Below are 55,350 nucleotides of genomic sequence, written 5' to 3'. Positions count from 1 at the left end.
CAGTTGCAAACCGTAGTCTGGCTTTTTTATGGCGGTTTTGGAGAAGTGGCTTCTTCCTTGCTGAGCAGCCTTTCAGGTTATGTCGATATAGGACTCGTTTTACTGTGGATATAGATACTTTTGTACCCGTTTCCTCCAGCATCTTCACAAGGTCCTTTGCTGTTGTTCTGGGATTGATTGCACTTTTCGCACCAAAGTACGTTCATCTCCAGGAGACAGAACGCGTCTCCTTCCTGAGCGGTATGACGGCTGCGTGGTCCCATGGTGTTTATACTTGCATGCTATTGTTTGTACAGATGAACGTGGTAGCTTCAGGCATTTGGAAATTGCTCCCAAGGATGAACCAGACTTGTGGAGGTCTAAAAAAAAAAAAAAAAAGATATTGGCTGATTTCTTTTGATTTTCCCATGATGTCAAGCAAAGAGGCACTGAGTTTGAAGGTAGGCCTTGAAATACATCCACAGGTACACCTCCAATTGACTCAAATGATGTCAATTAGCCTATCAGAAGCTTCTAAAGCCATGACATAATTTTCTCGAATTATCCAGGTTGTTTACACAGTCAACTTAGTGCATGTTAACCTCTGACCCACTGGAATTGTGATTAAGTGAAATAATCTGTCTGTAAACAATTTTTGGAAAAATTACTTGTGTCATGCACGAAGTAGATGTCCTAAATGACTTGCCAAAACTATAGTTTGTTAACAAGAAATTTTTGAAATGGTTGAAAAACGAGTTTCAATGACTCCAACCTAAGTGTATGTATTTACATTACATTTAAGTCATTTAGCAGACGCTCTTATCCAGAGCGACTTACAAATTGGTGCATTCACCTTATGACATCCAGTGGAACAGCCACTTTACAATAGTGCATCTAGATCTTTTAAGGGGGGGGGGGGGGGGGGGGGGGGGGGGGCAGAAGGATTGCTTTATCCTATCCTAGGTATGTAAACTTCCGACTTCAACTGTACATTCAAGGGGTTTATGTACCCTTTCGATTCAACTAGCCATCAACAAGGTAAAGCGGTAGTAATGAAGACACGGCGTAATGGTTACACTGAGTGTAGTGGGTCATTAAGTGTTACAGATTCTGGCGTGGATGGATCCAGGCTTGTTCTAGATATGTTTATTGTCTTACCTACTCCTATGGTCACTGATTTTCCATAAGAGTTGACAACACAAACGGATATGGGACCAGGCTAGATGGAGGCTAAATAACATCAAGAGCAGTTTGCAACTAATTTCTTCCCCCAGAGAAAAAAAGAGACACTACTGAATGAATATATGATGATGGAAAAGGCCAATAAATTCATAGACCGACGCTTTGGGGAATATGACACCAACATGGACCCAGAGGAGATTGGTTTTCAATGGAGAGACATGTAAGATCCGATACAGGGGAACACACGTCTCTATTCTCTTCTCTGCCCATTTCACATAAATCACAAAACTATGTCCAGCAGAGCTGCACTTTGGCTAGCTGCTTTTAGCAACGAGGATGTATTTAAAACCGTACAGTAAGTTGGACATAGAATTTTATTTAACTCTTGGCTTCGCGCAGACTTTTTTTGCAACCCAATACAATAGGGAGCAAGGCTAGTGTATGTAAATACAACCGCATTGCTAAAAGCGGCTACACTTTGTCTGACCCTGTGCTCTCAAATATGTGTGTTGTGGGGGAGAAGAAGGACATGTACAACCTGAATGAGGAGGAGTTGACCCACACCGACCAGTCTCTGTCTGAGATGGAGAAGCTCAACGACTTGGTAGACAGTGATGATGAAGCCGATGAGAAAGGAATCCTCTCAGGTGAGATACACAATGACCCTAGACTTCACACAATTGGTGGGGAGCTGTCGACCAGGGTGAGAGAGAGCAAGAAGGGGTGGAGGATATGTATTTTTATTTATTTTTTATTTTACTTTAATTTAACCAGGTATGTCAGTTGAGAACAAGTTCTCATTTACAACTGCGACCTGGCCAAATAAAGCAAAGCAGTGCGACAAAAACAACAACACAGAGTTACACATAAACAAACGTACAGTCAATAACACTATAGACATATCTATGTACAGTGTGTGCAGATGTAGAAGATTAGGGAGGTAAGGCAATCAATAGGCCGTAGAGGCGAACTAATTACAATTTAAGTATTAACACTGGAGTGATAGATGTGCAGATGATGATGTGCAAGTAGAGATACTGGGGTGCAAAAGAGCAAGAGGGTAAGTAATAATATGGGGATGAGTTAGTTGGGTGTGCTATTTACAGATTGGCTGTGTACAGGTACAGTGATCAGTAAGCTGCTCAGACAGCTGATGCTTAAAGTTAGAGAGGGAGATATAAGACACCAGCTTCAGTGATTTTTGCAATTCGTTCCAGTCATTGGCAGCAGAGAACTGGAAGGAAAGGCGCCAAAGGAAGTGTTGGCTTTGGGGGTGACCAGTGAAATATACCTGCTGGAGCGTGTGCTATGGGTGAGTGTTGCTATGGTGACCAGTGAGCTGGGATAAGGCGGGGCTTCACCTAGCAAAGACTTATAGATGACCTGGAGACACTGGGTTTGGTGACGAATATGTAGTGAGGGCCAGCCAACGAGAGCATACAGGTCGCAGTGGTGGGTAGTATATGGGGCTTTGGTGACAAAAGGGACGGCACTGTGATAGACTACATCCAGTTTGCTGAGTAGAGTGTTGGAGGCTATTTTGTAAATGACATCACGGAAGTCGAGGATCGGAAGGATGGTAAGTTTTACGAGGGTATGTTTGGCAGCATGAGTGAAGGAGGCTTTGTTGCGAAATAGGAAGCCGATTCTAGATTTAATTTTGGATTGGAGATGCTTAAGTCTGGAAGGAGACCCTAAGTCTGGAAGGAGAGTTTATAGTCTAACCAGACTCCTAGATATACTGTGAATTTTTCTGTACATATGTGTCAATTATTTATTTCAGAAGGAGTCAGTAAAACTAGTGTACGTGTATGTGCTCTAGTTCATTTGACACCATTAGACATGCACGTGGTTATTCTTGTAACTGTTATGGCCAACTATGGTTTCACCTCTTGGGTCTCTTCCAGAACAGGGGTGTTCCTTTCAGAGGAGTCAGCAGGATAACATGTATTGGTTATTCCTGTAGAGCGCCAAGGCCTGTTGCTATGGTCCTACGTGACTCTACAGGTTGCATGTCCTAACATGAAGGCAATATGATAACGGTGGCTAAATGCCAGAGGTGATGAGCCATTAAGAGGAGTTACTATGAGCATGACGTAAGAAGGACAAATGTATAAGTATTCTGTGCCAAGACCGGAAGGCAGTTGTTTTCATGATCCAGCTCGGCTTTTATTATGAAGTAATAAAACGTCTATTTGAACTCACATGCTCTGGTATATATGAAATATGATTGACCAAATATTTCCACGACAGTATTTGTAGTTGTCCACATTTTCTAGGTCAGAACCGTCCAGAGTAGTGATGCTAGTCGGGCAGGAGGGTGCGGGAAGCAATCGGTTGAAGAGCAAGGACCTAGAGGAGAGTTGTATGGCGTTGAAGCACATTTGGAGGTTTGTTAGCACAGTGTCCAAAGAAGGGCCAGATGTATACAGAATGGTGTTGTCTACATATAGGTGGATCAGAGAATCACCAGCAGCAAGAGTGACATCATTGATATATACATAGAGACTGCCAGAGGTCCGGACAACAGGCCCTCCAATTTGACACACAGAACTCTATCTGAGAAGTAGTTGGTGAACCAGGCAAGGCGGTCATTTGAGAAGCCAAGGCTATTTAGTCTGCGGATAAGAATGTGGTGATTGACAGAGTCGAAAGCCTTGGCCAGGTCGATGTTGACAGCTGCACAGTACTGTCTTTTATCGATGGCGGTTATAATATCATTTAGGACCTTGAGCGTGGCTGAGGTGCACCCATGACCAGCTCGGAAACCAGATTGCATAGTGAAAAAGGTACGGTGGGGTTCGAAATGGTCGGTGATCTGTTAACTTGGCTTTTGAAGATTTTAGAAAGGCAGGGCAGGATGGATATAGGTCTATAACAGTTTGGGTCTAAAATGTCTCCCCCGATACGAAAGAGAGGTTGAATAGGCTTGTAATAGGCGTTGCAACAATTTCGGCTGATAATTTTAGAAAGAGAGGGTCCAGATTGTCTATCCCAGCTGATTTGTAGGGATCCAGATTTTTCAGCTCTTTCAGAACATCAGCTGTCTGGATTTTGGTGAAGGAGAAGCGGGGGGGGGGGGGGGGGGGGGGGGGGGGCTTGGGCCCAAGTTGCTGCGGGGGGTGTTGAGATGTTGGCCGGGGTAGGGGTAGCCAGGTGGAAAGCGTGGCCAGCAGTAGAAAAATGCTTATTGAAATGATTGATTATCGTAGATTTATCGTGTTTCCTATCCTCAGTGCAGTGGGCAGCTGGGAGGAGGTGCTCTTACTCTCCATGGACTTTACAGTGTCCCAAAACTTTTTGGAATTAGTGCTACAGGAAGCAAATTCCTGTTTGAAAAACCTAGCCTTAGCTTTCCTAACTGACTGAGTATATTGGTTCCTGACTTCCCTGAAAAGTTGCACATCGCGGGGGCTATTCGATGCTAATGCAGAACACCACAGGATGTTTTTCTGCTGGTCAAGGGCATTCAGGTCTGGGGTGAACCCAGCGCTATATCTGTTCTTAGTTCTAGATTTTTTTGAATGGGGCATGCTTATTTAAGATGGTGAGGAAAACACTTTTGAAGAGCAACCAGGCATCCTTTACTGACGGGATGAGGTCAAAATCCTTCCAGGATACCCGGGCCAGGTCGATTAGAAAGTGTTTTAGGAAGCATTTGACAGTGATGAGGGGGGGTTGTTTGACCGCGGACCCATTACGGATGCAGGCAGTGATCGCTGAGATCCTGGTTGAAGACAGCAGAGGTGTATTTAGAGGGCAAGTTGGTCAGGATGATATCTAAGAGGGTGCCCATGGTTACGGATTTAGGGTTGTACCTGGTAGGTTCCTTGATAATTTGTGTGAGATTGAGGGTATCTAGCTTAGATTGTAGGACAGTACGAACTCTGAATATAGATGTGGGGCGACCAATTCACATATGGTGTCCCAGCTGTGGTGAGAGAGAAGGGGGTAGAGGAGAGAAAGAGAAACAAATAGGAAGTAATCTATGAGTAAGTAAAGATGTACGTAGTGCTGCCTCTTATTTTTAAAGACAAAAATACTATCTGTTGAAGTAGGGACCATAACGATGACATTTTCTCATCCATCTGTCCTCCAGCCAAGCTGACTGTGTCCCACTTCAGAGGAGGTCTACTGAGAAGGAAGACCCCAGGAGAGAAGGACGATAAGGGGAACCACAAAGCCAAGTCCAGACAGCAACTCCTCGAGGAGCTCATCCTCAAGTCCAAACAGGAAAAGGTGAGCTTCCCTCACCTATTAGAGGATATGTCGTCATAGCCCCACAGTGGAGGTAATATCATAATACCCATAAAACCTAGCCATCAAACAGGGAAATGGTTTTTCCATCATGCATTTTTCCCATATGTGATTTTATAAACACTTAAGGGCTGTGTTTCATGTAGACTTACCCTGGCGGGACATTTTGATAACCATTTAAATCTCTCTGACAAGGTAACTTTTTGTCTGATAGAGAGGCATCGTTAGGCAAATCATGGCTGGGTCTTCCTTTATTAATCAGTAATGGACTCTAGCCCCTGCCACATGCGGAGGGTGTCAGAGCCTGTGTAGTATGATTCCACCTTATTCCTATATTGTCCTTTTGATGACTCTTTGGAGGTCGTAGCTGGACTTCTTGTACTTGTTTCTGTCCTCGCCATAGCATTAGGGTTGGCTGCGATAGCCCTGTGTGCGGTCGTCCTTTAGTTTAGCGCCAACCTCTATGTTAATCCAGGGATTTTGATTGGAGGAGCAGCGATCCTTGGGGGACAACGTCTGCCGACGCATTTCCTAATGAAGCCAATGATGGTGATTATCTTACCTTATTGTATGTCTGTGGGTAATTTAAGCAATAAGACCAGAGGGGGTGTGGTATATGGCTAGTATACCACGGCTAAGGGCTGTTCTTACGCACAATGCAATGTGGAGTGCCTGGACACAACCCTTAGCCGTGGTACATTGGCCATATCTCCTAAACCCCCTAGGTGCCTTACTGCTATTATAAACTGTTTACCAATGTAATTAAAGCAGTAAAAAATGTTGTTTTGTCATAGCCGTGGTATACGATCTGATATATAACGGCTGTCAGCCAATTAGCAATCAGAGCTCGAATCACCCAGTTTCTAATATGAGTTGACCATCATGTTTATGGCTTTTGATGTCATCATCCCTATCCCAATATGAGTAACCATGCCTTCTGTTTCTCTTTATAGGATGGGAAGTGGAACATCAAGAAGGAGGAGGAAGCAATGGAGTGGGGTGACGATGAAGAGGGAGGTGAAGAGGAGGAATCTGAGGAGGATAGCCACTCAGACCTGTATTCTGATCAGAAAAGCGAGGGAGGAGAGCATGAGGAATAAGAGAAGGATGAAGAGCCTGCAACTAAAACTCAGCTGAGCGAGGAGGAGAGGAAAGCCCAGACAGAGGCAGCTAAAGCAGAGCTCCCATACACTTTGAGGTAAGACCCTGTGTTATATGATCCATTTTGTATAGGTAAAGGACTAATTCCTTACTACATCTAGACCTCAAATTATTTTCTGGTTCCAAATTGAAAGCTAATATGGATTTCTTTAAATAGATTTTTTTATTTTATTGGGAATTTTAAGAACCTCCTTTTTCTCTTGAGTTCTCTAACAAAACAATATACAAAACATTAAGAACACCTGCTCTTTCCATGACATAGACTGACCAGGTGAAAGCTATGATCCCTTATTGATGGCACTTGTTAAATCCACTTCAATCAGTGTAGATGAAGGGGAGGAGACAGGTTAGAGAAGGATTTTTAAGCCTTGAGACGATTGAGACAGATTGTATATGTGCCATCACAGGGTGAAGGGCAAGACAACTGATTTAAGTGCCTTTGAACGGGGTATGGTAATAGGTGCTAGTCGCACCGGTTTGAGTGTGTCAAGAACTGCAACGCTGCTGGGTTTTTCACACTCCACAGTTTCCTGTGTGTATCAAAAATGGTCCACCACCCAAATGATATCCAGCCAACTTGACACAACTTTGGGAAGTATTGGGGTCAACATGGGCCAGCATCCCTGTGGAAAGATTTTGACACCTAACTCAATATTAGGAAGATGTTCTTAATGTTTTGTACACTCAGTGTACATTTCCCCTTAGTGGTTATTTCAGAATGTCTCCACCCATGTTCACTGTAAACCTGTCCTCTACTCCTCCCAGCTCCAGAGAGCTACAGTGATCTGAAGGGCTTGCTCCAGGGCCATCCTGCTGACCACCAGTGTATCATCCTGGCCAGGACGCAGAAGTCTAACCACTCCAGTCTGACTGTGGGCAACAAACTCCAACTACAGGTTAGTGTTTACCTCAGCCATTTCAACATGGAATTCATGCTGATATTTGTATATACACAAATATAAATAACTCTGAAAACAAATATATTGATATATCTACCTGTAAATGGATAGCCTATTTCAGTTAACTACTGTGCCTTTCTCTGGCCCTCGGAAATGATTTGGCTTTCTGGAGGCGTATGTGGATAAGTTGACCACCAGGAGTCCACCAGAGTTTTGCACGATAGACAAACTAATCCTGTGAGTAACACTCCACAGCTCCCGAGTGGCGCAGCGGTCTAAGGCACTGCATCTCAGTGCAAGAGATGTCACTACAGTCCCTGGTTTGAATCCAGGCTGTATCACATAATACGGCCGTGATTGGGAGTCCCATAGGGCGGCGCACAATTGGCCCAGCGTCGTCCAGGTTTGGCTGGGGTAGGCCGTCATTTTAAATAATAATTTGTTCTTAACTGACTTGCCTAGTTAAATCAAAATTAATTATACTCTCTATACTTATGCTACATTACAGTCTCTCACCATACATACCATAGATGAGATACACTGCACTACAGGTTTATGTACTATAGATGTTGCTGTCCTAAGCCAGTAATGGTCCTGGTTTGGGCTTTTTTTATGTAACTTGTGATCATAATGTCCTGTCTCTCCCTGCAGCCTTCCAGGCAGATGTATGGTCTGTATCAGCTGTTTCCTGAAGCTGCCTCCAAGGCGATGCAGACGGCCCTGGGAGAGAACGCTCACAGCTTGGAGGAGGTACTAGAGGTCAAGGGTCGGGCCGTCTTCCCTCACCTCGATATGGTACTTATATGGTTCTGGTTCCTACCTCTTGTTGACACTGAACTATTATATTTTTCTGCGTGAAACACTGCACAACATGTCAGGTCAGGAAAAAAGACCGGGAAATAGCCGTCTGACAAATGTGGATTCTGGTCCATTCGTTTTCTGACAGTGAGCTCCCGACTTCTGTGCAAAATGTTTTGTTCTGTTTGATAGTGTTCTGTCAAATTGACGTGTTGGTGACGTCTCTCTCACTCTCTATTTCTCTGTTGTGCTCTCTCTCTCTCTGTTTTCAGATAATTTACCTGAAGATAACAGTGCTGCTGTTCTCCACCTCAGACTTCCACCACCCCGTCACCAGCCCAGACCTACTGTACATCAGCCAGGCCCTCACCAAGGTTATTATCCCAGCGTGTGTATGCCTGTGTGAAGTTGTCTGGAATGGAAAAGTTCTTCCTTCACAACCATAGAAACACAAACAAGCATGTTTCTCAGCTATTTTAGACTTCTCATTCACCTCTCCTCTTCTTCTCTGTTCTCAACTAATCCATCCTGTCTTATCTTTCATAGGATTTCATCATCTCCATCTCCTATCCCCTTCGAATCAACCATTTTCCCACCCCTCAGTAGATGTCTCTCTTGGCCTCCAGTCTCCCTTTTGAAGGGAGTTGGAGATCCAGACCTGGATTCAAATACTATTTGAAATCTTTCAAATACTTTCAGCGTTTGCTCTAGCCTGGTCGGAGTGCCAGATGGGCGGGGTTTGCGACTATTCAAGTGGATCCATTGTGCCAGGCAAGCTCAATCAAGCACAGCTAAAGTATTTGAAATTAATTTCAAATAGTATTCGATTCCAGGTCTGCTTTGAACCGGTTTGAGAGGAGAAGAGCGCCGTGTTCTCGCTTTGATCATGATGTTTATGTAGAGGGCTCAGCTCCAGATGTTGCTCAATTGTTTCTGTTGCCACATGCCTGCACTTTCATTAAGACTCAGACTTTCCTTTTGACCCAAGGAGTCATGTTGTTTTTCTGTGTTGAATATGGGGGTGTGGTCAAAGCAAACCTAGCCAGGGGAAAAGATGATGAAATTAAGTTGTGTTATTATGTAACATCCACACTCCAACAACTTAATGAGTTTGTGGTTATGTGAACAGGTCGGAAAACATCAGAGCCTTCCCCAACACAGATAATTGCTGGTATCACTTCCCTGGCTAGCAAGATGAAGCTAACGATGGCAGTTGGAGAAAAGACCAGAAGTGTCAAAGGTCATCGAGTAGTAGGAGATAGACATTGTTTTTCATATTTATGTTTGTATTATGGTTGATCTGCATATGTGTATGTTTGCCTCTTTTTAGTACATTAGCAAAGTTGTGATTTTTGACTAGTCATTTCACTAGTGTGTGTGTGTGCGCTAGGGTTTTTGTGCTAGGGTTGTGCTACAGTTTCTGTACCATAATGGGGTATTCGGTATTAACTGAAGTGCACACAAGGGATGCACAAAACAAAACAATTTAAACAACATGGATCTTGATCCAGGAGGGGATTGATTGTCTCTGCTGTAACCAAGAAGCCTGATCTTGACATCTAGCCACTTAGCTAGCAAGTTAGCAAACCAAATCATAGCCGGTGCTGCATATAATTTATTTGGCACATTTTAGATAGTTATATATATTTTTTTAAGGTATTGAAATTCATACAGTTAGTCGGTATGTCTAAATCCCCCAGTATGAGTGTCAAAACGAACACTTTGCGCGTTCACCAGTCAACCTCAAACGCTAGTTGGTGATTCCTCTAGGGCTCCACTGAGCCTGGATGAAGCCTCTTATCGACTCCGCGCTCTTGGCTGCAACTTCTTCCCATTCGTTTTACCATGTTACCTAGCAACAACAGTCACTACAACGACGCCTTCAAAAATAGTCCGAATAAATTAAGATATCTGCAAATAATTTGAAGTTTCATTTCGAATTTGTCTTTGTTACATATAGGTAAGGAGTTTTCATGTTTTTTTTTGTTAAGTTTGATCATGTAAGTTACACGAAAACAGTCTATTATTAACTAGCTATGCTTTAGCTCTAAGCCTGACTTCATATGAAACCAAAGAGAAGATAACCAACCAGCTAACGCAACACTAAATGCAATGCTCCTTCCTTAAGCTAGCTAGCTCGTGTATGTATGTAGTAACATTATTTCATCACAATGAGCGAGTTTTAATAAATAGCCTGCTCTGCCCCGAGTCAGTACAGTAGCGAGTCTATTGCTGTGTTTAGCTGACCCAATGTTACAACGTAGTGATTGGCGCTTTGGTACGGACTGACTGCTGGGAACATGTCTACAACATCAGCAAGCTGTCAAACTATCGTAAATAAGTGACAAGCTACATGCTGTTTATCAGTTCAGTGCCTAACATCCGACCTTAGCTAACTATCTAAAATTCCATCCCAGTGTTTGTCAGTGAAGCTAACTATCAGCAAGCAGGCTACAACAGGCTAAAACCAGCTGATGAAATCACTGGCGACTGATATACTATCAACATTTTGGAGAGAAATGTATTTTGTTATTTTTTTACAACGTTCTCACTGTCTATCGGAGTAACGTCTGTGGCTGCCCCAGGTCTCCTGTACCCATGTTTCGTAGCAAGTGAGTCATGCTATTTTGTTATATTTATAAGTGACGGTTGGGACGTCGACTGCGCAACGTCTCAATGCTAATTTTGTCAAACACTTGCAGACCCTTTATCAAGGGGCCAATTTTCGGTTTTCGATTCAGCCGGTACATACGGTATATCGTCCAAGCCTAGTGTGTTGTGTCTGTGAATGTTTGTCGTCATTTCTGCCTAGAGGATGTGACATCAAGCCTGGGGTGTTGTGCTGCCTGACTGTAGAGTACCTCCTTCTCCAAGATGAGCTCAGGACAGAACCTCAACTTCCTGCTGGGTGTACTACAGCTGGCCGTGCCAGACAAGACCTCTACAGGTAACGGTGTTACTGTCTCTCTATCTTCATGAGTTATTGCCTCATCTTCTCAGCAACTCACTTGGTCCTATTCAAGCCTTTCTTATTGGACAAATTTCATTAGGTCCCTCCTCGTTTCAGCCTCTTTGCTTCCTCTTTGTCCCTGTACCACCCATACATAAAATGTATGCAAGCATGACTGTTAGTCGCTTTGGAAAACAGTGTCTGCTTAATAATGGCATGTATTATATTATTAGAACATCGCTACAAACTGAAGTCCACTAAGTTTATCAACATGAACCGGCGTTGAGATCTTCACATCTAGCATAGCTTAAATTCTGCCGATGACGGCTTGGCATAGCTGTGAAACTATTTCACCGGGCACTGCTAGTGCCATGGTGTCCTGACTGCACTCTGCAGTATTAGACTGTGGCTGGCAGACACAGCGAGGCAATCGCAATAGAGACAGGCAGGCAGTCATAGGTTGTTGGTTATTTATGTGTTCATTAGGACCACAGTGGACGAGCAGCGTTCTACTGCTCTGATGTCACAGATGTGATGATAACAATGGAATTCCGAGAGTGAGAGCGACCAGGCCTACGTGGCTGACTGAGTTGCACATATTATGCAGACTACACACAGCAGTGTGGATTGGCATGTAAACTGACATCACAGCGGGTGTGGCTGATTATGCTACTACGGTACTAAAGGCCCGGTGGCTGGGTAGACTGCAGGGTTGGGGTCAATTTCATTTCAAATCATTCAATTCAGGAAGTAAAATCAAATGTTAATCATGAGGAGTCCTTTGTCTCATCAAAGCCCTGTCTGTTTTAATTTTTAAATGCTCAGGCCGATCCCCTCCGTCTGAGCCCCAGGCCCCTGGCATGACAGGCTGCTGTGTCGTCTTCCTTCCCTCCAGGTGCCGCCCTTCAGGCAGAGCTGGAAGGGCAGTGACCCGCTGGTGCTGTCAGACCCAGAGCCTGCCTCTGTCTGCCACGCTGCAGCTCAACCTCACCACTGATCTGGGTACAGACCACTGCAGGTGAGACTGAGAGAGCAGATCTGTAAGGTGGAAGTGATCTGGTGGAAGCACCACCACAACACTGATTCTACCTATCCAGACCGTTTAGATACACAGCTACACTGATTCTACCTATCCAGACCGTTCAGATACACAGCTACACTGATTCTACCTATCCAGACCGTTTAGATACACAGCTACACTGATTCTACCTATCCAGACTGTTTAGATACACTGATTCTACCTATCCAGACTGTTTAGATACACCTCTACACTGATTCTACCTATCCAGACTGTTTAGATACACAGCTACACTGATTCTACCTATCCAGACTGTTCAGATACACAGCTACACTGATTCTACCTATCCAGACCGTTTAGATACACAGCTACACTGATTCTACCTATCCAGACCGTTTAGATACACAGCTACACTGATTCTACCTATCCAGACAGTTCAGCTACACTGATTCTACCTATCCAGACCGTTTAGATACACAGCTACACTGATTCTACCTATCCAGACTGTTTAGATACACAGCTACACTGATTCTACCTATCCAGACAGTTTAGATACACAGCTACACTGATTCTACCTATCCAGACAGTTCAGCTACACTGATTCTACCTATCCAGACTGTTTAGATACACAGCTACACTGATTCTACCTATCCAGACAGTTTAGATACACAGCTACACTGATTCTACCTATCCAGACAGTTCAGCTACACTGATTCTACCTATCCAGACTGTTTAGATACACAGCTACACTGATTCTACCTATCCAGACAGTTCAGCTACACTGATTCTACCTATCCAGACCGTTCAGATACACAGCTACACTGATTCTACCTATCCAGACCGTTCAGCTACACTGATTCTACCTATCCAGACCGTTCAGATACACAGCTACACTGATTCTACCTATCCAGACCGTTTAGATACACAGCTACACTGATTCTACCTATCCAGACAGTTCAGCTACACTGATTCTACCTATCCAGACCGTTCAGATACACAGCTACACTGATTCTACCTATCCAGACCGTTCAGCTACACTGATTCTACCTATCCAGACTGTTTAGATACACAGCTACACTGATTCTACCTATCCAGACTGTTCAGATACACAGCTACACTGATTCTACCTATCCAGACCGTTTAGATACACAGCTACACTGATTCTACCTATCCAGACAGTTCAGCTACACTGATTCTACCTATCCAGACAGTTCAGCTACACTGATTCTACCTATCCAGACTGTTTAGATACACAGCTACACCTCTACACTGATTCTACCTATCCAGACCGTTTAGATACACAGCTACACTGATTCTACCTATCCAGACCGTTTAGATACACAGCTACACTGATTCTACCTATCCAGACTGTTCAGATACACTGATTCTACCTATCCAGACCGTTCAGATACACAGCTACACTGATTCTACCTATCCAGACCGTTCAGATACACAGCTACACTGATTCTACCTATCCAGACCGTTCAGATACACAGCTACACTGATTCTACCTATCCAGACTGTTTAGATACACAGCTCCACCTCTACACTGATTCTACCTATCCAGACCGTTCAGATATACAGCTCCACCTCTACACTGATTCTACCTATCCAGACCGTTCAGATACACAGCTACACTGATTCTACCTATCCAGACCGTTCAGATACACAGCTACACTGATTCTACCTATCCAGACTGTTTAGATACACAGCTCCACCTCTACACCGATTCTACCTATCCAGACAGTTCAGATACACAGCTACACTTCTACACTGATTCTACCTATCCAGACTGTTTAGATACACAGCTACACTGATTCTACCTATCCAGACCGTTTAGATACACAGCTACACTGATTCTACCTATCCAGACCGTTTAGATACACCTCTACACTGATTCTACCTATCCAGAACGTTCAGATACACCTCTACACTGATTCTACCTATCCAGACTGTTCAGATACACAGCTACACTGATTCTACCTATCCAGACTGTTCAGATACACAGCTCCACCTCTACACCGATTCTACCTATCCAGACCGTTCAGATACACAGCTACACTGATTCTACCTATCCAGACTGTTTAGATACACCTCTACACTGATTCTACCTATCCAGAACGTTCAGATACACCTCTACACTGATTCTACCTATCCAGACCGTTTAGATACACCTCTACACTGATTCTACCTATCCAGACCGTTTAGATACACAGCTACACTGATTCTACCTATCCAGACCGTTCAGATACACCTCTACACTGATTCTACCTATCCAGACCGTTTAGATACACAGCTACACTGATTCTACCTATCCAGACAGTTCAGCTACACTGATTCTACCTATCCAGACCGTTTAGATACACAGCTACACTGATTCTACCTATCCAGACAGTTCAGCTACACTGATTCTACCTATCCAGACTGTTTAGATATACAGCTACACTGATTCTACCTATCCAGACTGTTTAGATACACAGCTACACTGATTCTACCTATCCAGACCGTTTAGATACACAGCTACACTGATTCTACCTATCCAGACTGTTTAGATACACAGCTACACCTCTACACTGATTCTACCTATCCAGACAGTTCAGATACACTGATTCTACCTATCCAGACCGTTCAGATATACAGCTACACTGATTCTACCTATCCAGACCGTTCAGATACACAGCTACACTGATTCTACCTATCCAGACTGTTTAGATACACAGCTACACTGATTCTACCTATCCAGACCGTTCAGATACACAGCTACACTGATTCTACCTATCCAGACCGTTCAGATATACAGCTCCACCTCTACACTGATTCTACCTATCCAGACTGTTCAGATACACAGCTACACTGATTCTACCTATCCAGACTGTTCAGATACACAGCTACACTGATTCTACCTATCCAGACTGTTCAGATACACAGCTACACTGATTCTACCTATCCAGACAGTTCAGCTACACTGATTCTACCTATCCAGACCGTTCAGATACACAGCTACACTGATTCTACCTATCCAGACTGTTTAGATACACAGCTACACTGATTCTACCTATCCAGACCGTTTAGATACACAGCTACACTGATTCTACCTATCCAGACAGTTCAGCTACACTGATTCTACCTATCCAGACCGTTCAGATACACAGCTACACTGATTCTACCTATCCAGACTGTTCAGATACACAGCTACACTGATTCTACCTATCCAGACCGTTTAGATACACAGCTACACTGATTCTACCTATCCAGACCGTTCAGATACACAGCTACACTGATTCTACCTATCCAGACAGTTCAGCTACACTGATTCTACCTATCCAGACAGTTCAGCTACACTGATTCTACCTATCCAGACAGTTCAGCTACACTGATTCTACCTATCCAGACCGTTTAGATACACAGCTACACTGATTCTACCTATCCAGACCGTTTAGATCTATGTTGAATGGTTAGGCCCAATGTTAAGGGGTAGGGTACAAATTGGGTTGTTTGTCTTCAGAGATGAGACCGAGATCAGGCAGGCAGTGAGTGTGGGCAATGGGATAATTACAATTGGTCAGAATTAGTCAGCAGTGTTCTATTGCTCCTTCACACTACATCTGGTGTGTAGGCGGAGGGAGGGAGCGAGGGATGAAGGGAGCGAGGGATGGAGCGAGAGAGAGAGGGACTGAAGCAGTGTAGCAAATAAGCCATGTCCTATGAATGTGCCAGGACCTCCTCTGCCATTATCCTAGCCCTTATTCTGAATAATAGGTTTAGTAATGAGGTGTCAAATTCAAGTGGACCCCACCTCTGAAGTTGTCGAGTGGGACGATGTACGATGCATCCTATTCCCTATGTAGTGCACTACTTTTGACCAGGGCCATTAGGGAACAGGGTGCCATTTGGAATGCAGTTGTAGTGTAGGAGGAGGAGGAGTGAAGAGGGTTGACGTGGATGAACTAGTGCTATTCTGTCATCAAGATATGTGCTACTGTTAGTTGTAGGGCTGCCACGGTAATTGTATAACTGACGATTGTCAAATCACATTTTATTTGTCACATGCGCCGAATACAACAGGTGATTATGGAGGTACACCATCATGAAAATAAAATAACTGTCATAATCGTTTTAATTAACTTCATTTTCAAGTTTACTGCTTTTGGGTAAAGTTTGTCAAGTAAAAGTAAGCCTGGTTCACATCTAACTGTAGATTTTTTTTTTTGTTTGTTGCGTATTTTAACTTTTTTTCCCTCCCCAATTTCGTGATATCCAATTGGTAGTTTACAGTCTTGTCCCATCGCTGAAACTCGGGAGCCATGCGTCCTCCGAAACATGACCCTGCCAAGCCACACTGCTTCTTGACACACTGCTCGCTTAACCCAGAAGCCCGCCGCACCAATGTGTCAAAGGAAACATCGTCCAGCTGGTGACCGAAGTCAGCATGCAGGAGCCTGGCCCGCCACAAGGAGTCGTTGGGGTGCGGTAGGACAAGGAAATCCCGGCCGCCTAAACCTCCTCTAACCCGGACGATGATAGGCCAATTGTGCGCCACCTCATGGGTCTCCCGGTCACAGCCAGCTGTGACACAGCCTGGAATCGAACCCGGGTCTGTAGTGATGCCGCAAGCACTGCGATACAGTACCTTATACTGCTGCGCCACTCGGGAGGCCAAACAGTCTAGCCAGTTTTAGAATGGTGTTGTGGAACAAACAGCTGACTGAAGATGGCTTCAGCCAATGTGCTGTTGAGTCTGTTTCCGTGGCAACATGCAATCTTTACGTGATGAAACTTTGTTGCTCTTTGTTTTGGAACAAATGAGTATCATTAAATACATCTACCCAATTCCTTAGTAAAAACAGCACCCACTTCGTGGCAGTCAGGAGCAAAGGAGAGGAGACCCATGACCGTCACAGCCCTAGTTAGTTTATTTGAGCAGTAATGATACTGGCACCCATTTCCTGTTTTAAATCAGTTAATTGTTTCCTCTGAAACACACAGACACACACACACACACACTCTACTCATAAACCATTTATACCTATAGCCTTGGTGTGCGGGCGTATCCTAATTGTCTACATTCTTGTGGGGCTTACAAAGACCGATGCAGGGCTATGCTGAGTGAATAGACGGAGTGTGTGTGAAGTGTCAGCCCTGTGGTAATTATCAACACTGTGTTAGCTGCTAGGAATCAGCCTCAAGAGATTAGAGTCAGTATGACCCTGTAGGGTAGTGGACTGCATTCACACACTCCTCCCCCGGGCGAGAGAGAGAGAAGTGTGTATGTTTTCTGTGTCTCGGAGTGTGTGTGTGTGTCCGAGTGTGTGTTTCCGTTAATTCCTGTGCGTATGTGCCTGTTTGTTGAAATGGTCATTAAATCAGTGTGTACTTGTATTCTGTCCTAATGATGTCCCACCGTCTGTCCTCTCCTTAGGCTGTCTTTGGCCACTTGTCTGGACCTGCTGTAGTGCTGCTCCTCACTCTACAGAGAACTCACTTCCTGTAGCCACATCTTCCAGCCAATCAGCATTCTGCTCTACAAACACTGTCCTGTCAAAAAGTGCCCTACAGCCTTACAGGTGAGTGGAACTGCATTGGCAGCAAGCCCTGGGCAAATGTTGCTTTTTGACGCTAAATTAGTGTCTAAAATCGAGCATAGAAAAATAAAAGTTTGTTTGCTTAAAAGAAGCAGTTGTATGTAACACTATGGTCAATTTCAATAAGGAGAATTGGAATTTCAATTTACTTCCTGAAATGACTGACTTGAAATGGAATTGACCCCAACCCCGGACTACCCCTTATTTCCCTGTCTGCCACTACAGTGAGTCCTTGTTTTTGTCCATCACCAAATGGGAATAGTGGTCAATCAGTAGATAAATGACCTTCACCAGAGGTCACGCAGACCAGAAATATGCTTATTCACAGCTCACCCTCACTGAAATGTAGACTATTTCACCACTAGTTGTCAATGATTGCAAGTCCACATGTTTTGGTATAGGAGGTTTTCCTCTACACAATGGAATGTATTATAAACACATCTGGTCTTCTAGCTGGTTAGTGAGTGGATGGTATCTGACAGCAAAACACAATGTTTCCAATGAACACCCTTTTTACATTTTTACCAAAGCAGCGCTTCCTATTTTCCTTTTAACTGTGGATGTTGACTGACTGATTTAACTCATATTAGACAGTTGTAATATAACCTAGTACTTTGTGCTTCTGTTATCCCAGGAGGATCATGGGGAAGTCCTTGGGGCCATATCTGACTCCAAGACATCACATCCTTCTCTGGTCTTTGAGAAGAAGAAACCCATTCCTCTTAAACTGCTCACACCAAAGATTGTAGAAGTGAGTAAGACCTCTGAATTCAGTCATTTGTATAGTATGCCTTTCTGAAAATTGGGATAGAGAAGGATGATATTCCTCTCTAGTGTCACCTTAACCCAGTGCTTCTCAATTATTTTCTGTTACGCCCCCCCCCCCCCCCCTAGGAAGAAGTAAACATTTTGCGTCCCCCAACTCTCTGCCGCGACTGTAAATAGTATAATTTGTCTATAAAATTGTTATAAGTACACCTCTGCATAACATTGTATCCTTATTAACATTAAAGAAAATAAATAAATAAATAAATATGGATCAACTTACAACAAAGAATAACTTTTAACATTGTTTTTTAGTCTGTAACAGAAAAGACATAAAGTGCATCAATTTGCCTGAAATTTAAAAAGAAATTCAATCCTTATTTAAACTGTATTTTTTTGACCATTTGATACTGAAAAATAAAATAAAATATAATCAATAAATAATAATACATTCAAATTGATCAGCAACATTAACTCAGGAGCACAATATATGAAACACTTTGACCTATAAAACAAAAATGAATAAAACAATTTGTGCTGATTTTTTTAAAATCAAAATGAGGAGGTCAGGATTAATGGCTACAATGAGCACGTTTTGCAGAGCACAGCTTTTCGAAGCGGGGTTTGAAGCATGATACTGCAACTCTCAGCTCCTGCTCAATGTTTAGCTGGGACCTGTACTTGGTCTTCAGTGCAGCAACAGCAGAGAAGCCAGTCTCACAAAGATAAGATGATGCAAAAGGAAGAATGTCCATGGCCCTCTGCCCTAAGAGTGGATACTGCCTCTCTACACTCAGCCAGAATTCACTCAGTGTCTGTGATGTGAACCTCAGTCTCAATGTGGAGTCAGACGTCATATCAATGAACTGGTCCTCCTCTGCAGAGCTGAAACCAGTTGGAGCTGGTGCATTGAAAGGATCTCTCACCCAGTCATATTTGAACTGTTTTCAGGGAAGTACTTTTTAAAGAATCCCATCAGTGATGAAATATGCTCCTTAATATATGGAATCACTGAGGTGGCATCATAGTCAGTAGTGTCAACAAATTCATGCAGGTTCTCGAATGAATCAGTATTTTCTTCATCAAGTCGCCTGCCCCACATTGCGTTCGAGTGAAAGAGCTGATCTTGTCTGTGACCTGAGGGAGGTGTTTATCTTTCCCTTGAAGCTGTAGATTTAGTTCATTTAGCTTTCCAAATATGTCACTCAGGTAGGCCAGTTTTGCCAGGAAGTTCTCATCACTACATTTTTCTGCTCGGTCATACTTGTGCTCCAGCTCCGAAAACATTCTTATCTGCTCTCTGAGCTCAAACTCAGGACAAGACTTTTCCTCGTGACAGCCACCTTGCTTCACTGTGAAACAGCACAGCTTGATGTTCAGCTCCCATCTCCTCACAGATAGCAGAGAAGACTCTTGTTTTTAGTGGTCTGGTCTTTTATAAAATTGACTACACCTACAATGTCAGTCATAACCTCACTTAATTCAGAGGAAAGGTGCCTTGATGCCAGTGCTTCTCTGTGTATAACACAGTGTGTCCACTCAGCATTAGGTGAGGCCTTCTTGATGAGTCCCCGAAGTCCTTTTCTCATCCCTGTCATGGTCTGTGCACCGTCACTGCAAACACCAATGCAGTTCTCCCACTTTAGCCCATTCTCAGTCAGGAAGCAGTCCATTTTGAATAGCTCTTCTGCTGTGGCTCTGTCTCTGACATATTTACAAAAAGTAGACCCTCACACGGAGTTTGTCACGTCAAAACGTACATAAGCGATAAACAAACAGTCTTTGTTGCTGTCAGTTGCTTCATCGAACTGTAAGGCAAAAATGTTTGTCTTTAAGTTTATCTACCAGCTGTTCTTTAAGATCGTTAGCAATGTCATTTATACGTCTGGCGACAGTGTCATTGGACAGAGGGATAGTTTTTTATTTTTGCAGCACTTGTGTCATCCAGTATGACAGAGACCATGTCTAATGCTGCAGGCAGTATCAGCTCCTCTGCTATGGAGTTTTTTTCGTTGCACTGAGCAATTTGGTACGCCACCTTATATGATGCTAACGGTGCTCGCTGGTTTACTGAAGTAGCATTCACAAAGCGGGACGATTGTTGGCAATATTCGGCACGTTTTCGCTGAAAACTCAAGCGGCTTATCAGCGTGATTGATGTGTAATGTCTTTAAGTGACGCCTTCATTTATTTGGCTTCATGCTGTCCGCTGCCAACCTTTTTAGACACAGTAAACATACCGGTCTTTCCTCGTCTCCCACCGTAGTCACAGTGAAGCCAAGCGCAACAAGCCAAGCGCTTTCGGGAGACTTACGTTTGTCTCATTATCTCCGTCTCCGGCGCGCCCCACTATTTGAGGAGGACTGCCTTAACCCATGTTGCTCACACCAAAGTGTGAGAGACAGTTGATTTGAGTTAGTTGTGAAGCATTACTCCTTGAAGATTTAGGTAGTGGAACTATTTCCTTGTTAGTGTGTTACCTTCACTTAGCTGTAGACCTTTTAACATTTGAATTACATTTTTTACATGGCATTCATTTTGAACTTTCTCTCGATTCTTCTTTTTTTTTCTCTAGGCTGGACTATGGGAAGAAGCGAGGGAACATGAAGGAGAGGTTAAACCACATGTATAAGAATGAGTTTAAGGGAGCTCTGACAGAGATCTGTAAAGACACCCGCTTCTTGGCCCCAGAGAAACTCAGTGAGGTCATGGGCAGGTCTGTAGGACATCCTCTTCTCTCTTAATCAATCAAAATGTTACTACATTTAAAAAAATGTATAAAGCATTTGATTTGGTCTGGCGAGGGTTTGCACTTTTGTAACTATTTAATTGGTTCCAGGCAGCCAGGCTCAATTAAACACAGCTAAACTATTTAAACTACTATTTGATTCCAGGTCTGCACACTGCAAAATATTATTTTCCCTGTAGAAATGACCTGACGTTTTTGTGTGTGTGTAGGTATGCGAAGAGGAAGGTGAAGGAGCTGTTTGGCAGTCCGGCCACTCAGGAGGGAGAGTGGAAGGCTCTGAAGAGGAAGAGGAACAGCAGACACTGACCTATTCACAACTGAAGAGGAGGAGGAGGGATGGCAGACACTGACCTATTCACAACTGAAGAGGAGGAGGAGGAGGAACGGTAGACGCTTACCTATTCACAACTGAAGAGGAGGAGGAGGCACGGTAGACACTGACATATTCACAACTGAAGAGGAGGAGGAGGAACGGCAGACACTGACCTATTCACAACTGAAGAGGAGGAGGAGGAACGGCAGACACTGACCTATTCACACCTGAGGAGGAGGAACGGCAGACTGACAGTACAAACGTATTCAGACCTCTTGGATTTCATTTAGTTACAAAATGGGATTAAAATGGATTTCAGTTGGTTACAAAGTGGGATTAAAATGGATTTCATTTAGTTACAAAATGGGATTAAAATGGATTTCATTTAGTTACAAAGTGGGATTAAAATGGATTTCATTTAGTTACAAAATGGGATTAAAATGGATTTCATTTAGTTACAAAATGGGATTAAAATGGATTTCATTTAGTTACAAAGTGGGATTAAAATGGATTTCATTTAGTTACAAAGTGGGATTAAAATGGACTTCATTTAGTTACAAAATGGGATCAAAATGGTTTTCATTTAGTTACAAAGTGGGATTAAAATGGCCCATGTTGACTCCAATGCTTCCCACAGTTGTGTCAAATTAGCTGGATGTCCTTTGGGTGGTGGACCGTTTTCGATACATACGGGAAACTGTTGAGCGTGAAAAACCCAGCAGAGTTGCAGTTGTTGACACTCTCACACCAGTGCGCCTGGCCCCTACTACCATACCCCGTTCAAAGGCATATTTCAAAGGCATATTCTAATATTTTGTCTTGCCTATTCGCCCTCTGAATGGCACACATACACAATACATGTCTCAGTTGTCTCAAGGCTTAAAAATTCTCATTTAACCTGTCTCCTCCCCTTCATCTACACTGATTGAAGTGGATTTAACAAGTGCCATCAAAAAGGTATCATAGCTCTCACTTGATCAGTCTGTCATGGAAAGAGCAGGTGTTCCTACTGTTTTGTACATTCATGTATAGTTGGTGTGTAAGTGTTCTGCCCCTTTGTTTAGGCAATCCTAAATGAGTTCAGGAGTAAAAATTGGCTTAACAAATCACTTAAGGTACATGGACTCAGTCTGTGTTAAATAATAGGGGTTGACATGATTTTTGAATGACTAACCCTTCCTCTGTCCCCCATACATACAACATCTGTAAGGTCCCCCAGTTAAGTGTTACATTTCAAGCACAGATTCAACTACAAAGACCAGGGACCTTTTCAAAAACCTCAGAAGGGCAGTGATTGGTAGATGGGTAATAATAATAAATCAGACATCGAATATCTCTTTAAGCATGGTCTAGTTAATAATTATGCTGTGGATGATTTATTAAAGCACCCAGACACATCAAAGATGCAGTCGCCCTGAACTGAGCAGGAATGAAACTGCTCAACAAGGCACTAAAGTAATACTGCAAAAAAAATCAACAGCAATGGAATAGACTTTAGGCCTAAATGCAAAGCCTTATGTTTGGGTCAAGTCTTACACAACACATCACTGAGTAACTGCCTCCTTATTTTCACTCATGGGGGTGGCTGCGTCATGGTATGGGTATACTCGACATCGGGCTAAATAGAAACGGGATGGAGATGAGCAGAATAATCTACAACACAATACCAAATCTACACTGGAGTTGCTTAACCAAGAAGAGTGAATGTTCCTGGGTGGATCAAATTACAATTTTGACTTGCTTGAGAATCTATGGCAAGACTTGGAAATAGCTGTCTAGCCATGATCCCCAACACCTTGACAGAGCTTAACATTTTTTTTAAAGAATAATGGGCAAATATTGCACAATCCAGGTGTGTGAAGTTCTTCTATACTTTCCCATGAAAACTAATCTGTAATCGATGCCAAAGGGATTTGAATACTTATGCAACTACTACATTTTGAGTTATTTACTTCCTATTCCTATTTTTTTAATCATTTTTCTTCCACTTTGAAAGAGTATTTTATGTAGATTATATAAAATACAAAAAAGACACATTTTAATCCCACTTTGTAACGCAATAAAATGTGAAGAAATCCAAGGTGTCTGAATTCTTTTGCAAGGCACTGTTTGTGTTGGTTGATATTAATCGAGTCGCTTTGTTCTAATCAGTGTGTATAGAATGCTTATGGTTTTGATGTTATTGACTCTGGAGACTGACACATCCCATCATGAAAATATGTTCTACATTTTGAGTGTCAACTCCTTTCACCACTATGGGTCAAGGCCAGGGTATGCAGTATCTATTTGCTGTACTTGAAATGCATTTAAAATGTTCTTCCTTTGTCCCAATAGCCTTCGCGATGACTTATCTTACCATGCACATTTGCAAAAAAAGTATGCATCTGTTCAAAGTCATAAACATTCTGTTTGTATCGATGATATTCTAATACAAGGTGGATAAGAACTTCTACTTCTCTAACAACAAACCCAGTCATTTTAGATTTTACACTGTTTAGAGATGCACAATTATTACCAGAAACAAACCACAGCAGCTGTAATGCACTCAAGTCAAGCTTTGTTTATTAAGTAGTACTTGGTATACATGAACGTCTTCAGTTATGTTACATAAAATGAAAATAGGTGGGGTAAAGGGGGTTTAAATTACATTTGAAATAAAGGTGATGTTGTTTTGACGAGTTAACCATACGGTAGCACAGCGTGACATGACAAGGGTACTCCAACGTTTGTGAGAGGCTGACAGGGTGGGCAGGACTGGGAGGAGGGGGTGGGGTTGACAGGGTTGGGCACGTTGGGAGGAGGTGGTGGTGGGGGGTTGACAGGGGCAGGCAGGACTGGGAGGAGGTGGTGGGAGGTTGACGGGTGGGCTGGTTGGGAAGGTGTGATGGAATGTGCTAGGGGTTGGGCTGGGGTTGACAGTGGGTAGGGGCAGAAGGAAGGTGGGGGGCTGATGGGGTGGGAGGGTAGGTGGAACAGAGGAGTGAAGGTAGGGGGAGTTGACAAGCTTGGTGCTAGGGGAGAACGTGGGGTGCTCAGGCAGACCATCTGGCAGCTGGGGTGAGTCTCCACACTGCAGGACATTGAGGTGGTCCTCCTCTGTGACAGCTCCTACAGGGGAGGAGAGAAACATGGTACGTATAGAGGGTCAAAAACACAGGGAGCATAGACAAAGTAAACAGAACAATTTAGGAATCATCTAATCTGGGAGTCTACCTTTTGATCTGAAGCGCTCCTCTGTCTGGAATGATATTTAGACACCTAAACAATGGGAATAAAAGTTGCTCTATTTTAAGTGTTAACGGTGCTCTGCTTGCAAGCAGTATGATCAGTGATTTTGTAAATTTGACTTGGGAATTGTTTTCTGATATCACCACGTTTGATCACACTTTGATGAGCGCTAAAGAAACTTGTATTAATGTTTCCCCAACATTTCCCTCCAATCTGACATGACTCATGCCCTACTAGGGGAGCTGTTGCCCATCCATGATGACCATTAACCAACACACCTTAAGCTTCTGGTTGTTTCCCTGCAGAGATCCCCAGCCTGCTCTCCTCTCCCTCCAGCAGCTTCCTGTAGACAGCGATTTCAGCGTCCAGCTTCAGCTTGATGTGCAGCAGCTCTTGGTAGTCGGCCAGGTACTTGCCCATCTCCATCTTGGTCTCGCAGAGCTGGTGCTCCAGCTGAGCAATGATGCCCTCCAGGCCTCCAACCTTATCCATGTGGGCCATCTCCATGTCCTCCAGCTGCTGTTCCAGGGCCGCGTTTCTCGCCCTCAGCCCGTCGATCTGGTTCTGGAGGTCTGTCACCTGGTTGTGGAAGGTGGTGATCTCTTCTTTCATGGACTTCATCTGTTCTTCTTTCTTGCCGGCGACTTCTTTGAGGGTTTCAAACTTGCCCTTGTACCACTTCTCGGCTTCCTGGACGTTCTTGGCTGCCACAGTCTCAATCTCGGCACGCATGTTGCGGAGGTAGGCGGCGAGGTCGGGGCGGTCACCGTCGAGTTCCGTGGTCACCTTGGAGTCCTCGATCTGCTTCATGAGGTCGGCAACTTCCTCGTCATGCAACTTCTTGAGGAACTCAATCTCTGCCACCAGCTGTTCGACACTCTTCTCGAGCTCAGCCTTCTGCAGAGTGGCGTTGTCAACGTCTTGACGGAATTCCCTCAGGATCATCTCTGCCTCCTCTGGAGATGGACACATAGAGAGTGGATGAGTTAGAGACACAACAGCAGTGACTTTAGTACTCTATACAGTATTGGCATCAATTGTATTTGATGGGGTGTATGATAAGCCTGTATACACACTAATCAAATGTGATTGTACATCGGAGGAAAATATCTGCTTCCATTTTTCATGCAAACTAAAGTACATCATACCCTCTCCAACAACTGTTTGTCTATATAACTGTGACGTGAATCTATACGATTCGTTTCAGCAATTCTCCCCACTCCCCAGACAGTGGTCAGTGTGAGACTGAGACCCTACCTTTCAGTGCCAGCTCCTCTTCCAGTTTCATTCTCCACACCTCCACCTCCTCCTCAATGTATCCCCTCTCGATATCAGCAGCTCCCTTCTCATTGGTCAAGGCTTCGATCAGCTCCCTCATCTCCTTGAACTTGAGGTTGTACTCTTCTCCGATGCCGGTGGGGCCTCCCTTGAAGCGTCCCTGTAGCGCAGCCAGCTCGGCCGTCAGCAGGGCGTTCCTCTGTTCAAGGGCCTGAACCTTCTCGATGTAGCCTGCGAACCTCACGTTTAGCTCCTGCATCTCCTCCTTCTCGTTGGCATGGACCTGGTGTATCTCTGTGCCCAACTCCACGGCCGAGGACACGTGGCCGCCCTGGTATCCGGAGCGTCCACGGTTGTTGTACGAGGATCCACGGCACCGGGAGGGAGAGGGGCTCTGAACCCGCATACTACTGCGTGTCCCACTCACCTGCAGGGACTGGGATTTCTGGGAATAGGAAGATCCTCTCATGTTTGGTTCTCAGTGCGTTACAAAGTGTCTTCTAGAATCAGATTATTTGTTTGTTCTTGAGTATAGTTCCTTTTCTACTAAAAAGGAAGGCCTCTTCTGGTGTTCTCTCCCTTTGCTGGCTGGCCCACCTTGCTGCTGTGCTGACAGTCTCTCAGATCGACCTGTGGCTTTTATAGGGCCGCAAAGAATGTCTCAGACTCCCTTGAAAATCTTGCAGGGTTTTGAGATGTTTTAAATGTGGATCATTACTCTCTTCAAAGACCTGCAGCACCACAGTCTTCATTTGCTAGCTAGCATTGCATTGTTAGTAGTGGGGATGGGTGGAGTTTGCATGGCCCTAACGCCTCCATATGAAATAGTGATATGAGCATGTATGCCCGCTATTTTTCACTCTCTTCTCACTTAGGGCGCCGCTAGGGACTCGGGAGGGTGTGAGGCAGGGTAGGGAGGGCTTTAAGCACATTGGAAAACAATGACCAAGTGACTTATGTTCTTCGGCAAAAGTTTTACCTCATATATGAATCAAGGTGTCAGACACCAGTCTCCAGTGGAGACATTATTTAAACAATACAATTAACCTTCTCCAAGAATACCAAAAGACTTCCTAAGGCTGGTAAAGGAGAGCAGTAGGGCTCCAGCTTCATTTTAGTCTCTCTGTAGTCTCAGGATATGGACTACGCCAAACAGGGCAGTAATAATAGTAAAGCTATGTCTTGATATTTTAGATTCAGGTGGCTCTATTTGTGTTAGAAAAGTATTTTACTGGATCTATGGACAACCACTATTTATTAGTAAAAATGGTTTAAAGCACCTGCAACTGCACACTATTGAAATGTTTGGCGATGTTTTGACTTGAAGTGGTAATCTGACAAAAAGGGAAATCTGCATAATTGACGAGACACTATTGGTTATGATTGATGAGACACTATTGGTTATGATTGATGAGACACTATTGGTTATGATTGATGAGACACTATTGGTTATGGTTGATGAGACACTATTGGTTATGATTGATGAGACACTATTGGTTATGATTGATGAGACACTATTGGTGTCTCTGACACTCGAATCACATTTAAAATCAATATACAACCAATTTTTTAATGACATTTTTACTCCACTCTACATTCATGGACATGAGATTATTGCACTTTTAAGTGATATCCTCTGGGTCCACATTGTACAATTTGTTGTATATGTCTGTTACCCAAATAAATGAATGGTGTTACCAAATGGTGAGGTATTACTCTTGTATTAGGTAACATTAGCTGTGTCTAATATAGCTAGCTGTGGACTGTGTGTGTATCTATCTGTGCGATGCCTTCAGCCCCTGTTGGCAGTCCCTTGCGAGGGCTCTACGTTCATGGATATAAGATGACATGTCTTCACCAAATGGTGAATACCTCGATATACTGTACCACATGTTTAGTAGTGAGTCATGATTAGCTTGCTGTTAGTGTGGCGTGAGTGGGTGTAGCCGTCTATCTGCCTCCCCTGTGAGGGCATCGGCCCTGAGCAGGTTCCATCGCTAGTCTACATTCATTGACATGAGATTACTTTTTGATGTATTTTTTATTTCACCTTTATTTAACCAGGTAAGCTAGTTGAGCACAAGTACTCGTTTACAACTGCGCCAAGATTAAAGCACACATGGAATAAACAAGCGTACAGTCAATAACAATAGAAAAAAAGAAAGTCTATACACAGTGTGTGCAAATGGCGTGAGGAGGTAGGCAATAAATAGGCCATCGTAGCGAAGTAATTACAATTTAGCAGATTAACACTGGAGTGATAAATGAGCAGATGATGATGTGCAAGTAGAGATACTGGTGTGCAAAAGAACAGAAAAGTAAATAAAAACAATATGGGGATGAGGTAGGTAGATTGGGTGGGGTATTTACAGATGGACTATGTACAGCTGCAGCGATCGGTTAGCTGCTCAGATAGCTGATGTTAGTGAGGTTAGTAAGTTAGTCAGGGAAATATAAGTCTCCAGCTTCAGCGATTTTTGCAATCTCTAGCATAGACTTAGAGATGACCTGGAGCCAGTGGGTCTAGCGACTAGAGCACACAGGTCGTAGTGGTGGGTGGTATAAGGTGCTTTGGTAACAAAACGGATGGCACTGTGATAGACTGCATCCAGTTTGCTGAGTAGAGTATTGGAAGCTATTTTGTAGATGACATCGCCGAAGTCGAGGATCGGTAGGATAGTCAGTTTTACTAGGGTAAGTTTGGCGGCGTGAGTGAAGGAGGCTTTGTCGCGAAATAGAAAGCCGATTCTAGATTTGATTTTGGATTGGAGATGTTTGATATGAGTCTGGAAGGAGAGTTTACAGTCTAGCCAGACACCTAGGTATTTGTAGTTGTCCACGTATTCTAGGTCAGAACCGTCCAGGGTAGTGATGCTAGTCGGGCAGGCGGGTGCGGGCAGCGATCAGTTGAAAAGCATGCATTTAAGAGCAGTTGGAGGCCACGGAAGGAGGGTTGTATGGCATTGATGCCCGTTTGGAGGTTAGTTAACACAGTGTCCAAAGAAGGGCCAGATGTATACAGAATGGTGTCGTCTGCGTAGAGGTGGATCAGGGAATCACCCGCAGCAAGAGCGACATCATTGATATATACAGAGAAAAGAGTCGGCCCGAGAATTGAACCCTGTGGTACCCACATAGAGACTGCCAGAGGTCCGGACAACAGGCCCTCCGATTTGACACACTGGACTCTGTCTGCAAAGTAGTTGGATAACCAGGCGAGGCAGTCATTTGAGAAACCAAGGCTATTGAGTCTGCCGATAAGAATGTGGTGATTGACAGAGTCGAAAGCCTTGGCCAGGTCGATGAAGACGGCTGCACAGTACTGTGTTTTATCGATGGCGGTTATGATATCGTTTAGTACCTTGAGCGTGGCTGAGGTGCAACCATGACCAGCTCGGAAACTGGATTGCACAGCGGAGAAGGTACGGTGGGATTCGAAATGGTCAGTGATCTGTTTATTAACTTGGCTTTCGAAGACTTTAGAGAGGCAGGGCAGGATGGATATAGGTCTATAACAGTAACATATCTAGAGTGTTACCCCCTTTGAAGAGCGGGATGACCGCGGCAGCTTTCCAATGAGAGAGGTTGAACAGACTAGTAATAGGGGTTGCAACAATGGCGGCGGATAATTTTAGAAAGAGAGGGTCCATATTGTCTAGCCCAGCTGATTTGTAGGGGTCCAGGTTTTGCAGCTCTTTCAGAACATCTGCTATCTCGATTTGGGTGAAGGAGAAGCTGGAACTTGTCTTCTTGACCAAAGTAATCGTGAATTATTTAATATGTACTGAACAAAAATATAAACACAACATTCAACAAAGTTCATATGAGGAAAACAATCAATTGAAATAAATTCATTAGGCCCTAATCTATGGATTTCACATAACTGGATATATAGATATGCATCTGTTGATCACAGATACCTTAAAAATATGGGCCTCAGGATCACATCACAGTATTTCTGTGCATTCAAATTGCCATTGATAAAATGCAATTATTTGTTGTCCGTAATTTATACCTGCTCATACATTACCATAACCCCCCCCGCCACCACGGGCACTCTGTTTACAACTTGACACCGTACACATGGTCTGCAGTTGTGAGGCTGGTTGGATGTACTGCCAAATTCTCTGAAACGATGTTGGTATGGTAGAGAAATTAACATTCAATTCTCTGGCAACAGTTCTGGAGGACATTCCTGCAGTCAGCATGACAATTGCACGTCAATTGCACATCAAAACTTGAGACATCTGTGGCATTGTGTTGTGTGACAAAACTGCACATTTTAGTGGCCTTTTATTGTCCCTAGCACCTGTGTAATGATCATGCTGTTTAATCAGCTTCTTGATATGCCACACCTGTCAGGTGGATGGATTATCTTTGGAAAAGGAGAAATGCTCACTAGCAGGAATGAGAAATAAGCTTTTTGAGTGTACGGAACATTTCTGGGATCTTTTATTTCCGCTTCGGAAACATTGGACCAACACTTTACGTTTATGTTGCATTGCTATTTTTTTCAGTGTATATACTGTATATAATAGCTCATGTCCAGTAGATAGTCATGATGATTAGCTAGCTAGCTAGCTGTGTGTATCTGTATCTATGATGCCTGCAGTCCCAGCCAGTCGACCCCCCCCCCCATTGAACCCAATAACCTATTTTCATAACAATTTCCCTCTGCCTTCATGGACATAACCAAATGGTGAAGTAATACCCAATATTAGCTAACATTAGCTATGTTTGCTGTGTAGAGGGATACATCTGCCTGTCCAGTCCCATTCAGCCGTATTCCCCTGTGAGGACATCAGCACGGAGCAGGTTCAATCTCTAGTCTACATTCATGAACTTGACATAACTTCTCCTGACCAAATGAAGTAATACTGTTGTATTACCCCAAACATTAGCTATGTATTACATGGCTATCTCTGTGTGGGTGTGTCTCTGTATCTGTATAATGCATCCAGCCTCAGTCATTCCCCTGCTAGGTCATCAGCACTGAGCAGGTTCAATCTCTAGGGCGCATGTTAATTGGCTTGGGCCTCTGCTGTGACAGGAGTCACGGAGACCAACCCTGCAGGCTCCAACCACACACTAGGTTTCGCCCCAAATTCAGCTCGGGTCATATTGAGGAAGTAGGTAGGAGGAAAATGTGTTCTAAAATGGAAAACGGACAAAAACAACCATTCTTATGCAACAAGATCAAGTAGTACCACTTCGGCGAGTCGTCACTTACATTTCGTGTCTACTTAACGCATTCCAGGTTTACAACTGTCACGTAAGTTTGTGACCTAACCTACCTTGTAGACCTGACAACTGTAACCATGTCTACAGGGACTTTAGAGGACGCTGTTACAAGCATTTCGCTACACCTGCAATAACATCTGATAAATATGTGTATGTGACCCAATTTTTTAAAATTTGATTTAAAGAGTGTTGTTGAAGTGCACAGTTGCACTTTTTGACTCTAGGGTTGTTTAGTGGCAGAGGGGTGTAGAAAATACACGTCTCTACGGCAACAGAACTGACAACAGAACCAAATCAGATACTGGGTTATTAATATATTAACGTTAAAGCTCTGACGGGTGACTAATGCCTGGTAACAATGAGACTACCATTTTAGAGAAGCACTGTACCATAACTTACTAATGATGGTTCTGTATTTCATTATCAATAAAACTTGGATGAATTTTTGATGAACACCAAGTGTGTTTCTCTTTGTTTTGTGTGAGAATCACCTCGTTAAAACCCCATAAAGAGCATTATCTGAAACATCTGATTTACATCATCTTGAGTCTCTGGTGATTAAGATGCGTTTGGCACTGACTACACACACACACACACATACACACACACACAACTAGTGTCTTTGGGGACTGTCACTGCCTTCTGTCCCATTTCCTTCAGCCCCCACCGTGTCACGTGTCTCTCTGAGCTGATATAATGAGGATATGTTGCCTTAAGACCATGCTGAGACTGGCGTTGGTGGTGGAAAAGCCTCTATCAAATTCACTCAATTTCAACTCAATTTAAGGGCTTTATTGGCATGGGAAACATATGTTAACATTGCCAAAACAAGTGAAATAGATAATAAACAATAAAAAATGAACAGTAAACTTTACACTCACAAAATTTCTAAAAGAATAGAGACATTTCAAATGTCATATTATGTCTATATACAGTGTTGTAACGATGTGAAAATAGTTAAAGTACAAAAGGGAAAATAAATAAACATAAATATGGGTTGTATTTACAATGGTGTTTGTTCTTCACTGGTTGCCCTTTTCTTGTGGCAACAGGTCACAAATCTTGCTGTTGTGATTGCGCACTGTCGTATTTCACCCAGTATATATGGAAGTTGATCAAAATTTGATTTGTTTTTTAACTATTTGTGGATCTGTGTAATCTGAGGGAAATATGTGTCTCTAATATGGTCATACATTTGGCAGGAGGTTAGGAAGTGCAGCTCAGTTTCCACCTAATTTTGTGGGCAGTGTGCACATAGCCTGTCTTCTCTTGAGAGCTAGGTATGCCTACGGCGGCCTTTCTCAATAGCAAGGCTATGCTCACTGATTCTGTACATAGTCAGTCACAGTGGTCAGGTATTCTGCCACTGTGTACTCTCTGTTTAGGGCCAAATAGCATTTTAGCTTGCTCAGGTTTTTGTAAATTCTTTCCAATGTGTCAAGTAATTATCTTTTTGTTTTCTCATGATTTGTTTGGGTCTAATTGTGTCCTGGGGCTCTGTGGGGTCTGTTTGTGTTTGTGAATAGGGCCCCAGGACCAGCTTGCTTAGGGGGCTCTTCTCCAGGTTAATTTCTTTGTAGGGGATGGAAGGTTTGGGAATCGCTTCCTTTTAGGTGGTTGTAGAATGTAACAGCTTTTTTCTGGAATTTGATCATTAGTGGGTATCGGCCTAATTCTGCTGTGCATGCATTTTTTGCTGTTTTACGTTGTACACTGAGGATATTTTTTGCAGAATTCAGCATGCAGTCTCAATTTGGTGTTGTCCCATTTTGTGAATTCTTGGTTGGTGAGCGTACCCCAGACCTCACAACCATAAAGGCCAATGGGTTCTATAACTGATTCAAGTATTTTTAGACAGATCCTAATTGGTATGTCAAATTTTATGTTCCTTTTGATGGCATAAATGCCCTTCTTGCCTTGTCTCTCAGATCGTTCACAGCTTTGTGAAAGTTACCTGTGGCGCTGATGTTTAGGCCGAGGTATGTATTGTTTTTTGTGTGCTCTAGGGCAATGGTGTCTAGATGGAATTTGTATTCGTGGTCCTGGCAACTGGACCTTTTTTGGAACACCATTATTTTTGTCTTACTGAGATTTACTGTCACGGCCCAGGTCTGACAGAATCTGTGCAGAAGATCTAGGTGCTGCTGTAGGCCCTCCTTGGTTGGGGACAGAAGCACCAGATCATCAGCAAACAGTAGACATTTGACTTCAGATTCTATTAGGGTGAAGCCAGGTGCTGCAGACTGTTCTAGTGCCCGCGCCAATTCGTTGATATATATGTTGAAGAGGGGTGGGGCTTAAGCTGCATCCTTGTCTCACCCCCCGGCCCTGTGGAAAGAAATGTGTGTGTGTGTTTTGCCAATTTTATCCGTACACTTATTGTTTGTGTACATGGAAACGTTGTTCCCTCTGCTGCTATTGGACCAGGATGATGTTAAAGAGTTTAAGTATTGTCAATTGGAATTTGTGGCCTTTTAGGGTTGGAGGGTTTGTATTTTGTTCTGTAGTTCATTCAATTTAATTGGAGAATCTAGTGGGATCTTATAGTCTTTAGTAGTTGATACTAAGATTTGTATTTTATCATGTATATGCTTTCGATGTTTGTTCTTTGTTATAAAACCAAAAAGATTGGATAAGTGTTTATCCATACATCTCCGTTTTGGAAAGATAATTCTTCGTGTTGTTGTTGGTGTAGAGTTTTCCATATTTCCCAGAAGTGGTTAGATTCTATGGATTCTTTAATTACATTGAGCTGATTTCTGACATGCTGTTCCTTCTTTTTCCATAGTGTATTTCTGTATTGTTTTAGTGATTCACCATAGTGAAGGCTTTCTGGGTCTCTATGTTTTTGGTTGGACAGGTTTCTCAATATCTTTCTTAAGTTTTTGCATTCTTCATCAAACCATTTGTCATTGCTGTTCATTTTCTTAGGTTGCCTGCTTTAAATTGTTTGATTTGATAGGGAAGCTGAGAGATCAAATATACTGTTTAGGTTTTCTACTGCTAAGTTTACACCTTCACTATTACAGTGAAACATTTTGTCCAGGAAATTGTCTAGAAGGGATTGAATTTGTTGTTGCCTAATTGTTTTTTTGCTAGATTTCCACACTACTTTCCTTCCATCTATAGCATTTCTTAATATTATTCAGTTCCTTTGGCTTGGATTGACCATAGCTCTGTTCAAGTAGAGTGTGATTTTGCTGTGATCTGATAGGGGTGTCAGTGGACTGACTGTGAACACTCTAAGAGACTCTGGGTTGAGATCAGTGATAAAGTAATCTACAGTACTTCTGCCAAGACATGAGCTGTAGGTGTACCTACCATAGGAGTCCCCTCGAAGCCTACCATTGACTATGTACATACCCAGTGCCTGACAAAGCTGCAGAAGTTGTGACCTATTTTTGTTGGTTATGTTGTCGTAGTTGTGTCTAGGGGGGCATATGGGGGAGGGAATGCTGTCACCTCCAGGTAGGTGTTTGTCCCCCTGTGTGCTGAGGGTGTCAGGTTCTTGTCCAGTTCTGGCATTTAGATCGCCACAGACTAGTACATGTCCCTGGGCCTGGAAATTGTTGATCTCCCCCTCCAGGATGGAGAAGCTGTCATCGTATGGGGCTTCTATTGGAGGGATATAGGTAGCACACATGAGGAATTTTTTCTCTGTTGAGATCATTTCCTTATTAATTTCTAGCCAGATGTAAAATGTTCCTGTTTTGACTAATTTAATAGTGGGTTAGGTCTGTTCTATACCAAATTAGCATACCCCCTGAGTCTCCTCCCTGTTTCACACCTGGTAGTTTGGTGGATGGGACTACCAGCTCTCTGTAACCTAGAGGGCAACTAGTGGGTCCCTCTCCTCTATACCATGTTTCTTGTAGTATGACAATGTCTGTATTTCCAATTTAAGTCTGGGTTCATGCTCTTTAGGCCAAAGGCAGATGACCTCAGACCTTGTATATTCCAGGATGAGATAGTAAAAGCTTTGTGTTCCATAGTGTCTAGTGTTGTTTTTGTGTGGTTTATGCCCGGACCATCACTGTAGGTGTGAGCAGAGCATGTTGAGCATCTGATACATACCTCGGTCACAGGGTGGGGGGCATGGGGTGGGCAGAAGGGGCATATGTGGTGTATACAGTATTCACCCTCCCTCCCACTCCAGTAATGGGCTGATCTTCCCATCCCTCTCTCCCACTCCAGTAATGTGCTGATCTTCCCACCCCTCTCTCCCACTCTAGTAATGGGCTGATCTTCCCATCCCTCTCTCCCACTCCAGTAATGTGCTGATCTTCCCACCCCTCTCTCCCACTCCAGTAATGGGCTGATCTTCCCATCCCTCTCTCCCACTCCAGTAATGTGCTGAACTTCCCGTCCCTCTCTCTTTTTCTTTCTCTCTTCCCCCTCCCTCTCTCCTGTTCAGAGTTCAACTTCCCCTCTTCCTGACAACAGTATGACAGATAGGATTTATTGTAATGGTATTGGATGATACGTCTTCTAAACAGGACCTCTTATCGATCGTCTGCTGCTTGTCATCTCTCAGTCGGCTCGCCTGTCACATACTAATCTTGTACTGTGAGAAAGCAGGCTAACCATAGAAATAGAATCTCTAGAATGGACATCCTCTACCGGGTCAGCCATATTGAGTGTACCCTTGAGTTCACCAGTCACAGCCATAGGGAGAGGTTCTATAACCCTTCTATGGCAAACACACAGTTGTTGTGAATAGATGAAATAAGGCAAACTGATAAATAAATATTCTTAATTTTTTTATTTATACTTTATTCAACATTTAACAAATGTAACTAAACTCCATGTTAAAGTTAGTTGAATTGTTTGGTTCCATGTTATTGTTTGTTTCAAACTCCACCCAATATTTTATCATTATCACTGACCTCAACCCAGTCTCTTAGAGCGTTTACAGAACATAAAAATACAGTATATGAATCCATAAATACCTCATATAGCACTGTAGTCCACCACAAACAACTGTGACGATTTACACACAAAAATAGAGTATAGTATAATTAATTTCAAATTCATATAGTCGTTATATCATTATATAGATACTTAGGTGCTTTTTCATAAATTGTAATACAGTGCACTTCGCATATAGTGATAATCTGTGCAGGACTGTCAGCGGTTGATCACTATACAGTATTCACTATTAATAGAGTGGTGTATACAGTATTCACTATTAGCAGAGTGGTGTATACAGTATTCACTATTAGCAGAGTGGCGTATACAGTATTCACTATTAACAGAGTGGTGTATACAGTATTCACTATTAACAGAGTGGTGTATACAATATTCACTATTAGCAGAGTGGTGTATACAGTATTCACTATTAACAGAGTGGTGTATACAGTATTCACTATTAACAGAGTGGTGTATACAGTATTCACTATTAGCAGAGTGGCGTATACAGTATTCACTATTAACAGAGTGGTGTATACAGTATTCACTATTAGCAGAGTGGCGTATACAGTATTCACTATTAACAGAGTGGTGTATACAATATTCACTATTAGCAGAGTGGTGTATACAGTATTCACTATTAACAGAGTGGTGTATACAATATTCACTATTAGCAGAGTGGTGTATACAGTATTCACTATTAACAGAGTGGTGTATACAGTATTCACTATTAGCAGAGTGGTGTATACAGTATTCACTATTAACAGAGTGGTGTATACAGTATTCACTATTAACAGAGTGGTGTATACAGTATTCACTATTAACAGAGTGGTGTATACAGTATTCACTATTAACAGAGTGGTGTATACAGTATTCACTATTAGCAGAGTGGTGTATACAGTATTCACTATTAGCAGAGTGGTGTATACAGTATTCACTATTAACAGAGTGGTGTATACAGTATTCACTATTAGCAGAGTGGTGTATACAGTATTCACTATTAGCAGAGTGGTGTATACAGTATTCACTATTAACAGAGTGGTGTATACAGTATTCACTATTAATAGAGTGGTGTATACAGTATTCACTATTAGCAGAGTGGTGTATACAGTATTCACTATTAACAGAGTGGTGTATACAGTATTCACTATTAACAGAGTGGTGTATACAGTATTCACTATTAACAGAGTGGTGTATACAGTATTCACTATTAACAGAGTGGTGTATACAGTATTCACTATTAATAGAGTGGTGTATACAGTATTCACTATTAACAGAGTGGTGTATACAGTATTCACTATTAACAGAGTGGTGTATACAGTATTCACTATTAGCAGAGTGGTGTATACAGTATTCACTATTAGCAGAGTGGTTTATACAGTATTCACTATTAGCAGAGTGGTGTATACAGTATTCACTATTAGCAGAGTGGTGTATACAGTATTCACTATTAACAGAGTGGTGTATACAGTATTCACTATTAACAGAGTGGTGTATACAGTATTCACTAACAGCCTTTCACTGAAGGTGACAGCTGGACCAGAAGGGCATATAGACCGCCCTTAGGACTGACTGACTGACTGACGGAGACACCAGGACACACACACACACTGAAGTACACACACCATCACACACACATACTCACTGACGTACAGAAACAAACATACACACTCTCACACACACACTGACGTAGGCTATACATACACACATATCGTCACACACACACAGCACAGACTCCATTGAGGACCACAACGAGGCACGACGGGACTTGGCAGTGCGACATGGAATGCTTTAATCATTGATTCTGGATGGTTACAGTAGTTCTGGATGATGCTCGTTGTGAGATAATGTACTCTAATAGCCATCAGAATCCTCCTGCAAGTACAGAGAGGGAAAAGTTACTTCAGGAATTATTAGTATTACATTAGGTTCCTATTTGTGTAATAACTGATAACAAATGATCACAAAGTGAATCACAAACATACCATAGATGTAGGGTGATGATGGTGGATGAAATCCAAAAACATTACTGTGAAGAAACGGGAACCTCACCCTTCTGAACGAAAATCCACAACAAAAGAAACAATTAAACACAAACAAAAACTATGTAAAACAATCTGATGAATGAAACATGGAGGATGATGAGGAGTTAACCATTAATCACTGATGCAATGACTCAGTTTGAGCCTCTGTAATATCAGAAATCAGGGTTGGAGAGAGAACCTACAGGATAGTACGGTAACTCTCCAGGAACAGGGTTGGAGAGAGAACCTACAGGACGGTAACTCTCCAGGAACAGGGTTGGAGAGAGAACCTACAGGACAGTAACTCTCCAGGAACAGGGTTGGAGAGAGAACCTACAGGACAGTAACTCCAGGAACAGGGTTGGAGAGAGAACCTTCAGGACAGTAACCCTCCAGGAACAGGGTTGGAGTGAAACCCTACAGGACGGTAACTCTCCAGGAACAGGGTTGGAGTTAAACCCTATAGGACGGTAACTCTCCAGGAACAGGGTTGGAGTGAAACCCTACAGGACGGTAACTCTCCAGGAACAGGGTCGGAGAGAGAACCTACAGTACAGTAACTCCAGGAACAGGGTTGGAGTGAAACCCTACAGGACAGTAACTCTCCAGGAACAGGGTCGGAGAGAGAACCTACAGTACAGTAACTCCAGGAACAGGGTTGGAGAGAAAACCTACAGGACAGTACGGTAACTCTCCAGGAACAGGGTTGGAGAGAGAAGCTACAGGACAATACGGTAACTCTCCAGGAACAGGGTTGGAGAGAGAACCTACAGTACGGTAACTCTCCAGGAACAGGGTTGGAGAGCCCTGGTCTACAGCCTCGGACCTTAAGGTTTCATCTACAGAAAGCCTGTTGAAATAGTGATCTAGAAGATGTTAAGAGTGATGGTAAATGTCCTACCTCTGCAGCATCATCACCCTCTGGGTCCGCTGGAGACTCGTTGATGGGCAAGTCTTTAGACATAGCATCTTCATCCTGCAATAATAACACATTCACTGACCATCTCAACAATGGAGAAGGGCCCCAAATAACCCTATTAGACTATTGTCAACACCTTGTGTTAGTTGGTTGCTGCAGTATATTCCTCTTGTTGGTAATGACAACTATACTAACACACACACACACACACACACACACACACACACACACACACACACACACACACACACACACACACACACACACACACACACACACACACACACACACACACACACACACACACACACACACACACACAGCAGAGAGTAGAGCTTGATTGGTGCTTGGCATTGGTATGACCTTCTCTAATAAGATACACAGGTGATACACACAGATCCACTCCCAGGCTACCAGCTGACACAACCTGAGAGTTACAGGGTAGTGCAGACCCAGGTGCTCTCTCTCTCTCTCCCTCCCCCTCCTTATCCCTCTCTCTCCCACTCCTCATCTCTCTCTCTCTCTCCCTCCCCCTCCTTATCCCTCTCTCTCTCTCTCCCCCTCCTTATCCCTCTCTCTCTCCCCCTCCTCATCTCTCTCTCCCTCCCCCTCCTTCTCCCCCTCTCTCTCTCTCCCTCCTTATCCCTCTCTCTCTCCCCCTCCTCATCTCTCTCTCCCTCCCCCTCCTTATCCCTCTCTCTCCCCCTCCTCATCTCTCTCTCTCTGTCTCTCTCCCTCCCCCCTCTCTCCCTCCTTATCCCTCTCTCTCCCCCCCCCCTCCTTATCCCTCTCTCTCCCCCTCCTCATCTCTATCTCTCTCTCTCTCCCTCCCCCCTCCCTATCCCTCTTTCTCCCTATCCCTCTCCCTCTCCCCCCCCCCCTCTCTCTCCCCCTCCTCATCTCTCTCTCTCTCTCTCCCTCCCCTCCCTTCCTCTCTCTCTCCTTCCCTCTCGCGCCCCCCTTCATATCTCTCCACACTCCCTATCCTCTCCCTCCCTCCCCACTCCCCTCCCTCTCTCCCGCTCTCTCTCTCTCACTCTCTCTCCTCCTGCCATTCCATTTAACACCGCCCACCGTGTCTCCATCTGTTCACGCAGCAGAGCCAGAGACACACACACACTCACCACACGTCATCTCCCAACACACACCACACGTCATCTCCCAACACTCACCACACGTCATCTCCCATCACGTCATCTCCCATCTCTCACCACATGTCATCTCCCAACACTAACCACACGTCATCTCCCAACACTCACCACACGTCATCTCCCAACACTCACCACACGTCATCTCCCATCACGTCATCTCCCAACACACACCACACGTCATCTCCCATCTCTCACAACACGTCATCTCCCATCTCTCACCACACGTCATCTCCCATCACTCACCACACGTCATCTCCCAACACGTCATCTCCCATCACTCACCACACGTCATCTCCCAACACATACCACACGTCATCTCCCATCTCTCACCACACGTCATCTCCCAACACTCACCACACGTCATCTCCCATCTCTCACCACACGTCATCTCCCAACACTCACCACACGTCATCTCCCATCTCTCACCACACGTCATCTCCCAACACTCACCACACGTCCTCTCCCATCTCTTACCACGGCAAATAAATACGGTTTCTACTGTTTTTCTTTATATTCTGCTAATCATCTCAAGAAATCAAAAGACATAAAGTATGTGGACACATCACATTTGTGGATTTGGCTGTTTCAGCCACACTCGTTGCTGACAAGTGTATAAAATAGAGCACACGGCCATGCAATCTCCATAGACAAACAGTGACAGTAGAATGGACCATACTGAAGAGCTTAGTGACTTATATAGTTAGTTCTGTACATGATAATACTTATCCTATAAAGATAATATCTTATCCAGCTAAGTATTAACTTGTAACTAAGCAATACGTTCATTCTTCACGATTTCTTGAGCCTTTAATTTCCCATATGAAACATTGACGAGATATTGATTGTGTTCCTCTTGTCTAGTGGCTCATCAACAGGACATAAACAGAACAGCATCTGTGGCTTGAGTCAATGAGTCAGTCTATGGGAGCTGATGAGGTGGGTTCTCTGTTCTGTCTTACCAGCACAAATCTATTTACCAGCCTTCTCCTTCTCCTTCTCACACAGACAATAACCAGCAGGCCTGTGTGTGTGTGTGTGTGTGTGTGTGTGTGTGTGTCAGGGTTTCCATTAGGAAAATGTGGAGCAGAACATTTGACAGGCAACATTTTAAACTAAATAGCCTATTTCAAACAGACTCTGAGACAGTTGTGGGAATATTGATCCCTAATTCATAGAACCAGTTGGTCTAAACTACATAAACATTTAAAATAAACATGAAAAAACAATGAGTCTGATGCAACAGATCAGAACGTTAATCTTAAAATGTTGATAAACTATTATTTCTTCACATTATAAGTGCAGCAACGCGCACAAGGCGGTAGGCTACCTGGCGCCCCACAAGGCAGTAGGCTATAGATAGCCTACTGCCTTGCGGGGCGCCAGGTAGCCTACCGCCTTGCGGGGCGCCAGGTAGCCTACCGCCTTGCGGGGCGCCAGGTAGCCTACCGTCTTGCGGGGAGCCAGGTAGTCTACCGCCTTGCGGGGCGCCAGGTAGCCTACCGCCTTGCGGGGAGCCAGGTAGCCTACCGTCTTGCGGGGCGCCAGGTAGCCTACCGCCTTGCGGGGCGCCAGGTAGCCTACCGCCTTGCGGGGCGCCAGGTAGCCTACCGCCTTGCGGGGCGCCAGGTAGCCTACCGCCTTGCGGGGCGCCAGGTAAACTACCGCCTTGCGGGGCGCCAGGTAGCCTACCGTCTTGTGGGGAGCCAGGTAGCCTACCGCCTTGCGGGGCGCCAGGTAGCCTACCGCCTTGTGGGGAGCCAGGTAGTCTACTGCCTTGCACATGCACACGGCCTCCAGCTCATTGCAAGTGGTGTGTGACGCGCTGATGAAGCCTGCCTTCAGTTGCCGTTTGATACCGCTTTCAAAACAACTGGGAACTCGGAAATCTCTGAGTTTCAACTTCAGTGGGTTCAAGATTACTGGGAAAAATATGAGCTCAGACTGGGAAAAATAGTTTTGAACAGTCATCAAAGTCTGAATTCCAACTCGGGAACACAGGCCTCTTTCTAGAGCTCCAACTTTCTGACCTGAAGTTCACTGACCTCATGATTTGACCTCGTATTTTTCAAAGTTCCCAGTTGTCTTGAAAGCACCACAAGATGCTGCAGCAGCAGCTCTGGTACTGTCGGACAGATTTCCACTCAAAGGCTCTGTATATGCATGCTGCACGCATGTGATAAATAAGATACATAACCAATATAAACATAACAAAGATACATAAAGAATATAAATATAAATTATTCAAATTAACCTATAGACCCATAAACATGACCAGTCAAATGTATTTCCATCGATGAAGAGGCTAAAAAGCCTTATTTCACAACAGGGTTTTTTCTTCTTTTCCCGGAAAATTTTATTTATCAGCTTTTCTATTTTTTAATCGGACAAAAGCCGGCTATTACCAGCTAATGGAAACCCCGGTGTGTGTGTTCTATCCAGCACACAAACAAACAGCAGCATCCTCACTCTTCCTCCTTCGTCGTCAGACAGCCCATCTCTCACACTGTCTAATTGATGGCTGGTGGCTGGCTGCTGTGGACAACCACATGAAAGTGGATCACTCAGCTCCCTTGCCTGCTGTTCCCTTGCTTGCTTTATGAAGGAGAGATGAGAGAGACAGATAGAGGGATAAATAATGGTAACGAGAGATGGAGCCTGGGTCGGAGACCCCTAGGCAGAGAAGCCCCTTTGATGGGCTCTAACATGGGGTCGGTCGGTCGATTGGACCTTTTTAATTTGATCGATAGCAATGGCACTGTAATGACTGGCGCTCAGAACACAAGCAGGGAACAAACAGCCACTAAGGCTACCTCCAAATGAGATCAATCCAATTCTGTGCACAGTCTCTGGCTTCGCCCCAAATGGCACTCTATTCCCTACATAGTGCACTACTTTTGACCAGGGCCCATTGTGCACTACTTTTGACCAGGGCCCATTGTGCACTACTTTTGACCAGGACTCATAGTGCACTACTTTTGACCAGGACCCATAGTGCACTACTTTTGACCAGGACCCATAGTGCACTACTTTTGACCAGGGCCCATTGTGCACTACTTTTGACCAGGACCCATAGTGCACTACTTTTGACCAGGACCCATAGTGCACTACTTTTGACCAGGACCCATAGTGCACTACTTTTGACCAGGACCCATAGTGCACTACTTTTGACCAGGACCCATTGTGCACTACTTTTGACCAGGACCCATAGTGCACTACTTTTGACCAGGGCCCATAGTGCACTACTTTTGACCAGGACCCATAGTGCACTACTTTTGACCAGGATCCATTGTGCACTACTTTTGACCAGGACCCATAGTGCACTACTTTTGACCAGGACCCATAGTGCACTACTTTTGACCAGGACCCATAGTGCACTACTTTTGACCAGGGCCCATGTAGAGAATTAGGGACGCAGTCTCTGTGTTTTCACTCTGACACCCGGAGGACACAATTAGGCGTTACACGGAGGACATGATAAAACGTTACACAGGGTTTGGAGATAAAGAGCTAGGCGGCCAATCAATGGCCACAGGAAATACAACAATCAAACCTCTTTCAAAACAAATCAAGTGGACGTAACAAAATGTGGGGAAAAAGTCAAGGGGTCTGAATACTTTCCGAACGCACTGTATAATGCTGAAGACATTACTCAACTGCTGATTACCAGAGTGGTTACAAGGCGTTGTCTACTGTCCACACCCAACTATCTATTTATTTACATTTCACTACATTATGTTATTCATCAGTGGCATTTGTGTGTGTGTGTGTGTCGGTAATTATCGTTATGAAGTCCTTGATTTTTAGGCCCAGATTTTGTTTATCATTTCCTCTCAGTAGCATAATCACAGCCTAATTGTGTAATCCTGTAGAATGATGTCCCACTAAACACTAAATTAATCTGTGAGTGTCTGTGTCATGTAACCCCTCTAGTCATAAACAAAGGAGGAAGGGAGCTAAACGTTTTTTTTCTAATTAGTGAGGTTTTCTCTCTGATTGATGTTGTTGATTTGTTTTTACGATAAGGCCACTGTACAGGAAATGTGTGTGTGTGTGTGTGTGTGTGTGTGTGTGTGTGTGTGTGTGTGTGTGTGTGTGTGTGTGTGTGTGTGTGTGTGTGTGTGTGTGTGTGTGTGTGTGTGTGTGTGTGGTGTGTGTGCATGCATGTGTGAGTTTGTGTGTGTGTGTGTGTCTGTGTGAATAAGGGCAATTTACAGATAATGAATGCAGTGATTGTTGAGTACCAGAGACATCAGCTGTATGCTTTGGTTGGCTAATTCACCTGGCAGATTAACACGGTTAAAGCCACAGTCTGTCATTTGTTTTTTTTTAGACAACTCCACCTGTTTTGCTATAAAGCTGAGGGATGGGTCTGGAGTATGTAACCATTCTCAAACGCAGAGATGGAGTTGAGTTGTACTAAGCTCATTAGGCAAGTTATATCCCTTCAATAACCAATGGGTGTTTGTTATTAATTGAATTGACCATGGAACAGCAGTAAATATTGCACATTGTCCCTTTAACTGAGAGAAGATGTCAGAGCAGCCTGAAGAAACCCTGTTGCTCTGCTGTTGGTTTGAAGATGAATCATCACTACTACCACAAGGCTTTACTTTTATCTATCTGAGACTCTGCTGGGTTTTGTTTTGAAAGAGAGACAATCATTTTTCATCTTCAGAGACCGTCAGGGCTGCAAATTGTCTCAGTCTTTCAGGATATTGGACCTCACTTCTCTCTCTCTCTCTCTCTGCCTTCCTTTATAAAAACAGACTTTCAAACAGACGATGGAGAATCCATCCTGCTTTATATGACTGAGAACTAAGAACACCGGAGACCATAAGAGAAGAAGACGCTAGCTGTAGAGGACTGAAGGTCAGGGTCCATTTTGACACAGACAGGAGCAGCCAGTGAACAGATGTCATATAAAATGGATCGAAAATGTTTCATTGAAAATGGAGGACAGCATTGAAACGTAACAGGCCCGTTCTGAAGAAGGTTCAGTATAAAAACCATTAGCAACGGTTGCCTCTGTTTTCACTCCTAGCATGTGATGTTAAAGTTTATCCCCTGACAAACATGTATTCAGTCAGAGGAGCAGAAAGTACACACCGATACGTTCTCCTTATGAGAAGGTTTAGCTACAGAGAACCACAACCAATTCACTGCTAATGTGATGGTGAGACAAGAGTGACCACAGCTGAGATAGAAAAGAAGTTCCCCCCTGAAAACACATTTGTGCTGAAGAAGAAAAAGTAAGCCACCTGTTTGTCATTCATCTCAATTCAATAGGTTGTTGTGAAGGACGAGAGAGAGAGCTGGAAAGTGTGCGCCTGAGGGAAAGTATCAAATATTAAGCAAGAAAGACATCGCTCTCAGGTATCATTCTCACCTGTTTGGCTGGGTCTTTCTTGACCAATCCGGTCGCAGCAGCGATATTCCCCGCCCCCTCCACAGTCTTGTTGCACACTGCTGTGACACCTGTCACCATGGCACCGCCCACCTGGGACACCCCAGACACTGTTTTACCTGCAACTGTGGAGAGAGTGAGAGAGAGGAGAGAGTCGGAGAGAGAGAGGAGGAGGGGGAATAGGGAGAGAGAGAGGAGGAAGAGAGAGGGGGGGGGGGGGATATGAAGAGGTTAACATCCAGAGGTAAATACTGTATCTCATGGTTAGAGAAGATACTGTTATGATATGGGGGAAGGTTAGTGTTGGGACACAGGCAAACACACTACCAGGATACACTTCCACACGCCACCCCCAGGTGGCAGCAGCCGGGTCTAGGTGCAGAGCTAAGCCTTGATAAGCACATAAGGTGATGTCATTTAAGGTGCTGGTCAGTCAGTGTCCCAGCTGTCCCATGAGGCTGCTGGGTTTGTTTGGTGGCCATGAGGCCTTTCCTTTGTTTTTGAGTCTTTAGTTTGGGGATGCCTGTGGTATTTTTATATTTTCTACATATGTCACTCATTTCAGGAGACTAGGCGTATGTCGCAAGTCACAACTTCACAGGAGGCGTTTGACCGTTTATTTAAAATTGTATCAAAATTGTTATGGCAGAAATGCCTTCTTGAACATTTGAACTTTCATGTGCCTTAATAACAAACTTGTATACCATCTGTAAATACTAATAAAGTTGTTAAATTATGAGCTTAGTTGGTTTAGCCACAGAAAAAGGCAGGAACCTCCCACTAGCCATGATTGGCTGAGATAATGAATGGGCTGAACATGCCAAGAGATGAATTTCCGATTGGTCTGCCATGTAGCACCTTCTGTCTATAAAATGAGCTGCTCGTTATGAGTAGATAATCGTTTCTACTGCAGTTTTTTCTAAAGATATAACGTTAGCCATGGAGTCTGGACCTTCACTTCCTGATCACAGGTCACACCAAGTTTGCCCCCGACTGGTGCTTCAGCCTCATCAAGCAGCGCTTCAGAAAGACCAGAGTGAACACTTTGTCTGAGATTGCTGGTTCTGTGAAGGACAGCACTGTGACGGGGGTCAATATCCCACAGCTGGTTGGACTGGAGGATGGTACGGTGACAGGGGTCAACATCCCACAGCTGGTTGGACTGGAGGATGGTACTGTGACAGGGGTTAACATCCCACAGCTGGTTGGACTGGAGGATGGTACTGTGACAGGGGTCAACATCCCACAGCTGGTTGGACTGGAGGATGGTACTGTGACAGGGGTTAACATCCCACAGCTGGTTGGACTGGAGGATGGTACGGTGACAGGGGTCAACATCCCACAGCTGGTTGGACTGGAGGATGGTACTGTGACAGGGGTTAACATCCCACAGCTGGTTGGACTGGAGGATGGTACGGTGACAGGGGTCAACATCCCACAGCTGGTTGGACTGGAGGATGGTACGGTGACAGGGGTTAACATCCCACAGCTGGTTGGACTGGAGGATGGTACGGTGACAGGGGTTAACATCCCACAGCTGGTTGGACTGGAGGATGGTACGGTGACAGGGGTCAACATCCCACAGCTGGTTGGACTGGAGGATGGTACGGTGACAGGGGTTAACATCCCACAGCTGGTTGGACTGGAGGATGGTACGGTGACAGGGGTCAACATCCCACAGCTGGTTGGACTGGAGGATGGTACGGTACTGGTGGAAAGCTATGGCTGGCAACAACCCCTGCCTCCGTACTTCAGGCCGCTGCCACAGATCAAGCAGTACCAGCACTTCAGGTGAATATCATTTTCATTGCATTGTATGACATTGTTATTATCTAAACTTGGGAGGTGAATTGATGTTATGCAAGGTTGTAATGTCTTCTCAATTTGTTCTGTTATTTCCTGTTTTACAGCTTCGATGCTGTGGAGCCTGGTGTTGTTGTCGCTGTGGAGCCTGGTGTTGTTGTCGCTGTGGAGCCTGGTGTTGTTGTCGCTGTGGAGCCTGGTGTTGTTGTCGCCAAGGAGCGTTTGGACTCAGTCGGGACCAGGTTTCAGCTGCTGCGCAACGCTGATATCCTTCCTCCCATAGATGGTCTGCCTGTACAAGCACCACCTGGACTGGACACAGCTAGACATACGTATTTTGCGACGAAGAAGCTATGGACATCACATGCCCTGCACCAAAGTCAAGGGCAGGACAGAAACAGGCTCCCTGAATATAGATTCCCTTGTTCATACATGTTTCGGACGGACCAGTTCATCACTGGGGCGAGTTCCCAGTCATCAGCACTATCTGCAGTGCCGCTAGTCACATGACTCTAACACACACACCATACAGTACCTGTCAGAGAGAGAATTCCAAGAGTGTGCAAAGCTGTCATCAAGGCAAAGGTGACTACTTTGAAGAATCTCAAATATAACATTTATTTTAATTTGTTTAACACTTTTTTTGGTTACTACATGATTCCATATGTGTTATTTCCATAGTTCCATTGTTTTGATGTCTTCACTATTATTCTACAATGTAGAAAATAGTAAAAAAAGTAAGAAAAACCCTTGAATGAGTAGGTGTGTCCACACTTTTGACTGGTACTGTACGTTGCTGCTACTATTTTTTTCATTTTATCCTGCTGCTCAGCCACTTTACCCCTGATTGTATGCATATGACTACCTCATCTATAACTGATATGGTTATTGGTATTGTTCTTGTATATACTGTATATTATTTTGTTCTTTCTCTACTGGCATTAACACTTGTTAATTTTTCCTTTATATTGACACCATCTATTTTTGATATTGCTACTATGCAAGTAACCATTTCGCTGTACCGTTTACACCTTCTGTAGAGACCCATACACTTATAGCATTTATTTCACATGACCCATTAATTTAAACAAGTGTGTCAATCTAATATTTATAACATATTTTTATCTGGACACTTTCTGTTTACCTGGATTTTTTTCCTTATTGTAAGCTACTACTTTTACCAGTTTTAGTCTTAATCTTTCCTACACTACTCACTGTTCAGCACATGACCTCACATGTGAATCCTTAAAGACATGGGTGGGGCTGGCTTAAGAGCGTGTGAACGATGCTGATTGGGTGTAGACAAAGAAGAGCTCTCCAGTAGGTGTATCAAAACATTCAAAGGCCATTTCCTCAAAAGTGGAGTTACAAGTTTAGCAACCTTTGAAGCAGAATTACTTTCCCATTGTTCCTACAAATGCAGTGTATGATATACCATTTTGTAGCCCTGTGTCTCTGCTTTTATCCAATGAAAAAACACAATTTCAAATTTTGCTACATAAGATAGAATCAAGGCGGTTGGTCACATATGTATGTTTTGTCACTATATGAATAAATCCTAATCTACCTGGTCTGGAGAGGCGGAGCTGGCCGCCTTGGATCAAGGTTGCTGACTCCCTTGCCACATGTACATTCAACACCTGGAGGCATACGCTCATTTCTCACATAGGATCAAATCAAATTTGATTTGTCACATGCACCGAATACAACAACATTACAGTGAAATGCTTACTTACAAGCCTTTAACCAACAATGCAGTTATAAGAAAATACCAACAAAAAAAGTAAGAGATAAGAATAACAAAATGCACATCTTAAAAATCAGGTTACAGACCAGGCAGCTAGGTCTAAGACCCCTAGACATACGGTAGTCTAGCTATTGGTCACCCATTAACCTGGTCTCAGATATGTTTGATAAAGCCAAATCCTATTGTCTGGATTGTTTACTATACAGCACAAACATATCTGGAACCAGGATAGATGGGTATTCCCCTATAGATAATGGATTACCATTCCCATATTAAGGTATAGGAACTAAATTCTCTCTGTATATATTAACCATAGTAACCTCTGCTCTGCTCTAGGCTAGGCATGGATGGCTTACGTAAGGCTATAACCAGACAACCTGATTAATCTAGTGAGTGGTGGCCATGACAGCAACAAGACAGGCACACACACACACCATTCACTCCAATCATAAGACAATTCAGGTACTGAGCACATTCAACATGTAGCCCTATCTTTCAATTCAACGGCAAATGTGAACAGCTGAACAGTGACTCCAAGACAGAGTATACGCTGTCTCTTTCAATTCAATGGAACATAATGAATTCTGTGAGCAGAGACTCTAAGACAGAGTATACGCTGTCTCTTTCAATGGAACATAATGAATTCTGTGAGCAGAGACTCTAAGACGGAGTCTATAGGCTGTTAAGGTGAGTTGTATGATATCACTGGTATTATTACTCTGCTGGCATTGGTGTCACAAACAATATAGAACATGTCCTTGATTTTCATGACAATATGATCTCTACTGGCTTTCCTGTTAGTTGTTTAGTGTGTGTTGTTTAGTGTGTGTGTGTGTGTGTGTGTGTGTGTGTGCGTGCGTGCGTGCGTGCGTGCGTGCGTGTGTGTAAAAATCAGGCATTAAACTAACTTTGTACAGTAGATTATATTCTATAAAATAGCTTAAATGTTGGTAACGGTGACATCCAACCAACCTGTTGTGACTCCATCTTTTGTTTTGTTGCCTATGAAAAGAACAAAAACAGGTGAAAGACAGGTGACAAATAATTAACATCCCATTTATTGATCTTACAAAGCACCACTGTCATTCAATAAAATTATCACTTTATGTTGGCTGATCAAAACCATTGTCATACAGAATTTCTAACATTCAACGTTGCAGCAATGATTCAACAGGAAGTAGTAAAAAAACAGCATGTAGGCTACTATTGTCCACACCTACCGACAAACATAACACCATCTTTTGTCATCTCAGCCGCCCCTGTCACGCCCTGCTTCGTCTTCTCTGCCGCTGCCACGACCCCATCCTTGGCCTTTGAAAACCCCTTCATTAGCGCGTCCATGACTGTCCAAATTAAACAGCAACAGCTGTGGAGATGTCAAAACGTGCAGTGCAATGAAGCGCTGTGAAGAACTTCTCGGTAACAATTGGTGTTATGGTGTGGGAGGGAGGAGGAGCTTAGGATCTAGCCACCGCCCACCTTTGTCTTTCTTTTGACAGCCAGGTCAGGTTTATTTGCCTTAAAGACCAAATGCAGTAATTTTTATATGAATATCAAATCCTTTCTGGGTAACATTTAAGTACCTTGCTTTTTTTGGAAAGGGGGGGGGGGGGGGGGGTTATCTGGCTCAAAGTCCCCCCCACCAAAATCAATAAATACAATTTATATATTTAATTTATATATTTAATTTATATTTCTCAAGCAAGAATTTAGCTAGGACTGACTGGGAGTGGTCTGAGTGGGGAGGGAAAACTGAAAACAAGCTGTTATTGGCAGAGAGGTTTGGAACTTTCTTTGAATTTACCGCATGGTGATGTCACAATAGAAAGCCGAAACTCCTGCCTATGCAAACATGCAGATTTTTAGGTCTTGTGGAAATTAGATTTTCAACCAGCAACTATCTAGAAATAACACTGTTCAAATGTTTTCACACTTTTATTGTGTTAGTTTGATCAGATGTTGTACAATATGATACAGAACATAGGGAAAACGGATTTTTGACTGCACTGGGCCTTTAACATGTATTAAAATTCGCTTACACATGCATGCCAATGGAGAGACGTTAAAGAGAAACAACAGGCAGGTAGCCTAATTCCTGTTTGAAGCCTTGGTGATGCCGACTGGACTAGACTAGCCAGTCTAACCTAGTACACCTGTTGGCAGCACACATCACATCTGTTCTCCAGAAACGTTGCCTCTCCATTTGAAGAATTGTATTATAGCTACATTATGTCACCACAACTCAGCCTACTTTTGTGATTGACAATTTCCGATACTCGGTCTTACATTTTTAAATAGAGAAAGGAAATCATATAAACAAAACATGTTTAATGGAAATAATGAATTATAAAACAAAATCTATCAAGATATTCTCGACTGGTGTTGAAAAAAATGGCATTCGATTTTCTACAAACCTGTGGATTGTTCGCACACCAGTAATTGCCTTCCAACTTCCCTTTCGACGCTGAAATTATTCTTATTTTAAAGACAATTCAGCCCTTATGTCCTAGAGGTCGAGAAAAACCTGTTGCCTTGTGTTGTAGAACGGATCGATTTAGTCTTTCAGGTTTGAAACCGACACTCTTCCCCGGCTTTGGAACCAGTCAGAGATCGCATGTAACCGCGTGGTGCTGATGCTGGGAGAGCTCGAGACAGAATGGTTGCTTTACCGTTTGCATCCCGCAGCCCCCCCCCCCCCCCCCCCCCCCCCCCCCCCCCCCCCCCCCCCACACACACACACACACACACGCTCCCCAATCCCTATCTCATAGGAGCGTTGATTACGTGGCAGCCTAAACTGACCACCACTATTCCCCTGTGCGTGGAAGGTTGACCTTGTGTTGTCCATCCACGTAAGTTAGTCATCAATCATTTTATTAACGAAAGTCTATGACACATAAACGAAACCGATGCGTGGTTGAACATCCATCCGCCATATCATGAACATTTCACATCATCAGACAATGTGATAATAAATCATAATCGATTTGACTACGTGATGGCTTGATCTTCTATGGTCTGATATTCAAAGTATAGGCTTAACATACAGCAAAACACCTACAACACGATTCTGCTTTACACTAAAGTCCCCCTCCTATAGCATGTAGAGCCTATCATTGTTGGCTCCCAAAGGAGGAAAGTTCTTACATGCTCAAGACAAATGAAGAGAATTTGATCAGGCCTGTATAGCTTGATTCGAATGGAGTTGAATAGAGTTCGCTGAGCTACTCTTGCATGATGAACCAAAGACTTAATGCCTCTATATGCCCTATAGGCTTCGGCTTGGTGAGATAATGACGTTGATTAGCCTACACATGCCGTCATTCATCATTAATCAAACAGTTCTAGCCAATATAGTAAATTATGGTAGATGGTCGTGGTGGGTAGTCATGGTGGGTGGTTTGGTCATGGTGGGTGGTCGTGATGGGTGGTTATGGTTGTGGTGGGTGGTTATGGTGGGGGGTGGTCGTGGTGGGTGGTGGTCGTGGTGGGTGGTCATGGTGGGTGGTCATGGTGGGTGGTTATGGTGGGTGGTCATGGTGAGTGGTTATGGTCATGGTGGGTGGTCATGGTGGGTGGTTATGGTGGGTGGTCATGGTGGGGGGTGATCGTGATGGGTGGTTATGGTGGGTGGTCGTGATGGGTGGTTATGGTGGATGGTCATGGTGGGTGGTTATGGTGGGTGGTCGTGATGGGTGGTCATGGTGGGTGGTTATGGTGGGTGGTCATGGTGGGTGGTCATGGTGGGTGGTGGTCGTGGAGGGTGGTTATGGTGGGTGGTCATGGTGGGTGGTCATGGTGGGTGGTTATGGTGGGTGGTCGTGATGGGTGGTCATGGTGGGTGGTCATGGAGGGTGGTCATGGTGGGTGGTTATGGTGGGTGGTCATGGTGGGTGGTCTTGGTGGGGGGTGATCGTGATGGGTGGTTATGGTGGATGGTCATGGTGGGTGGTTATGGTGGGTGGTCGTGAGGGGTGGTCATGGTGGGTGGTTATGGTGGGTGGTCATGGTGGGTGGTCATGGTGGGTGGTTATGGTGGGTGGTTATGGTGGGTGGTGGTCGTGGTGGGTGGTCATGGTGGGTGGTCATGGTGGGTGGTTATGGTGGGTGGTGGTCATGGTGGGTGGTCATGGTGGGTGGTCATGGTGGGTGGTTATGGTGGGTGGTGGTCGTGGTGGGTGGTCATGGTGGGTGGTGGTCATGGTGGGTGGTGGTCGTGGTGGGTGGTGAACGTGGTGGGTGGTGGTCATGGTGGGTGGTCATGGTGGTTGGTTATGGTGGGTGGTGGTCATGGTGGGTGGTGGTCGTGGTGGGTGGTCATGTTGGGTGGTCATGGTGGGTGGTTATGGTGGGTGGTCATGGTGGGTGGTCATGGTGGGTGGTCTTGGTGGGGGGTGATCGTGATGGGTGGTTATGGTGGGGGGTCGTGATGGGTGGTTATGGTGGGTGGTCATGGTGGGTGGTCATGGTGGGTGGTCATGGTGGGGGGTGATCGTGATGGGTGGTTATGGTGGATGGTCATGGTGGGTGGTGGTCATGGTGGGTGGTGGTCGTGGTGGGTGGTGGTCGTGGTGGGTGGTGGTCATGGTGGGTGGTCATGGTGGGTGGTTATGGTGGGTGGTTATGGTGGGTGGTGGTCATGGTGGGTGGTGGTCGTGGTGGGTGGTGGTCGTGGTGGGTGGTGGTCATGGTGGGTGGTCATGGTGGGTGGTTATGGTGGGTGGTGGTCATGGTGGGTGGTGGTCGTGGTGGGTGGTCATGTTGGGTGGTCATGGTGGGTGGTTATGGTGGGTGGTCATGGTGGGTGGTCATGGTGGGTGGTCATGGTGGGTGGTCATGGTGGGGGGTGATCGTGATGGGTGGTTATGGTGGGTGGTCGTGATGGGTGGTTATGGTGGATGGTCATGGTGGGTGGTTATGGTGGGTGGTCGTGATGGGTGGTCATTGTGGGTGGTTATGGTGGGTGGTCATGGTGGGTGTTTATGGTGGGTGGTTATGGTGGGTGGTGGGTGGTGGTCGTGGTGGGTGGTGGTCGTGGTGGGTGGTGGTCATGGTGGGTGGTCATGGTGGGTGGTTATGGTGGGTGGTGGTCATGGTGGGTGGTGGTCGTGGTGGGTGGTCATGTTGGGTGGTCATGGTGGGTGGTTATGGTGGGTGGTCATGGTGGGGGGTGATCGTGATGGGTGGTTATGGTGGGTGGTCGTGATGGGTGGTTATGGTGGATGGTCATGGTGGGTGGTTATGGTGGGTGGTCGTGATGGGTGGTCATTGTGGGTGGTTATGGTGGGTGGTCATGGTGGGTGTTTATGGTGGGTGGTTATGGTGGGTAGTGGTCGTGGTGGGTGGTCATGGTGGGTAGTCATGGTGGGTGGTTATGGTGGGTGGTGGTCATGGTGGGTGGTGGTCATGGTGGGTGGTTATGGTCGTAGTGGGTGGTCATGTTGAGTGGTCATGGTCGATGGTTATGGTGGGTGGTTATGGTGGGTGGTTGTGGTTGGATGACAGTTTGCTATGGTCGTGGTGGGTGGGTGGTCATGATTGGATGACAATTTTCTATGGTTGTAGTGGGTGGTCATGATTGGATAACAAGCATCATGGGAGAGATGATGACCGGTAGAACAAAAACAGATGATGTCACACACTGTAATGACAAATAGCATCTCTGGATCTGATCACCTACCCTCCTCCTTCCTTCTTCCCCCTCCATCCTCCACCATCATCCCCCTCTGTGTTTCCTGCCATCTTCTCCTGCCTCGTCACCACCCTCACCCTCTTCCCCCTCTTTCCCTCTGCCTCCACGCCCTCCTCCTCCCACCCCCTGCCGTCCCGTCCCCTCTCTCGTCTTGCCACATCCTGTGGACCACCCTCGGGGCCCAGTCAGTTAGTCTCTCTCTCTCTCTCTCTCTCTATCTCTCTCTCTCTCTCTCTCTCTCTCTGCACCATCTCTCTCTCTCTCTCTCCCTCTCTCTCTCTCTGCACCATCTCTCTCTCTCT

The 55,350-nt window shown here is 44.3% G+C and overlaps 2 protein-coding genes across 3 annotated transcripts; both read right to left on the bottom strand.

Moving 5' to 3' along the window:
- Positions 1-24,198: 24,198 nt before the first annotated feature.
- On the bottom strand, positions 24,199-26,628 carry LOC129811966 (desmin-like). Of its 2 annotated transcripts, XM_055863783.1 has the most exons (4): positions 26,139-26,628; positions 25,160-25,837; positions 24,867-24,911; positions 24,199-24,761 (listed from the first exon to the last, which is right to left on the bottom strand). In XM_055863783.1, exons 1-2 carry the CDS (start codon positions 26,626-26,628, stop codon positions 25,161-25,163), a joined length of 1,167 nt encoding a protein of 388 aa, XP_055719758.1. In that variant the 3' UTR covers positions 24,199-24,761; positions 24,867-24,911; position 25,160. The 2 variants fall into 2 exon arrangements, with proteins under 2 accessions (XP_055719758.1, XP_055719767.1); XM_055863792.1 differs by lacking the exon at positions 24,867-24,911.
- Positions 26,629-36,147: 9,519 nt separating this feature from the next.
- LOC129811959 (alpha-synuclein-like) lies at positions 36,148-52,031 on the bottom strand. The gene is made up of 6 exons (XM_055863770.1): positions 51,771-52,031; positions 50,577-50,722; positions 50,329-50,358; positions 45,789-45,931; positions 39,234-39,308; positions 36,148-38,183 (listed from the first exon to the last, which is right to left on the bottom strand). Exons 2-6 carry the CDS (start codon positions 50,695-50,697, stop codon positions 38,163-38,165), a joined length of 390 nt encoding a protein of 129 aa, XP_055719745.1. The 5' UTR covers positions 50,698-50,722; positions 51,771-52,031; the 3' UTR covers positions 36,148-38,162.
- Between the last annotated feature and the right edge of the window lie 3,319 nt (positions 52,032-55,350).

The sequence above is a fragment of the Salvelinus fontinalis genome, chromosome 2 (genome assembly GCF_029448725.1).
Source record: "Salvelinus fontinalis isolate EN_2023a chromosome 2, ASM2944872v1, whole genome shotgun sequence".
NCBI classification, from domain to species: domain Eukaryota; kingdom Metazoa; phylum Chordata; class Actinopteri; order Salmoniformes; family Salmonidae; genus Salvelinus; species Salvelinus fontinalis.
The sequence above is the reverse complement of the archived record's forward strand: the minus strand, read 5'-3'. Positions and strand labels throughout refer to the sequence as shown.

Coding starts and splice junctions, on each gene's coding strand:
- LOC129811966 (XM_055863783.1), bottom strand. CDS start 26,628: ATGAGAGGATCTTCCTATTCCCAGAAATCCCAGTCCCTGCAGGTGAGT. Junction 25,838..26,138: donor AGAGGAGCTGGCACTGAAAG/GTAGGGTCTCAG, acceptor GTCCATCTCCAG/AGGAGGCAGAGATGATCCTG.
- LOC129811959 (XM_055863770.1), bottom strand. CDS start 50,697: ATGGACGCGCTAATGAAGGGGTTTTCAAAGGCCAAGGATGGGGTCGTG. Junction 50,359..50,576: donor AGATGGTGTTATGTTTGTCG/GTAGGTGTGGAC, acceptor TTCTTTTCATAG/GCAACAAAACAAAAGATGGA. Junction 45,932..50,328: donor AAAAGATGGAGTCACAACAG/GTTGGTTGGATG, acceptor CTCTCTCCACAG/TTGCAGGTAAAACAGTGTCT.